Genomic DNA, 72,089 nt, shown 5'->3' with positions numbered 1-72,089 from the left:
CACTATTAGAGTTGCTTGTTGAGTTATCACAGAGATCTAAGCCCATCTCTATCTGCATGGAGTCTTCCAAAGGTCTAAGGGTTATACCTTCTTCATCACTTTTAGTGATACCCCTATTCTCTCCATGGGATATAGTCTTTTCTCCTTTAGAGGATCCCTTATTTTCTATTGCTACCAAAATGGGTCTATCTTCATTAAAACTACTAGATTCATGGCTCTTTCTATCTTCAAGTGATTCACATGAGCATCTAGATAATGAATGACCTATTTATTTACATTTATCACAAAGCAATAGCATACCTTCTAAGAAACACAGTCTCTCCTTTAAGACATCTTCGTCATAAACACAAGTGTGATGAGCAACAACTTATCCATGTTCTGGTTCATTGCTAGAGTAGTGAGGCTCCTCAACCTTTTCTTGAGACACATGGCTATCTCCACCATATAGAAATTACAGTCTTTCCAACACTTCCTTTTTTAACTCATAATCCCTCACTTTATCAACATTCAAATTAGATAGCACCTTCATGATAATATTCTAGGCATCTTCATTCAACTCATTCTTTTCTCCATAAAATACAGAGAGCCACAAATCAACATCCAAGACCATCAAATAGGCCAACATTCTAACCTTCTAGACTTCATAGTATGATCCATTTAAAAATGGAATTCCTTCTGTTGTTAGCCAAGCTCGATTAGCCATTTTTTTTCCCTTGATCTACGTTCTTGCAATTAAGCTATTACTGAAGGACCTTGGCTCTGATACCAATTGTTGGAAACAATGTTAATAATAAGAGGGGGGTGAATCAATATTAATGTTAATTTTCATTTCTTTATGTCAATTTACTTTTCTTATTCAAACTTGGAAACCATCCATATACTCTACAACAACACATAATATGGCAACAATATGAAGTCAACGTACAAGCACGCACCATGAGCATCATGCACATGAAACAAAAGGTTTTACGTGGAAACCCTTTTGGGAAAAAACCACCAAATATTTTTGTTGTTATTGATGTAAAATAAGAGCACCTACTCTATTGCATCAATATGTTTTTTGAGTACCCACTCACAGGAAGCAACAAATCCCTTAGATTGTTTTCTAGCACCCACTAGCAGGAAGCACCAACTCCGTCATTTTGTAGACATCTTTCCATCTTACTAGAAGGACGATGTGAAGCACCTAATTCATGGATTTGTTGCAAGCACCAACTTCCAGCTCCTTGGATTTATGAAAGCACCAACTTGCACGAGGCACCAACCCCCAGGGCTTCTCAAGTACCCACTAGAGATGGAAGAACCAACTTTTTGTATGCAGGCTCCAACCCACACTCAAATAGGAACTATATGTTCTTTGTAATTGGAAGCCACTCTACCTAATCGCAGCTCTGTTCTCTACTCACTCTACTCACTCTGCACACTCTACAGTAACACACTGATCTACTCAACAATAGTTACTCATCATAGTCCATGCAGCTCTCTCTGCACCTCTGCATGCTCTGCTCACTTTGTAGCAACTCACTGATCTTCTCAACAGAAGTCACTCATCATAGATCCTCGTAACACTATAATGTTCTTGGCCCTCTATATGATCTGCAACAACATGTTCTTTCACTCACAACACTCACGAACTCATCTAGGCCACATAGTCCTCTCTACTCTCTTCTCTTCAATTGAATACAATCAAATATCAACCTTACACACCATAGCATCGGTTCACTCGACCTTCTTTACACAACAGATGCACTTTCAACCTTACTCACACTGCAACACAACTTCTCTCGAGATCTCTTACCTCTACATAGGCACCCTCAGCCTTTCTCTGCAAAATTGGCTCTCTCATCCTTACACCATAGCCTACTCGCACAGAGAGTTTCCACTTATCTCTTTAGCAACAATTCTACTTTCCCCCACATTGCGCACTTGAGCTCTTGCAATTTTTACCTCTGCTTCCCACTAATCAATAATGCTACTCTTGTCCTGTATTCACACTACGCAAATGTACCTTCTGCTGTTACATCTGACTTGGTATCTGCTATTGCATTAACCATGAGAATGGGCACTTGAAAATTTATCCATACTGAGAACGAATTCTCAGTCCACTTGCACACTCCAACCAGAAATAGTTCTCTTTGTGAACAAATATCCTATCCTTGAGGCTCTCCATGCTTATTCATGGTTTTGTACAGCTTGGTTGTACTTCAGGATGACTTCTCTGTGGACATTTTTCCTCATTACCTTGTCTCAACACTTTTTGTAGATCCATTTGAATCCATGAATGAACTCTGCTGATTTTCATTTTTTCTTTAGATCTTGACCCATTCATCCATTTAACTCACTAAGGCATGCATCAAAGCATAGATATGGCTTGTCTCACATCAAGTTAGACCCAACACTCATTCCTAAAGATTGTGGTCCTTTCTTCCTTGACCCAATGATCTTTGACAGTCACCATTACTCCTAAGACCAACTCCTTTGCTCCTGCATTCAACCTCGTAGCTACTGACCCATACGCCTTTAACTCTCTGAACTGTCCTATCAAAGAAATCCCACATTGTTACTCTAGAGTGGTGCAATGTTTTGATACTCCTCAGTTCCAATATATTTAGCTCCCAGAGAATTTAATGTCTCATATAACCAAGAAAGTGACCATTGGAAATGCCATATCAGAGCCCCCTTTGTATCATAACTTTTGCGAAGTTTTGATTTCATCATGGCTCCTTCTGCTTAGCCCTCACAACATTTCTCATCATAGGATTGAGAGTTGTGACCTGTCGGTTAGCCTTAAGATGCTAGGGATTTTTGTTCCTGCTGGGGGCCATTCCTCCTTTATTAACTTCTCTACACCCTTGGTTCTTTTAGCTGTCACGACCATGTGCCAACCCAATATCAGAAGCCCCCTTTATCATAACTTTTCCCATCTCCAAATGTTCTAGAGTTTCGACATCTTCAACCTTCGATATGTTGACCTCTGATATGACATCATCACTCCACATGGCGACTCCTTAGAAGTGACATGCGTCACTTGGTTCTAGCCCATTAGACTACTCAATAAGGTTAAATATTGTTGCCACATGTCGTACTATACTACCACATCATGATAACATCATACGCCACTATATCTTGTCAGAGTCAATCATATGCTGTCATGTGTCCTGTTAGAGGAGAGAGAGTAGGGCCCATCAAGCTTTGGTTTTGTAAGGAAATCCTTTGTTAATATTTTTCGGCATTCCTCGATGCTTTTTAAAGCTTATCAAAACTACTAGACATCAGAGCTTTGTAGAGTACCTCAGTTAAGAAGGTTTGATACTCTGATATCTTGATATTCTGATATTTTGATATCCTATTATGCTGATGTGATGGTACGTCAATTTCTAGGGTTCCGATATATTCCAACCTCCAATATAGCCTACTTCGATGTATCGAACCTTCAATAATCGAATACCACAATGTCTTGAACTTCTGATATGCCTAAGCACCGATACACTGACCTTTGATATTCCTGATGTGCCGCTATGCTAGCCTCCAAAATATTGTTCTTCGATATGCTGACCTCCGACATTTTGTTCTCTAATATGCTGATGTGCCGACCTCTGATATTATGATAGGCTAGAACTTAGGCATTTTGATCTCCGATATGCCGATATTCCTTCATTCTTAAGACTTCAAATCCATCAACTTTAGCAGACCATATCTTTTGATCCAGGAGTCTAATTTTGGACTTCCACATATCATTGGAAAGCTTGTTTATAAAAAATTCCAATGCAGAGGGTTTGATGTAGGCTTTGAGTCCTTCTAATTCTTGGAATATTAGTGAAATATTCTCTGCTTATTGACTCTTTGGACAACTAAAATCACACCCACCATGACGATCCTCTACATGAAGCGTGCAGCTACCATGGACTTCCATCTGGTCCATTACCATAATCATAATTTTATGGGTTTTCCACTAAGCCTACTATTATGATGATTCTCTACTTAAAGCTTGTAGCTATCATAGGAATCCTTTTGATCCATTAACAACCATGGGATTTATCCTAGGCCATCACTGCCAACATCTGCTACAACAATCATCCAAGCAAATCCATTTGAAATCAATGCCAACACTCTTGCCAATAGTTAAGCAATGAAAACTACCCAACACATCTCCCCAACATGACTATTGACATCAATGCAAACACACGTATATATCTTCACTAGGCCATTGACCATCCAGATAATGTAAACTATCGACTAGATTGAGTATTGAAACCTTGAATCATATTTCATTGTTGATTTTTCCATGGTCTTTTAGCAATAAAACAAAGATATCCAGCTTGTCTTGTTCCAACTTCATCTTGAAAAATAACTTCAAGGCCAGGTATCAAAGGAAATTCCTTCTTATTATGATTTTTCAGCACATATGACACAAATTTCTAAACTATGAAGGGGAGATTCTCTTATGGCATGCTTCTTCCTACACTTGGGACAAAAAATGGATAATGCAACATTTTTAACTTTTTTCTTGTTTTGTATCTTAAGAGTATCTAGTTGTTCACTAAAACTCCCTAGGATATCTATTTTGAAATTATCATGTAAATTTCCTATTTCAGCTATACTCTCTGTTCCAGTTGTAGATTTATTAATTCTAGACATCACATAATGTATTGGATTTTTGCTAGTTTTAGCCTTACCCCTTTAAATATGTTTACACAATCACAAATTTCTCCAAATGAAGGTTGTGAAACATCTCCCTTGCCCATTAAGTTAAGGATGTCAATCCATTCATCTCTGATGGATTTTAACAAAAGAGCTTTTAGTTTTTCATCATCTAATTTATACATCTTAGCCCTTTTGATGTTGTAAGAAAATATTTCAGTCTTCAAGTCCTTCATCCTATTTTTGTATCATATTAAACACTTCATCCTTAAGGTTATGGGGCATGCAATAATCCTTATATTTTTCTAAGAACACATTTTTCATTTCTTCCCATGCTCTAATAATGTGTATTCCTAATCCCATGAACCATTTAAATGCTCCAGCTTTAAGAGTTGTTGGGAATAATTTCTATTTTTTAGGATCAAGTAAGTAGTCATAAGTTCTACATAAAACTTAAAACTCAAAAGAAAATGTTTCAAGGTCCTCACTTCTCAAACCATGGAAATTAAGAAAGATGGAGGGTGAGATGTTCTTCATTGTGGTTGTGTTATCTTCATCAAATATGAGAAATCCATAAGAATTTGGATCTCCCCTACCACCTCTAGCACCTCGAACTCCACCTCCTCCTCTATTTCCTCCTCTGCCTCTTCCACCTCCAATCCTAAGTTCACCATTTACATTATGTACTTCTCCTTCTTCTTCCCTTGCCACTGTAAATTCTTTAGTGGTAATATAAGGTTCTATGATAGGATTATCTAGTTCTTCTTGTATTTCCCCTACTAATGGTATATTAAAATAAGTTTCTTCTTCTTCTTCTTCTTGTTCACTAAGAACCTTTAGGTCTTGTCCTAGAAGTTTCTCTCCTATTGAAGATAGGAAAATTACTCCTTCTGTTGGGGATGCATGTTCTTCAACTACAACTTTAGTAGAGGAAGTTGGTGAATCTTTTGGTTGGATTTTAGATCTATGCACCTCAAGAAGTCTATGTCTACCTTCCAAAGATGGAATTCGAGTATGAGTGGATCGTGTGGCACTATGAGGTATAGTGGGGGTGAGTGGTGATATTGGAATTGAAGTTCTACCTCATTATAATTCTACCCCTAGAATCCCTTTGTCTATGCATAAATGATTCTTACTATGCTTTAACTATGCATCTACAAAATTGAATGCACCTAAAACAATATGCAAATGAAGAATAGAATCCTATACACACCTCCCTGGTAATGACGCTAAAATGTTGGGTACCTTAATTGTTCTTAAATTACTTCATTAATTGTCAACCAAGGTTCATGTACTTATGAGATGAATGTGCACTATATATGTTAGGAGTCCTATCTATGGATTGAATTATTATAAATATGAACAAATATTTAATGATATTTAGAAAGTAAACACACACAATTTCTTTCTATTTAAAGTTACATTAAAACCAATTACTTAACTGAATTGAAATCTATTACTTGCAGAATTCAAAATTTATCTCTACTTGCAGAAAAGGAAATGATAATACTAATTTGCAAGAAAAAGATTCTAATTCTATTTGCAAAATTGAAAACTCTATAACACTATCTTTCAGAAAGGATATTCTACACTAATTACATAAGGAAATTTGCGTAATAAAAACTAATTATGGAAAGGAAATAAACTAAAAACTAATTGCAGAAAGAAACTGATAGAAATAAAAATCAATGGAGAACTTGAAACTCTAAGAGATTACTGATGTGTGTGAATAATTCTAAAAGACATCACCTTTATCATATACATAATTAACTGAGTAGTAAAATATGAAAAGAAATGAAGATGTAAATGAAATCTTTTTGGTGATTTTTGTTTATGAGCGCTTTGGAACTGGAACAACGAATTTCCAGATTAGCACTGTAATGAAACTATCTTAAGAGAGAAGAAACTGTAAAATATTATTGTGCTATAAGAAAGAAAAAACATAAACAAAACTAAATGTTATTACAACTCGACAGGGGGACCTCTTGTGAGCATAAGCCAACTATCAATTAGAGGATTTCTTAGTCACGCATTTAAAAATAGAAGCTTGTATTTATTTGGAATAGAGTATCACGATAAACCAAAATAAAATTTAATAATTGAATTGAGTCTTAAGTCTTGCCTTATGGATTTTTATACAATTTTTTATCAAACAACTTCAAGAGTTTTATCCCGATCGAAATGAAACTACTCTGCCATCTAGGAAATGGAATTAAACCAAGACTTTATCTCCTGATGCTTTTCTATTAACAAAGAAAATCACGAGGGATTCTTCTCAGATTGTATCTCATGGTTGAACAAGTCTTCTACACGCCCTCTCGATGTCATTCTACTCTCTTGTTGCCTTTACTTGACCGTTTCACCATCATTCTCAAAGTTTTACTTTGACTTTGACTCTCATAACTCATAATCCTCATATCCTGCAAAGCCATGCCAAAAGGTGGTCATCCATGTGGTGAATATTTGCCATCTCTAAAAACTCTTCATCCTTTTACTTAATCATTCCAACGTATCTAACCATGAATATCATTGCAGAATTCAACATTAGCTATGGGATATTTATGATTCTATTATTATAAGTATGCTTTCTTCATAATTGATAAATAAACATAGATTTTAAACATGGATGATAAATACCTTATTATAAGTTGAGTTTGACCTTGAGCATGTTGAGACTACTATAAAATGGTGACAAAAAGGTAAAAGGAGATGGTAAAATGATAGTAAAAAAGGAATCAATTTCAGACTTCAACACTCCTCTTTTAAAGTCTCACTTTTTTCTCTCCCTTTAAGTAGAAATAACTTGATGCACTCTGCAGTGGAACATTCCACAAGGCATAATCACTTGTTCATCTGAAATTACATGTGCATTACTCTCTTGTGCTAACCATTGTAGCCAAGGCACATCTCTAAGAACATATGGTAGTGAGGACTTATTTCCGAAAGGGATTCTACACCAAATGGTGTGAAGTCTAATTGGGACTTTTCATTAGGGATACCCCCTTGCATGTTGGCGGTATCTAGCACTGTCAACACCATGATAAAAAAAAATTTGCTTCATCCTTTAGGGATCAATGACACATAAATAAAAGCTTGTAACCCAAGTTATAAATAATAGTAGTAATAATGAAGGAGAAAAAAGAGTGCATAAGAGGGGTGGTAAAAGCAGGGGGAGTAAGGGGGTAACTTAGGTCCCATAATTACTCCATATTCACATGAAAATGATCAAGGATGATGGGGTTTCATAGAGAATATAAAGACTATGGCATATTCCTTGAATTAAACACTTACCATATTACTAACCACTTTCACTTGTTGATTAATGGGTTGTCCTAGGAACTGTTGCTTCCCTTACGGTTGGATGCACCTAATACGTTGTTTTGATAACCTCCCCATATCTAATCTTGGTAACTTGTTTACAAATAATAATATAGGAAGACATTTGAAGATGATTTTTGTGTGAAGTACTTTGGTACCTTTTGCATTAGATATGGCCCACTATGATACTCATTATGTTTATTTTACCTATGATGATGCTCTTATTTGATTTTGAGGATATGTTTCACATGCTTACTCCAAGTTAAAACTGCTATCCCTTGAAGGATTGTATGAGGCTTCTCCAACACTTCAGAGATCATGTCTACCCCCATTTGATTTGACCATTCTAGGCACTAGGGCTATGATGTTGATAACCTTTTGAGGACATTTACTTTGGGATATATCTAGCATTGATGATGACCTTCTCTTTTCCCTCTAAAGCTTGAAATATTATACATTTAAACTAGGATGTTACGCAATGAGCTAATGTACCCCCGAGACAATGGGATTCCCCTAGGATGCAATTGTACATTCTTGATGGAAGTTAACCTCTTTAAGAGATTGATTTTATGAGCAATGATGACTTGAGACTCCTATGGATGGGATGGTACACTTTACTAAATCATGATCTCATTCCCTAGGCTTATGACATCCCCTTCATATGGCCTGACTGATGACATGGACATGGTTGAGGATGAAGTAAGGATGACAAGAGCTTTACTTAATGATTTGACACCTTATTGATGATGGATATGGATATTGAATGAGGGGTGTCAAGTAATATAGTGGGCTATATTTATCAACATTTATTTGTCAACCTAGGGTAGGTAAACTATGAGGTGAAACACAATATGTGCAAACTGGCTACCTAGGTGTTTTCCTATACAAAAATAAAGCACAAACCAAGTACAAGTAAATCTCAGAGTTGATTCCAACTTAAAATTATTTTCATAATTCTAAATTCAATTATTGACCTTGTTGGAATAATATTTCAAATTCAAACAAATACATTACACTTTCACACTAAATGGTCTTTTTGAAATCGTAGTTATTTGGTCAAAATTGGTTTGAGAATGTAATGAAAAATAACTCTAAATGAAATTAGTGTTCTAATTTTATAAGCAAATTCACACCAATTTAATGACAATCACTCTTAAATTCAAAACTCAAATCCTTCTAATCATGATTTCAATCATTAACTTAAGCATTATTGACTCTAATTAATTCCAATAAATATCTTTAAAACACAATAGTAATCAATTTATGATAAATCTCACCTTTTACCCACATTATGACATCAAAATTGTATTGTTACAAGAAAAAAAATTATTAGTTACAGGAAATTCTCTGTGATTATAGGATCACTACATGAAAATTATAGGGAATCCTATGTAATTACAAGATCACTACAAGAAAATTACAAAGAATTTTATGTTATTATAGGATCACTACAAGAAAATTACATGAATTTATAGATTGTGTATTAATTGATAAAAATGACGATTGGAGTGAATTTAAACATGAATGATCATTTCTAAATCAATTAAATTAAAATAGACAACACATACCAGGGGGTCCTCCTTGAATATGCTGTGAAAAATACTCAGAAGCATTAGAAAAATGCTACACTATGTCACAAAAGAAGTATTCGTATTACAACAACTTTAATACTTAGTAAAAATAATAGTCCTTGCTCATAATAAGAATGTGAAAATTAATGATTGGCTCACTCCTTCCTCTCTTCTTGAGGATTTATTTATACATAAATTATCAACAAAAATGATAGAACAAAATTTGATTAAGAATGGGGTTTAGTTCAACTTAGTTAAGAAAATAGAATATCTCAAATGGATAGTAAGGATATGATATTCCTTAATATGATTTGAATTCAAATCATGATCCTCAAGCCTTGATATTCAAATTCCAGCTGTTGGAGACAAATCTTCTGATTTTTCTTAGTGATTACAAGAATTTATGAACTGGTTGCAGGAGTTGCTGAGTAGTCACCTTGTGTTGACCAATCATTGACTTGAGGGTTGCAACTAGCTACAAGGAGGATATATAGGTATTTATCTATTATATTAACATTTTGAATGCTTTCAAAGTGTCAAAAATAGATTGGCTAACATGGAACCCCATAGAGCTTGGAAGAATTACAGGAATTCAATTTTTGTTGATTTCCTGTAATTAAAAGTATTCCTATATATTGATGTTTTGAAAATTAGTACATGAATAAATGCTTATAATAAATATTTATAATTAAAAAATATAAGAGTTTTTTAAGAAAGATAATTACCTTTATTTTAACTTTTTCATGCTACTATCCTCACAAAATTGATAAAAGGGATGAATTTGGTTCAAATTTGGTGATGAAAGAGATTGGAGTAAGGTGGTTGAAAGTATCAAAATTTCTACACAATAAGGAGAAATGTTTCACTCATTTGTGGTATATGTTTATGGAGACATGCACTTTTATGGCAGGGGTTTTAATCACATGCTTGCATTAAAAGGAAGCTCATTTTTTGTGTTTTATCATTGAAATAACTATTTTTGAGGTCATATTGTGATCTACTTAACTTGAACCACACATTTTATTATATTTAGACATTTTAGTCAATTTTAAAGCTAAATAAATTTGTTTTCCCTCATATAAATATAGGGAAGTCTATGTAGAAAAGGATCATTGTAACACACTCACGCATTAATTAGAGAATGCACACTAGTGTCTCTTTTCTCTTCTATGTGATAGAACATTGACTGAGAAAATTTCCTTGGGGAGTGTACTATGATTAGAAGGAATTTTCTCTTGGATAATAAAGTGGTTTGACTATGATTTTGTGCAAATTTATTGGGAGTATAATATTCCATTTTGAATTTGTTGTAGAGTTTGAGTTTCACTAAATTTTTTATTATATGTATTGAATCTTTTATGGCTCTAACATCTCCTTTTGAAAAATTATCACCAAGTTTCCATAAAGGAAGTTTGTTATAGCTTCCTTTCCCTTTTATCTCCAACAAAAGAAAGTCACTAGGGTTTTGATGGAGAGAAACATAATTGTATCATTTTCCCTCTCATAAATCTTCTTCCATTAGTCCTCTACCATTGACCTCACATTTGACTCCAGTAGCCTAGGATTTAGAAATGCATTAATCTATTATTGTGTCAATCCTATAAAAAATAAAACCCTAATTTTTTTAATGTTTTATAAGATAAATTAGGTTAGGATATGAAAAACTATACATTTGACGTCATAAAATGTGATGGAATTCATAGACCTAGGGTTAGGCTTTGCCTATATTAAATTGGAAAAGTAAAAACTATCATTTTTATGCACTTTTCAACCACTTTTTATTAACGAATTCTAGGATTTTATAATTGATTATGTGTTTTAATCCATTGAAATTTTTTTGCAAACTCATTAAATAAACTTTATTTATTTCTGGCTTATAATCATGAATTCTAAGTTATTTTGTTATTTTTTTCATAAATCTTGCATGTTTTTAATTGTGTTTCTTTAAAACCCTAATTTATAACAATGATTTGTAATTTAAAGGTAGCATGTTTTGGGAACATATTTGATCCTCTCCAAGAAAAATTAATGACCCTAGATTTATCTATAGGGTCTTGTGAACTCATTACCATGGAATTGCATCTCATCTCACTGAGATATCTACTTCATTTAACATTATCCTTGGGAGTTTTATTTAGTAAAAATTTTGAAGGGTATTTGGAATGGGAGTACTTTGGTTATTTAATTTCCAAAATCCACCAATGAAGCCTCCCTTGTGGGTGTGTTATCCAACCACAGAACATCAAGGGAACAATATCTAAGGTGATAGTGGGAACTTTTCCTCTTGTTTCCCTTAAACTAATGTGCCTACTGAGTATTTTCACTAAGATGTTAGATCTTGTGGTAGCAAAAGCTATACACTCACACAAATAGTCCCACACTTGAGAGCTCTTCATCACCTTGAACCTCTTCCTAAATTTTGAAAATGTGTCATGTATGTAAAATATACCACCCTAATTGGCAGAAGAGTTATATTGAAAATCCATTGGAGAATCTATTGTGCCCACTACTTTACTCATAGACTTGATCATTCTTGAATTTCATGAAACACTAATACCCATTTCTAGCTCAAGTGATTTCTCAGCTATATTGTGAAATGGCTTCACTTATGTGTAAAAAAAAAATACTTTCCATCAGGATTTGTTGAAGAATGTTTCTGTGCTCTAGCCTTATGCATAGTCCCTTCTATGGATATTAACTAGACCAATTCATCACAATGGATCTAATAAAATCACTATAATATATCCTATGTAAGTTAATTCCCTTTATATTTTAGATTATTTAGTAGATCCTTTTATCCGTATTTAGATGAAATAACTGAAATGTGAGAAATAAATACACATACATGCACATAGACAACAATTTTTCCTTGGGAAACCCTCATAATAGAGACCTAGATAAAAGGTGAGGACACTTTTCTCTCTTTTCTTGTATATGGAAAAATGAAATTAAAAAGGAAGAGGTACTCTCTATGGAGGTACTCTCTATGGTTAAACCCTCTACATTTTTCTCTCTAACTTCCCACTCCTATTTTCTCTACTCAAATGTTGAAACAAATAAAATATCATAGAAATGGAGCCCCTTCTCCTCTTAGTAACTCAATATTTAACATGTCCAAATAGTAAACTTGGGTTAAGATTTACATCCCTGAACCCTCAACTAGAGTTACAATTTAGGAACTTATAGAGTCTTCTTTAAAGTCCATACGTGGCTATCCCCATACACATGAGTAACAGGGGTTGACACAACATCCTACCATACCATGATAGTTAACATGATAGTAAACATGTGGGGGGCATAAATTTTGCATACAAACTCAATCAACATGATTCTTGCACAATTTGAAATATTTATGTGTAGATTAGTGTCTTAGGGTCTTACACTAAAGTGGGAAACGTTTTACTACAATTTTTTAAGTAATGTGTTAAAGAGACTATCGAAGGTTTGAAACCCCAATTCTTCAAACTAGGAGTGACAGTTAATATGACCTTACAAGTTGATTCATTTGATTTTTCTTTATATGTAAGCATCAAGATAGATGAAAAATAATATAATGATCCAATCTAAATCAAATATTGATAGTGGAATTTGGAAACATTGATTGAAGGAAGCATTGGGCACCTAAAACCACCTTGTGTATGTTTTTATTGCTCTGTATTCCTATCATTTTGATTTGTTTCCCATTTGAATGGAAACCTAAGGCTTGGATATCATTAGGAGTTTGTTTGTGCCCTAATGAATCTTCTCATGATATTTATTGTATAAATAATCTTGAACATCACTTCTTACCCATGTGAAATAATGTGTGAGTTATTGTACATGTTTCAACCTACTTCTTTCCATACTTTAGTATTTGCATCATTTATAAAATAAGTTTGAGGACAAGAGGTCTGTAAAAAAAATTATAATCCCTTGTGTTATTTCAACTCTAGTTTCAAAACCCTATTGCATGTTGTACATGATTAGATACTCATTCTATCTAATTTTCCAATATTCACAAGCTCTTTTGAAAAAAATCCCTATCTTGGTTGTGAAAGGAAATTTGATGAAAAAGTATATGTTTTTTCCATTAAATTTACAAATATTTACATACCCATTCCTACCTAGTATTGAAAGGCTTTAACTACCTTATAAATGTGTATTTCTTAAGGTTATGTGTTATGTGGGCATGTGCACATCTCTTCTCATGAAAAAGGTAAAGGGTTTAAAATTTAAATTCTAAATGAACATTTTGTGATATATTCTTTGGCTACTATGCTAATTTACATTCCCTCCCTTCACATGTATTTCCTCCATTCCATTGTTTCTAGTCAAGTAATCACATATTTGAACTAATTGATCAAAAAAATTTCATTTCTTCCAATATTTCACATGTGGATATGTTTTGGATTGAAAAATAATGAATGGAGTGTGTTTTATGACTGAATGAAAAATGGATGGTGAAGGAAACATGCTAACCATGGGGAGTGACCGGGAAAAGAGCATCCTTTATCCTAGATCCTAAATGAATTTGAAAATAGTGTTGATTGGTTTATACTAAATATAATAATGGGGTTATTATTTTCCTTTATAATATTAATGGATGGTTAACATGAGAACTGTTATTTTCATCTTGGGTATATTGTATGTTATACGTATGGTTACCATAATAAAGGTTAAGTCCTCGTGGGTATTAAAAGGTATATTGTATGCTATATAGATGGTTAGCATGGGAAAAGTCAATTCTTCTCGGGTATTAAGAAATATATGATATGTTATTTTGAAAAAAATGATTTAGTTCGGATAGGGATGTATATGTGCATTATAATAGTGAGAAAATGTTAAAGGACACTTTAATTTTAGTTATTTTTATTTAAGCTCTAATTATGGGTTAAGTCATATTTTTAATGGGTTAAAAAATATTAATAAGTAATGGCTATACTAAACTGCCAGTGTTTGAAAATCAATATTTAAATTAATTTATTAGAACTAAATATTACTAGTTTTTGAAAAATAATATTTAAATTATGATATTACTTTATTAATTTATTTAAAACAAATATTAATAGGTAATAGCTATATTAAATTTTATTTTTATAATTTTAAATTTACTAGCATTAAAAATATATTAAATTATGGAAGTCTCATAAAATGTTAAAAAATAATACAAATAATATAAGTAAAATATTTTGTATTTATATTTTCATTATAAATTTATTTTAAAATGTTTAATTTTTAATACTATTAATGATTAAATTTGATGTTTTCCTCTTTGGATTAAAATAATATATTTAATCATTTTTATTTTAAAAAGGGGTTACACCTTGAACATGATTTTAAAAGTAAAAATAAATAAATAAATAAAAAATAATAAAAATTCTATTTATTATCTAAAAATAATATATAAATTATTTTAATTTTTAATTAATTACACTTAAATAGGATTACACCTTGAACATGATTTTAACCAAAAATATATATATATTTCATTTATTACCCACAAATAATATATACATTATTTTAAATTTTAATTAATTACACTTAAATTCAAAGTGGCAAATGGAAATCCGTACATTCCACTTTGATATTTATGTATATTTTACTATTTAGAATTTAATATTGAATGCTTATTAAGGATGTAGATTGAATTCTTAGAGTCCACTTTGATATTTATGTATATTTCACTATTTAGACTTCAAGATTGTAGGTTTATTAATGATATAGATTAAATTCATTATAACTAATTCGAAGAGCTGTTTTTACAATTATTATATTTGCATTAACCTAAGTACATTACTTACTCATTCAAAAATTTGGAATAACTTAAACCAAATACTTTTGACACTAAAGCCATTGATTGTAGAATTAAATTAGGGTAACAAAATTAGGTTTTTAATATTAGGTCATACTTTATTTTATCATGGTCCTTTCATCATGTGAGTAATGAGTGTAGTAACTTGACTTCAAGGTAATGTAATTTTTCGAAGATTGCATTATGTCATTTGTTTTTAAGTGTATCAAACTTTGGGATATATGAATGTTGTTGATATATGGATGTTGTTTATGGTATAAATAACTTTTATATGATTATTGATTTACAATTAGTATACATTTATCTAAATGTAGAATTTATTAAGAGGCGATGAAATTTGAGGCGATGAAATTTATTGAATGTAAATTTTTATTTAATTTTGATAGTAAAAAAAAAATTGTGTTTTAAGTGATTTAATAAGATGCATACCCACACCCATTTAATTTTTTCATGTAATGTTTTAGTTTTCTAAGTACTCCAATTTCATGCAACAATACATAATAAGAGTCGACTCGTGTTTAATAAATTTTACATTTTGGAAATAATTTATATGATTTTTTACATTATAAACAAAACCTAAAATAATATTATTTATTAAATGTCCGGTTAGGAATCAAAGCAAAGCAAAATGTGGAATCAAAGCAAAGAAAAATGCAGAATTAGGTGCTTGTAAGTTTTATACCTAGGTGAATTTGGTGTCCCAATGTGAAAGAACACAGAATTTATAGACATAATAATATTTCATTATTATAGGTTACATATTATATAGATTAAGAAATTTTGAAGAACAAACATATCTTAGAGCAAGCATACTTTAATAATTTTACGACAAAGATACTTAGATAATGAATCTTATACTCTTTTTATTTTATTGAAATTTGTTAACACTTAATTTGTTTTTGTGGTGCATAATAGTAGTGTATGCATGTGCTTTTAGTTGAAAGAGGCTCATTTTGCAACCCACTATGATGTGTAGTAACCTTGTCTATCCATCATCAAAGTCGAAAGTTGAAATTTTTCTCATGTCGGCCAAAATAACTAAAAAAAAAATAAATAACTATACAAAACATTATATAATGTCTGCTCATAAAAAAAATTGCAAGTGAAGAAATTAGATCCCTCTAGCCTCATGTTAGATCCATGTTTAAGATGTATCTATGCTGGTTTACATTAATGTGATGCTATGTGTAATATCCCCCATTAATATAAATATTTATTTTATTTACTGCAACCAAAGAGATTATTACTATTTGTTTGAATTATAAAATATTTTGGAATCTAGTTATGGAAGAATAAATTTTGTAGTTATGGATAAACACTATTTTAGTAGGTAATTAGTTATGGAGATAATTATCTGTTCCAAAACTAAATCATAGAGTATTTTTACTAAAATGATCAAGAGGAAAGGGATCTCAGATCGGAATGTGAAAAGGGGACTGTGCTGAAAGGTCAGGCAATCTATAATGGCTATGTCTGGTTAGGACCAGATAGCTCGTAAACATTAAAGTCTCTGAGGAGAGAGAGAACTCCTGAAATTAGGAGTAGCACGGGGGGGGGGGGGGGGGGGGGGGGGAGATTTACCAGAGTAGGTAATCTCATGGTAGGGAGGAAAATTAAAGTGAAAATCTTATACCAGACTCAGTCCTAGACAGCGTAAACAGATAAGTAAAGAATTGCTTGTATAAGTTGTTCACTGAATCTAAGAACATTAGCTAGTAGATTGGCTAAATTTTTAGAGATATATTTGTAAATTATTGTGTAAGAATTATAGGCAATGGTTCCTATTTCATGAAGTATGTCATTAGGGGTTTTCATATTTTATTTTGAAATAATTCTTCAAGAGAATAATAGAAAACTGAGGAAAAAACCATTATTACATTCACAAAAAGAAATTATATTAAGAATATCAAGAGATTTAGCAAAGAAATTAGAAGGATAAGCAATTTGGAAAAAGATAAGATTTTCCTCTAAACAAGACTATTACAATATGAGATAGGGTAAAATTCCCTATATTGTATCTTATCTAATTCAGGAAAAGCATTTAAAGTCGTCTATTAACTGAAAAGAACTTCAAACAATGATAGATAAAACAAATATGAATGCTTAAAGATGAGAAAATACTAAACTGTTCATGATTCCATATCATAAATCTTTACATGCATTAAAACCCAAGTTGATGCAACAAATATAAAAATTAATTTTGAATAGCCACGATGAAAATTAAGAGTATAACAGAAAGCATGAATTCAATTATGCAATATAAAAGCACTGAATTCTAGAAATTTTCAATTAAAAAAGAAGATTAAAGTCTTTGCCAGATATCAGTTATCAGAGAATTTTGAGCTTCTAATGAAACCACTAAATCATTTTCTTTTCAGTCACAATAAACTGAGATTTTACCGAACTAGGACTAATTCAATGCAAAACAAATTATACATTTCTGAGTAGCATTATAACTCTGTATCGAATGAAGTGTAAACCAAACACTTTGAAGAAATTGAGGAAGGATAACCCTCTGATTCCAAACTCTTTGTCTGAATAAAACTGGGAAAACAACCGAAACTCAACAATTAAACTATGAAAACCTCATCCCATTAAAAATCTAGTCATTCATTTTAAATGTTCCAACTGTTAATATAATATCAGGAATGGCGGCCTGAAACTCCTTGCTAAAAACCTTCAACATTCGGCCAAAGTCATAGGCCTCTTTTTTTTTAAAGGGCCTCAAGCAAAACTTCTCGAAAGAAACACAAAACAAAATATCAGAGGAGCCATGACTCCAATAGTCTCGAAATACCCATCTAGAACCTTCATCACCATCATTTATACTCGGTGGCTTGGCAATAAAAACCCTACCCTAGAAAATCTGTAGAGAATTGTGATACCCAGAGCTGGTTGCGGATGATGAAGTCAGGAGGGGGGTTTGCCACAACACCAGGTTGAATCTTCCATCCCAGGAACCAGACCTTACACCATAGCAGTGAATTTGTATTAAAGCATGCAAAGGAAATAGAAATTGTAATAAACACACTAAACCCTAATAAACAAAGATGATTATGTGGAAAGGAGGACTTGAAATCTTATCTTCAGAGGGAATATTGTAGACCCTGCCTTTGCAGAACGAGTTCTATAGTGTTGAAGTAGTTTCGAGTTCAACAAGGGTAATCCAAGATGCTGAAATGCAGTGTGAATAATCCAGTGAAACAGGGTTGCAGGAAAAGACAAACACCATAGGGCAGAGTAGAACCATAACCCCTCGAGAATTCTAGAGTGAAACAATGACAGATTGAAACCACACTGTACATATACATATACATATACATATACATATACATACACATACACATACACATACACATACACATACACATACACATACACATACACATACACATACACATACACATACACACACACACATATATATATATATACATATATATATATATATATATATATATATATATATATATATATATAATGTTTAATAGATGGATGTGCTACATATGGTATCAAAGCACTTAGGTTCCAAAACTAAGGCCTCTAGAATAAGGAATAACAAAATTGTGTTGTGCACGTAAGAGACAATAGAGAGTCAACATGAGGCTAGATGGAAATCTACCCCATGGTTCCATATTGGGAACTAGGTCAACATCATTTCAGGAAGGCAATCCTGAGGTTTGGGTGCAGCTGGGTGATGATACGAAAAATCCCAATGCAGACCTCTATACAACTGTCCAATAACTGAAATGTGAGATGGCCCAACTCCGTGCAGACAACGAAAGATTGATGCACGAACAAAAAAAGATCCTAAAAAGCCTATCGGATAGACAGAATCATCGGCCACTAAGCCCCAGTCCAGAGTACAACCACATGACTAGGGGACAAGAGTTCTGAACTTAAAATATGGAAACAAAAGGAGGATAAGAAAACCAAGAGGAAGAATCAGGAAACGTGTCTGATCACAAGATGCAGAAGAAACAGAAGATTGAACTCCAAGGGGAGTTTCGTAAAATCAAGCCTCCTCTCTTTGATGGGGAGCAAGAAGAGGCTGCGGAAGCATGGTTAATTAATATGAACAAGTATTTCCAGCTATACGAGTATGATTACAATTTGAAGGCCCGTCTGGCCATTTTCCAGCTTCAAGGGAAAGCTACATTGTGGTGGGAGGAAGTAAAAATAGTCCATGGGGTCAATGAGCAAAACATAACTTGGGAGAAATTCCAGAAATTCTTTAAAGAGAAATATTTGACCGAGAGGTTTTATGATGAAAAAGCAAAAGAGTTCCATGACCTCTGCCTAGGCCAAATGACCATGGATGAATTTATGTAATGTCCGTTAATAATAAATAATAAATAATAATAATAATAATAATAATAATAATAATAATAATAATAATAATAATAAATAATATAATATAATATTAAAATATAATAAAATAATTAATAAACAATAAATAAAAAATAGTAATACTAAATAAATAACAAATAATAATAAAATAATAGTAAAATAATAAATAACAATACTAAAGCTCTAAATAAATATAAATAAAAACAAACAGAAAAATAGTAAAAATCAGTAAAGCTATCAAAAAGTAAAAACAAAAGAAATAAAACAAGAAAGTAGTAAAAATCAGTAAAAACATCAAAAAGTAAAAACAAAAGAAATAAAACAAGAAAGCAGTAAAGTTTCATGTTGACACATGGAGTATGTGCATATGGCTACCCTTCCAATGTTTGCTCTATTTAATAGATCGTGAGGAAGATGAGAGGCATTTCATCATTCCATGATTCCATCATCCATTCTCTTGGGAGAATAGGGTTGCGAGACAAAGGATTTTGTGGAAGTAGTACGTTCATTGAGGGCTTGTGGGTGGCCAGCTGTAGCAAGATTTTCTGAAATTGAACCTACGATTGGGTGGAGAGTCATCCTCAAGACATTGTTGCAGTTAGCAGAATTCAACTAGCATTCAACCCTGAAATCACAAGTGAGAAACATCATCGCCACAGGTAAGTCATGTCTCTACTCATATTTTTGAAATTTGATGATAAATTGTGTGTTGATTATAAATCACATGATTAATCTAATTAATTACATGTTTTTATTTCGGGGCTGTTACATATGGTATCAGAGCCTAGGTTCAATTCTTAGGGCCTATAGACATTTTAATGCAGAAAACTTCGATCTAAATGATTTAACAAAACAAAAAATACAGTCACATCCTAATGATTCTATCCACTTAAAAGGGAATATTATAGTCACATCCTTCCTTCAACAAAAAAAAAAAAAAACTTCAATTGTTTTATCGCTGGGCTACGACAAAGAAAACTTTCAAGTGTGGCTATGACTTGAAGCTTTTGGCTCTAGTTGTTAAGAGCATCCTTCAATTTATTTTGATCCCGGCCCTCTCATAAATTTCTGGACTCATTTTCTTTTATAAATTATAGAGTATTAATAGATTGTATACCTATAGGATATTTCTTTGATTATTCATTCGTGATGCAACTGTGGTATGGGGATAGATTGGTTTTCTTGTTCAGAGCTCTAGAAGTGCTGCAGCTGTGGTCTGGGCAATCGATTTACTTTAGCCAACCAAGATTTGCCAACTGATTTACATTGGCCACAGGATTATTGCCTCACTCAAGAGCTTTGAACTTTATTGTGGGATTCATTTTAAGCATTTTGATATCTTCAAATATATGCACTCGACATGATTCAGGGCATAGAATAAAGAATTGGTGAGCTGCAGAATCAGTTGCGCAATGTATTATTTTTGTTATAGCTTATTTTATAAATTTTTCACTGGGTAAACCTGAAACCTTGAAATCATGGAATAGAAATCTAAACTTGAAAATAATACCATAAAATAGGAAGTAATCAGACAAGTAAGAAGAGATACAGGCATTGGTCCCTTGTATAAATTCCAGAGGGAATGTTGAGACATAGGGTTTCTTTATAATGTACAAAGCATGAAACCTCTACTACGGAAACCTTGAGTTTCCACAAAGGAATCCTTCTCGCTATGCCGTTCTTTTAGCTTTTAATAGATGCAATGCCAGGTAGTATTTTTCGGCTAGGAACACGACTTAGAGTCAGGATCCTATGGATTATATTCTAGCTCTAATCACTTTGTGCAATTGATGGTAACTTCGATATCTCTGTTCGTTATCTTCCCCTTGTTCCATTTCAAGATGAATCAAACTTTTTTTCCTGATTGTTGACTCAGGCCGGTATGAAATATTCACATCTCTCCAATCTGAATTTTGGCCCCAAAAAGTTGTGTTTCTTCTTGGATTGGCAGTATTACTACAACTAAATAAAAACTGTGAATAGAACCCTGCTATAGACTACTGGATATTGTGCAAAAAGACGGCTGGTAAATATAAGCTACAATAGACATATTGTTCAATCCAGATTTCAGGAACAGGTTTAGCTACTGGATGAACATTGAAAACCAATGATGTTGTGCAGTGTGACCTAAATATGCTACAACAAGATCAGTCCATATGTTACCAACAGCCAAACCTTTATGTGCTTTCTGTACTTTCTTGGAATTACAGGGCTAAATATTTCTACTGTAAAAATGGAACTGTTACAGTCCAGAGAAAACCTCTCAAACTTTTACAATATCATATTCATTTGGAATAATCTTTCATCTTCAAATAAATGAAAATCCGAACACCAAATAATACAGACTTCAAACAAGTGAACAACTCTTTGGCTGTCATGTTATTTTGATAACATTTGGCATCTTCCCAACTACCGAAACTCCCCATTCATAGCTATCTCCACTACCATTGGTCTGTTGGGTTAGCTGTGGTATGCCTGGCACTGCAACAAAAGGGGAAAATGGGGAATACACACTGAAATTGTACACACCCTGTGATTGTCCTTGTTAAAGAAAAATCTCGCATTTCTTGAGTTAAAGCTATGAATATTTCTATTTGGCACATCAGAACTATACCATCCATACCTCTCCATCTGAATTCTGTGTTATTGTGTCATGTACCTCCTATAGACAGACATATAATTGAATAAGCATAATACCTCCTATCGATACCATCATGGAATAGGTGACCACTATTCTATATAGTATAATGATATAGTAGAGATGTTTATCCCACATACCAGGATTTCCATAGAGAAATCTTCATTGACAATTCTTCAATTTTGCAATGGCAAAAACTGTTTTGTGACAGAGCAGTCATGCAATTTACAAGCTACTCCTAATATTCTTCATAACATCTAAACATTTTTGTCAATGTAAAATAAAAATGATACAGAAATGAGTTTCCTTTTGGTTTGTCGTGGATCTTATCGTCCTTATTGACTGCCATTATAGATTCTGAAACAATAATTCTTGATCTGTTTGCTTCAAAAGACAGATTCGATAGATTTTTAGTCTACTTATAAATCACTCTGACCTTCAGAATATTCTCCTTGGCATCTTCCATCTTTTCCTAATTACCGATACTCCTAGCTAAATAGGCAACAACAAAAAAAACTGGTCTTCTGAGGTAGAATGACACCCCTTTTAAACATTTGCTGATTTCCGTAAATACCAAACATAGTTGTTACAACAATTCTAAGAACCACCAACCTCTAAGTTATCTATTTGAGGGCACATAATAACTAGATACTCAAAATATTTCACTCTACAACACAGAATTTCAATCTATCCTAGCACATATGGGTCATGAATCTGTAGACTTAATATTGTGATGTTCCATCAAATTTATATGTGAATGGTGTGACATATAATTTCCAAAGTTAGTTGGTGAATAAATTTTCTTTTCAGGATTCAAGTACCCTATTAAAACAATAATCACACCTATCAAAAAAAAAAAACTTCGTTCCTATAATGCCACCAATATTTTAATGCTTTATTTTAACAATCATTCGAATTTCGATTTTATGTTGAGACTTCTAAGTTTTATTCGGACATCATTATTACCTTCGAACTCATGTTTTCCATGGTATAAATGATATAATATAATACTATAAAATTAGTGGTTATTGATAATTTATGGTTTAAGTATTGTAATAAATAAATTTGGATGAAGGGAAAATAAATTGTGTGTTGAATATGTTGATGTAATTAATTGCATATTCTAAAACCAGGGTATATTCTAGATCCATTTTAGCTTTTGGCACATGAGTAAGTATAATAGTGGAAGTGATGTAAAATTCAACTTGATTAAACACAGGGGATATCATGGCTCCTAAACGTCGAAGACAAACCCAAAGCAACCCTAAGGTGGAAACCCCACCTCCCGCCGCTACAGAGATTGGAACCCCAGCTGAGCAAGCTATATTACATTCCCTTGGGGAAATGAGAAATATCTTTAAGGATTGGGTCACAAACCAAGGACAAGATCAAGGAAATGATCAAGGTAAAGGAAGGAGTTGGAACGAAAACAGAGGCAAGACCTAAATTCTCAATTCAATGCCAAAGATGGACAAACGACCCTTGATACTATGAAAGAAGTCCAAAAATCCAAATTACCAAAGTTTACGGGTCAAGAGGGGGGTTCAACAACAAAATCGGGGGTAATTGGTGTCAAAAGAGAACTTAGCTTTAAGGCATACACTTCAAGGGAAAAAGCCCAAATATCAATGAGTCTACTAAAAGGAGACACTCTATTATGGTGGGTAAATGAAGAAATGAAGATGCAAGTCACCCCATTGCAAGTCACTTGGGAAATGTTTGAGGAAGCCTTCCGAACTAGGTACATATCAGAGGAGTACAAACACCAACAAGTAGGGGCTTTCCATATAGTATGACAGAATGGTAGATCTATCGAGTACTATGAAGCTGAATTGTATGCATTGGTCCATCACATGGAGTATATGGCTAATGATCAATGTCAAGATGAAAGATTCTTGCATGGACTCAATCCCTTGGTCCGAGCACAAGTCGCCATGTGGAAACCCACCACTATGGCAGCAACCACTAGTTTAGCTAAACATGTCCTGAGAATAAAAATATGAAAAATCGAATGGTGGTTGATGAAAATACAGGGAAGGGACATCCCACAATGAGGGTAAACAGACCAAGGGGGTAGCCATATAGATTTTAGGTAAGACAAAACCATTTTTCTCAGCTAGTGCAACTTCTCGGCTGCCTCCAGGAGGACGTAGGGGTCAGCCCTACTTGAGAAACATTAATGGTGGGGTTAGAGGATTTGGTGGCCAAGGACAGGTACAACATAAGAATCGAGAACAAGTAGAATGTTGGTAATGTGGAGGTCCACATTATAGAAGGGATTGTCCAAGGTATCAAACCAGGATTAAACAACAGGGACACAAAGCAAAAGGAGGAAGACCACAAAACCCACACCGAATTCATGCAGCCACAAACCATCGCCAGGCTGAGCACCAAGCCACAGTGGTGGAGTCCGCAGGTATGATCAATAACATTCCTCTATCTGTGTTAATTGATCCAGGTGCCACTGATAGTTTTATTTCTCCTTCAACAATACTTAGATGTGGATTGATAGCTCATGAGAAAAGTAACTTTAGAATTGTAGAAATGGCATCAGACTCTCAGCAATCAGTAGGGTCAATGGTAAGAGATTGTAGTGTTAACGTTGGGGGGTGTAATACCAAGATGAGCCTGTATAACACGACCCTAGGGACTTATGACTTAATTGTAGGAACAGATTGGCTTGAATCTCATCAAGCTATACTAGATTTCTATAATAAGACAATTCTGCTAAAAAATGACCAGGGAGAAACCATAGTAATAAAAGGCGTTAGACGTGATGTTACGTTGCACCTCATATCAGCCAAGAAGATAAATAAGTGTATGAGGAAAGGGTGAAAGATTTATGTGATAGAGACAGTTCGTGCCGACGAGAAGTCCTCGGATAAGTTGCGCTCACTAATTTCCAAATTTTCAAATGTATTCCGACCAGATCTACTAGGTTTGCCTCCAGTTTGAGAAATCGATTTCTCCATTTCTTTGAAACCAGGAATAGAACCCATATCCAAAACACCTTATCGAATGACTGTCCCAGAGCATAATGAGTTGAGTATACAGCTTAAATAACTTCTTGATCAAGGATTTATCCGACCCAGTGTGTCACCTTGGGGTGCACCAGTGATCTTTGAAAAGAAGAAGGATGGAACTCTTAGGTTATGTATTGGTTACCAAGATCTAAACAAGGCCTCCATTCAGAAAAGGTCCCCCATGCCTCGAATAGATGACCTCTTTGACCAACTAAAAGGAGCTTTAATATTTTCCAAGATAGACTTACGGTTAGGTTATCATCAACTAAGAATCAAGGAGTCCATGTTAATGTGTATCACTTTTTCCCTTTTTGTGGCAAAGAAGTTTTATAAAAATAAATGGAGTTGGAATGCTTACTCTTAAATTTACAAAATCATCGAGAATTAGGTGGTGGTAAAAGAAGACAAAACATGTCAATTTAAATTCAATTTCATGTCATATTCTTTCTAAAATTTATTATATATTTTTTATCTAATTTATTCATTCTCTGTAAAAGATATTCATTAATATTTTACATAAATTTTTAAGTAGTGACAAAACTGCAACCCCCCATTTCTCTATTGATTTAAGTTTTTTAATTCCAATTTCTTTAAGAGATGTGTTGTAAACATTCTAAGGATTGCTAAACGAATTTAAAAATAAAGAGTAAGCATATTTTTTAATTATTATTAAAATACTAGTAAAAATGATAATCTTTTTGTACATATAAAACCACAACCGAAGAAACTATCCTTTCAAGTTTATAAAATCAATTTTTTTTAATAGAAATTTGAAAATAACATATAACAAATTGTTATAATAATTTTTTGAAAATTTTAAAAATATATTTTAAATTTTTTATAATAAAATTTTTAAATATGATTATAATAACATATTTTATATTATTCAAAATATAAAATATAAAATTATTTGTTTAGAAATTCTAATTCTATTTTTATATATATTTTTAAAGAGTTTTAGCATTTCATTTAACTTTACATATTTAAACCTACATATTTAAAAAAGTTATTTATGTTTTGTGAGTGATTAACCATAGTTTTTACCAATATCTACTATGAGTTAACTTATTTACAAATTTAATATTTACTTTTTAAAACATTATTAATATTTTCTGAACCCATTAAATAGGTTCACTATAGCTTTTACCAAAATTTATTGTCAGCTAGCTTTGTTTCAAATTTAGCATTTATTTTTTATAATTAACAAGTATGAAACTCAACTCATTTAATTGATATTTTTATATTCATTTTTTTTTATCTTTTTTCATTTGAGCACTTTTTTGGTTTTTCCATATAATAAGACACATTAACATGCTTTTACTATACCTAAGATCAAATTCAGAACGTGATATGGACACTATGACTTTATTGTTATGCCATTTGGTTTGACTAATGCCCCAGTAGCCTTCATGAACTTGATGAATAGTGTCTTCCGAAAATATCTGGACCGCTTCGTCCAAGTGTTCTTGGATGACATCCTCATTTATTCCCGCAATGAGAAGGAGCGTCTAGAACACTTGAGATTTGTACTTCAATGCCTTAGAGAACATAAGCTATATCGGAAACTTACTAAGTGTTCCCTTTTTGAGAAAGAAATTCAATATCTAGGCCATACGATTAGTGGGAAAGGCATTGCAGTGGATTACAGTAAGATTGAAACTATAATGGATTGGCCTACTCCTCGGAACGTCAAGGAAGTACGCAGCTTTATGAGGTTGGCAAGCTATTATAGAGGATTTGTAGAAGGGTTCTCATAGATATCTAATCCCATCAGTGACCTCCAAAGGAAATGCATTAAGTTTGAATGGACAACTGAGTGTGAGAAAGCATTTAATGAGCTAAAACATTGACTAATAACTGCTACAATATTAAAGGTACCCGACATGGACCACGACTTTCGTGTATGCACGGATGCATCAGGAGAAGGATTAGGTGCAGCCTTGATGCAATATGAAGGGGTTATCACTTATGCTTCACGTAAACTCAAGACCTATGAAATCAATTATCCTACTCGTGATCTGGAATTAGCAACAGTTGTAATGGCCTTGAGACTATGGAGACATTATCTGATGGGGTGCCAATTTGAATTAAGAACAGATCATAAAAGTCTTGAGTATATCTTCACCCAAAAGGACCTTAACGCTCGACAACAATGTTGGAGTGAGCTATTTAGTGATTATGATTTGAAGATATCCTACATCAAGGGGAAAGAAAATAAAGTTGCAGATGCTTTAAGCAGGAGACATAGACTTCATTGAATATCGTCATTAAAGATAGACTTGAGAAGCCAGATTCTAAACCACCTAGTAAGGGACCCGCAATAACAACAAATAAAATTTGCCTTACAAGAAGAGGTATCTGTGGTGACCAGGTGGGAAGGATACACCTTAGATAATGATGGATTGCTACAATATAAGGGTAGGATGTACGTCCCAGGTGATGATGAACTTTAGAAATTAATAATGAAGGAAGCCCACCAAGCTCCATATGTTGCACATCCAGGAGTCCAGAAAATGTACGCGGATTTTGAAACAACTATTTTTCTGGACAGGAATGAAAAAGGATATAACAAAAGTTGTGGTCCGATGTTTAGAATGTCAACAATTTAAAGCTGAACATTGTCACTCGGAAAGTCTTTTACAACCCCATGATATACCACAAACTAAGTGGGAAGTTGTTTCGCTTGATTTTGTTGGAGGCTTACCTATGACATTCCAAAGACATGACTGCATTATGGTTGTTGTTGATAAATTAACTAAGAGTGCTAAATTCATTCCAATTAAGACCACCTTTGAAGCATCAACTATCGCTCAAATTTTCGTAAAAGAAATAATTTGCCTTCATGGAGTGCCCCGAAAGATAATATCTAACAGAGATGCATGTTTTACTTCTGGATTTTGGAAAAGCCTATTACAATCTATGGGAACGCAACTAAACTTCAGTATAGCATATCACCCAGAGATAGATGGACAAACAGAAAGAGTAAACCGAGTATTAGAGGACATGCTAAGAACGTATGTCATGGATCAACAAAACCAATGGGAGAAATACCTTCCCTTAGTGGAATTTCCATACAACAATAGTTATCATAGTTCAATTCAGGTATCTCTCTTCGAAATCTTGTATGGAAGACCATGTCATACTCCATTAAGTTGGGATTGATTAGAAGATCGAGTCATGTTGGGACATAAATGCTCCAAGAAATGGAAGAACAAATGGCCACACTTAAACAGAGACTAAAAGAAGCCAGGGATCGCCAAAAAAGTTATGTTGATGCAAAGAGAGTTGATAGAAACTATAAGGAAGGAAGCCAAGTTTTGATTAGAATCAAACCCTTTAAATGTCCATTTAGGATTGGTAAGGGAACAAAGTTATCCCCTAGATTTGTTGGGCCATTCACGATCCTAGAGAGGATTGGACTAGTTCCTTATAAGCTCGAGCTACCATTCCATCTAAGAAGGATGCATAGTGTGTTTCATGTTTCTATGCGTAGAAAATATGTACCCAACACATCCCATGTTTTAAAATTTGAAAAATTGCAGGTTTCTAATGAGGGAGTCCTTTAGGTTGAACCATTCTGTATACTGGACCGTCGGGTTCGTCGACTCAGGAACCATGAGTTTGAGCAAGCCAAGGTGCAGTGGGACCAATATAGCTCACGGTCAGCTACCTGGGAAGATGCAGATGTTATTTTTAATGACTTTCCTTATCTACTTGATTAGAATGTGTTGTGAACTAATTATGAGTTCTTACTTAGCTAAGACATATACTTTTATGGAGCATCTAAATCATGTTTTATTGTTTAAACTTTATGATACATCTAAATCATACACTATGATTTCAGTTTTGTTTAATTAATTCTTACAATTTTGAGTATAATGTTACATGAGGTTTCGTGATATAATGGTAGGAGGATAATGATGCACATGTGGTTCTTATAGTGATGACGTATCCTTATGATGATGATGATGATATGCATAGGCATTATGATGTTATGTCAAGGTATATTGACATATTCATTTACCACGTGATGATAGGTATTTAATGTTGAATACTCATGATGAATATGATATGCATAACGTGGCATAGGAATTATGATGCTATAATATGAGGTTTATTGACATGTGGTTCGTTTATTATGTGAAGTCATGATATGTCTTTGATGCAAATATGTTGATGTTCTAACTTATGATGGTATTTCATGAGGTGAAGATGTGATAGTTGTGTCCAAATTTATGACATGCATGAGCATGCAGTTTGTTATTATTCATAATGTTGCGATTAAGAATGATGAATGTTCTCATGATGACATGCAAGACTTGGCATGTGGATTATTTTCTATGATACCATGATGGTATAGCTAATGCATTGGTTGTATGTTGAGGTGTGATGATTAACAAGACTCCTCAAACAGGCCAAGAGGGCCGGTTTATTTGATGATCTCATGCAAGCCCATACGCATGAGGGGGAATACGCAACACCATATGGACCGGGGACAAACTCAATCAACACTACATATGCCAATGCTTCCTTTGTCTTGATTAGCTCTTAATGGATAGCTCTTGAGGGCTATGGGAACATCTTGAGGAGGCTAGGTGCTTGATATTGAAGGCTAGGTGCCTAGTATTGTATTGGGATGCCGAATTCTGGTAGGGATGTAAGGACTTAGATGCCTGGGGTTGTGCGCCTTAGTGAGTTGTGGAGGGAGTGGGCCAACCTTGTGAGATGCCCGGAGACATTGAGCACTGTACCGGATGCCTGCCTTGAGGCAGATGAGGTCTGAGTTAGGTGCAAGCCTTGGGGCCAGCCTTGGACTAGGATATAGACCGAGGAGGCTTATGCCTAGTTCCGAAAGTGGGAAAAAGGATAGAGATTCCTTGGGATTTCCCGAGTGTTGTGAAAATTTCAATGCCTGCTGGTTATACTAGTTCAGCAGAGGCTGTCAGCAAACGTGAAGTCATAAATAACAAAATAAAATGTTAAATAATTCAACCTAACTTTAGGACGAAGTTCCTTAAAGTGGGGGAGTATGTAATGGCCTTTAATAATAATAATAATAAAATACTAATGATAATAATAATAATAAAGTACTAAATAATAAATAATAATAATAATAAATAATATAATATAATATCAAAATACAAGAAAATAAATAAAAAACAATAAGTAAAAAATAGTAATAGTAAATAAATAATAAAATAATAAATAACAATACTAAAGCTCTAAATAAACATAAATAAAAATAAATAGAAAAATAGTAAAAATTAGTAAAGCTATCAAAAAATAAAAACAAAATAAATAAAACAAGAAAGTAGTAAAAATCAGTAAAGCTATAAAAAAGTAAAAAGAAAAGAAATAAAACAAGAAAGCAGTAATGTTGCATGTTGACACATGGAGTATGTGCATGTGGTTCCCCTTCCAATGTTTGCTCTATTTAATAGATGGTGAGGAAGATGAGAGGCATTCCATCATTCCGGGATTCCATCATCCATTCTCTTGGGAGAATAGGGTTGTGAGACAAAGGGTTCCCTGGCAGTAGTACGTTGATTGAGGGCTCGAGGGTGGCCAGTTGTAGCAAGATTTTGTGCAATTGAGCCTACGGCTGGGTGCAGAGTTGTCCCCAAGAATTTGTTGCAGTTAGCAAAATTCAACTAGCGTTCAACCCTGAAATCACAAGTGAGAAACATCATCGCCATAGGTAAGTTGTCTCCACTCATATTTTTGAAATTTGATGATAAATTGCATGTTTATTATAAATTGCATGATTAATCCAATTAGTTACATGTTTTTATTTCGGGGCTATTACAGTTTATGATAAATTTTACTTGATTATTGCGATACATTCCTCATATTTGTGAAGAAAACACTAAGGTACAACGGTTTGTCAGCAGTCTTCCTCTTTTCATAAAAGAACGGTTGGAATTTGACAATCCAAAAACGATGGATGAAGTCATTCACAAAGCACTAATTTTTTATCAGCAAAATAAACCAAAGGGAGATACGAGTAAAAGGTGGGCAGACAAGAAGGGAAATAATTTCATTCCCATTCATAAGGGAAATAAGAACACCAGCAACAGGGGAGTATATAAAGGTCAAGGTAATCGAAATGTGAATAAGCCCAAATTTAAGGTACTAAGTGAGGCTAGGACAAATGAACAAACCGGCAAAAATGAAACAAAATTAATTAATAGACCACCTATACAGTGTTGGGCATGCGGAGGCCCACATTATGTCAAAAACTTCTCTCAACGTAGGGGAGTAGATCATATCTCACAAATTCAGGAGGCATCCACTATGGGAGAAGTGGCAAGAAGCATCCCTAAGATCAACATAGCTCTTGAAGATCATCAGGTGGAGTTTCAACCAACTATGGTTGAGTTTGAAGGTACTATCTTTTACCAGACTTTCTCTATTTTAATATATCTCGGGGCTACATTAAGCTACATTAATCCTAGGGTAGTGGAACGATGTAAATTACAAGCTGTTAAATTTAAAAACCCATGGTTAGTACAACTAGCCATAGGGCCAAAAAGAAGAGTTTTGTCTAAAGTAAACAACTTCCCCTTGAAATTAGATGGTCAACCTATCATAGCTTATTTAAATGTGTTACCCCTAGGGTCATACGATATTATGATAGGTATGGACTGGTTAGAAAAGCATTGGTCCTTAATAAATTGTAAAACAAAAGCTATTAGCTACCGAGATGAAGTAGGAGAGAGACAGGAAATTCAAGGTGTTCAGAAACCTCTACAATTAAGGCCAATAACAGCCTCCCAATTAGCCAAATGCATCAGAAAAGGTTGTCAAGTTTATGTTATACAAGTAGGGTATGCTGACTCTAAAGATAAGCCTGTATCACTAGAGAACATACCTGTGATACAAAATTTTCCAGATGTGTTTCCTAAAGAAATACCGGGCCTACCCCCTAAAAGAGACATAGATTTTACTATTGAGTTGATTCTGGGAGCTGCTCCAGTTTCCCGGGCACCATACCGAATGAGTATACCCGAGCTAACAGAATTAAAGATGCAACTCCAAGAGTTTCTTGATAAGAAGTATATCCATCCCAGTGTGTCTCCTTGGGGAGCTCCGATTTTATTTGTTAAAAAGAAGGACAAAACCTTGCAAATGTGCATGGATTACTGCTAGCTAAACAAGCTAACCATTAAAAACAAATACCCCCTTCCCCGGATAGATGACCTCTTTGACTGGGTGAAAGGTGCAACCATATTCTCAAATATTGATCTCTGCTTTTGGTATCATCAGATCGGAATAAAAGAGAGAGATATTGCAAAAACTGCTTTTAGGACATGCTATGGACATTATGAGTGCGTGGTCTTACCATTTGGACTAAGTAACGCCCCAACAACTTTCATGTGTCTCATGAACAACTCATTTCATAAGTTCTTAGATAAATTTGTATTAATCTCTATTGATGACATACTAATCTATTCTCAGAATGTGGAAGAACATAGGGAACATCTTCCTATTGTTCTACAAGTCCTACGAGAACACCAACTGTATGCCAAGTATACTAAATGTGATTTCTTTAAGGAGAAAATCCAATACTTGGGACATGTCATCACCAAGGAAGGAATTGCCATAGATCCGGAAAAGATAAAAACCATTATGGAATGGCCAAGACCAAAGGATGTAGCCGACATAAGATCATTTTTGGGCTTAGCAGGTTACTATTGGAGATTTGTGGAGGGTTTCTCCCACATAGAATATCCTATCACCTCTCTAGAAAAGAAAGGAAAAATTTTCAAATGGACCCCCGACTATCAAAGGAGCTTAAATCGACTCAAGCATCTTCTTACCACAACACCTATTTTGAGAATTGTTGATCCCAACAAATAATAGGTGGTTTGTACAGATGCTAGTAAGGAAGGAGTGGGTGGTGTATTAATGCAAGAGGGTAGAGTGCTTGTCTACGAATCTAGGAAGCTTAAAGAGTATGAAAAAAAGTATTCAACATACAACTTGGAGCTAATTGTGGTCATTCATGACTTAAAGTTGCGGCGGCATTACCTATTGGGTAATAAATTTTTGTTGATAATTGACCACCATAGCCTGATTAATTATTTCAAACAACCAACTTTAAATGCCATGAAAGCTCATTGGGCATATTTCCTGAGTGAATTCAATTTTGAAATTAAACATTTAAAATGAAAGGAAAATCGGGTGGCAAATGCTTTAAGCCAGAAGGTAAATTGTTTGTATGAAATTTATTTTATTGAATCACGAACTACCTTTTTTGAGTAGATTCAAGAATTAGCCATGCAGGATGCAACATATAAACAATTCTGGCAGTAAGAAAAAAATTCCTAACAGCCACGAACAACAATTATGTTATGAAATAAATGTAGAAAATTTGTTGATTTATCGAAAAAGGATATATGTTCCTAACCGACAACATCTTAAGAATCTCATCCTTGATGAATACCGTAAGGTCCCTTATGCAGGCCATCCCGGGTATCAGAAAATGATTTCTACCCTATGGAAGGAATTTTTCTGGCCTGGTATGAAGGAAGTGGCAGAATATTTAGCCAAATGCTTGGAATGCCAGCAAGTGAAAGTTGAGAACCAACATCCAGCAGGGTTACTTCACCCTCTACCTATCCGAGAATGGAAATGGGAAAACATATCTATTGACTTTATTACCGGGCTACCTAAATCAAGGAAGCAAAATGACTCCATCATGGTGGTGGTGGACAAATTGAGAAAATCTACTCATTTCATACATGTTCAATCAACTTATAGAGAAGTACAAATTGCTAATATTTTTATGCATAACATACACGAAATCCCTAAGATGATTATTTTCGACCGAGATGTAAAATTCACATCAGCCTTCTGGAAAGCCCTCTTTGAATGATTGGGCACACAACTACACTTTAGTACAGCTTACCATCCACAAATGGATGGGTAGATTAAAAGAGTGAATCAAGTTGTTGAAGACATGCTGCGAACATATGTAATGCAGTAGCCCACAAAATGGGAAGATTATTTACACGTGGTGGAGTTTTCATATAACAATGGGTACCATGCATCCCTTTAGATGAGTCCCTTTGAGGTTTTATATGGATGCAAGTGCAGGACACCTTTAAGTTGGAGTGGACCAGAGGACAAGCTGTTACTAGGGCCAGACATGTTGGAAGAAATGGAGGAAATGGTGAAAAAGGTACAGATTAATTTAAAGGTTGCTCAGGACCGGCAAAAGAACTTTGCCGATCAGAAGAGGAGTTTTCGAGAATTCCAAGTAGGAGATCATGTCTACATTCAAGTGCAAGCCAAGAAAAACACCTTACAATGGGCCGGTTTTGCTAAAATCGCACCTCGATATTGCGAGCCGTTTCAAATCCTAGCTCGAATCGGACCGATGGCTTATCAACTTGCCTTACCCAGTCATATTCGTGTACACAATGTCTTTCATGTTTCTCTACTTAAGAAATATGTGTATGACGCTAACCACATAATCCAATGGCAAGATATACAGGTAAGATATATATATATATCTATATATATATATATATATCTATATATATATATATATATATATATATATATATATATATAGATATATATAGATATTCTTTACAAATGTGTTAAATAACTAGTTAATGACTTAACACTTTTTGTTGCTATGTTCAGGTTGAACCTCTGGTTATACTAGATCGGAGAGAAGTAACGCTGCAGAAATGAGTTATCACCCAGGTTAAAGTGTAGTGGCAGCACTATGGGCTAGAAGAGGCCACTTGGGAAGATGAACAGGTCATGAGAGAAAACTTTCTGGGTCTATTTGCAGGAAGAGAACATTGGGACGATGTTCCATTTTAGGGGGGAAGATGTAATATCCCCCATTAATGTAAATATTTATTGTATTTACTGCAACCAAATAGACTATTACTATTTTTTTGAATTATAAACTATTTTGGAATTTAGTTATGGAAGAATAAATTTTGCAGTTATGGGTAAATACTATCTTACTAGGTAATTAGTTATGGAGATAGTTATCTATTCCAAAACTAAATCCTAGACTATTTTTGCTAAAATGATCAAGAGGATAAGGATCTCATATCAGAAGGAGAAAAGGGGACTATGATGAAAGGTCAGGTAGTCTATAATGGCTATGTCTAGTTAAGACCAGATAGCTGGTAAACATTAACGTCTCTGAGGAGAGAGAGAACTCCTAAAATTAGGAGTAGCATGGGGGGAAGATTTACTAGAGTAGGTAATCTCATGGCAGGGAGGAAAATTAAAGTGCAAATATTATACCAGACTCAGTCCTGGACAACATAAATAGATAAGTAAAGAATTTCTTGTATAAGTTATTCACTGAATCTAAGAACATTAGCTAGGGATTGGCTAAATTTTTAGAGATATATTTGTAAATTATTGTGTAAGAATTATAGGCAATGTTTCCTATTTCTTGAAGTATGTCATTAGAGTTTTTCGTATTTTATTTTGAAATAATTCTTCAAGAGAATAATAGAAAACTAAGGAAAAAACCATTGTTACATTCACAAAAAGAAACTATATTAAGAATATCACGAGATTTAGCAAAGAAATTAGAAGGATGAGCAAATTGGAAAAAGATAAGCATTTCCTCTATTACAATATTAGATAGGGTAAAATTCCCTATATTGTATCTTATCTAATTCTGGAAAAGCATTTAAAGCCATCTATTAATCGAAAAGAACTTGAAACAATGATAGATAAAACAAACAGGCATAGCTAAAGATCAACAAATACTAAACTGTTCACGATTCCATACCATAAATCTTTACATGCATTAAAACCCTAGTTGATGCAAAAGATATACAAATTAATTTTGAATAGCCACAACGACAATCAAGAGTATAACAGAACTCACGAATTCAATGAGGTAAGATAGGAGCATTGACTTCTAGAAATTTTCAATAAAAAAAGAAGATTACAATCTTAGCGAGATATCATTGATCGTAGCATTTCGAACTTCTAAAGAAACCACTAAAGCATTTTCTTTTATGTCAAGATAAACTGATATTTTACTAATTTGGGACTAATTCAATGCAAAACCAATTATACATTTCTGAGCCACATTCTAGCTATGTATCGAACAAAGTGTAAACCAAACACTCTGAAGAAATTGAGGAAGGATAACACTCAGATTCCAAACTCTGCGTTTGAATAAAACTACCAAAACAACCAAAACTCAGCAATTAAACTATGAAACCCTCATCTCATAAAAACTCTTGTCATACATTTTAAATGTTCCAATTGTCAATATAATATCAGGAATGGCGGCATGAAGATCCTTGCTAAAAACCTTCAACATTCGGTCGAATCTGTAGGCCTCTTTTTTTCAAAGGGCCTCAAACAAAATTTCCAGAAATAAACACAAACAAACTATCAAAGGATCCACGACTACAGTGGTCTCAAAAGACCCATCTAGATCTTTCATCACTGTCGTTTAGACTCGGTGGCCTGACCATAAAAACCCTACCCTAGAAAGATTTGCAGAGAATCATAATACCCAGAGCTCCTTGCAGATGATGAAGTCAGAAGGAGGGTTTGCCAAAGTGCCAGGTTGAATGTTCCATCCCTGGAATCAGACCTTACACCATAGCAGAGAATTTGTATTAGAGCATGCAAAGAAAATAGAAACTGTAATAAACACGCCAAACCCTGATAAACAAATACGACTATGTGGAAAAGAGGACCTGAAAGATTACCTTCAGAGAGAATATTGCAGACCCTGCCTCCATAGAATGAGTTCTAGAGCATTGAAGCAGTTTCAGGTTCGTCAGGGTAATCCAAGATGCCAGAATGCAGTGCGAATAGTCCAATGAACCTGATTATAAGGGAAGACAAACACCGCAGGATAGAGCAGAACCATAACCCCTCTAGAATTACAGAGTGAAACAATGACACATTGAAAACACACTGTCAAGAAATGAAAGATCGATAACCTGAGGACCATTCAATCCAGTGGGCCATGGTGAATCGTTAATGGAGGAGCCAGATCTCGAGGGTTAGGTTGGATAGGGACAGACGGATCACCTTCAGGTAGCCACCAGGACCCGGACAGCCAGAGCACTAAATACACATGTGTTTCTTGAGTGGGATTCAAGGTTATGGCCTGTAAACATTTAGTGCATAGGCCAATAGTGTACCTGTATGTTTAATACACATGGATGTAAAGATTGTAAAGTCAATGCCATGTACAACCAAATTTCACTGCAATCATTATACAAATAGTACATAGCATATAAAGTCCAAACCATTGTATTCGTATAAATTTTGTAATGGTATTTAGCAAGGTTTTATATAAGTCATACATGACAGTTAATAATTGATTATGCCTCGTCTAACATATAAATGTAATTTGTGGTGGCTTAAGTCAATACCTACACACACACACACACAATTAATGTTTAATAAATGAATGTGTTACATTATGAGACAACATCTCCCTCAAATGTTGTTCTGTCCAATAATTATTTTTAACATAATATTACCGTACAACATCTCCCTCTAATATTAAATTGTAAAGGTCTTAAAAGCAATAAATTAAAAATGATAAAAAACTTTAAAGTATAAATATTACCTATATTTATTAGAAATATAAATTTACCCTATTGGATTAGTATATATTAATATCAATACGTATGTTTAATTGATTTTTCTATTATACAATTTAGTTCAATTAATAACCTTAACTATTTTAATACATTTTGTTTTTATTATAATAATTATGTTTTTTTAATTTAAACTCTTTTAATATATTTCATTTTTATTATAATAATTAATTTTTTTTAATTTAAATAAGTAAAATTTATTATATAATTTAGAAAAAAATATTTTTAAATAATTATATAACTTATTATTTTTATTATATGATGATGATAATGATGATGATTTACCTCATAAAATTTATATAATTTAGAGACTATTTAAAAAGATAAAAAATTAATTTTAATTAAATTTATTTAGAATTTTATTTTTATATAAAAACATCCTTAAGTCGCAACCAATTTAAAAGGATTGATAGTGTGACCAATAATAAATAATTTTACATGATGCACCCTTCAGTCGGTAACTGTTCTTGATGGTCATTTGATTAAGTCAACGGTAAGAAGTCAATTTTAAAGGCATGTCAAATTATTTTAACATTGACACAATTGCCGCAAAACCAGCCAATAACCTTGGAGCGCTGGCAGATGTCTGAAATTTGGTTTGGTTTTAGATTTCAGCACATAACAAACCATGTCGACCGTAATGAAGAAACGACGAAAACAAAGCATGCATGTTGACTAATAAAATTACCATATAAAATTATACTGTTTCTTCCAATCCACTACCCAGAGAATTCATAGAGGTTTATCCATTACACATCACCCGCCACAATGCAACCGCTTAACATTGTTTTCTAAAATTGTGAGAACGGGTAACGAAAGTGTGGAAACCGTTAAATTTGACTGACGGCCTCGGTTTTAAATTCCAACCGTGCTTGCCACTAATCCTTGCGCATCATCCGGCCATCACGGATCCTGCGTGATCCCGGAGAAACCATACCTTATATGTTTTTGACCACACAATTCTACGATCATTCCCTATTTTGAGTTTGTCATTCAGTAGTTTCTGCATAAATAGTGCTTCTGCTGATGAGAGCCAAGGCGAGCACCATGGAGAATTCAAGTGAGATCGATCTGCCGGAGTTGCCAGAGAGCTGTATATCCGCCATTCTCTCCTTCACTACTCCGCGCGACGTCTGCAGACTCTCAGCCGTCTCGAGACTGTTCACATCTGCAGCCGATAGCGACTCCCTTTGGCACAAATTCATTCCTCAACAAATCTACCAGATCCTACCCAAAGCCGTCACTCCCGTCGCATTTGCTTCAAGGAAAGAGCTATATTTTCGTCTCTGCAATTCTATTCTGATAGACAAGGGCACCCAGGTATATATATACACACATAATTTCCTTATTGTCTCTGGAATCATTCCTTCCTAAACATTGAGTTTGGTTGCCAAATTCTGCTAACAAAATGCCATCCATCCATTCATTGGTTAATACTCTGGTGGACCAAACACAGAGATTTTGGCTGGAACAACCCACAGCGAAGATCGGTTACATGTTATCTGCGACGGAATTATCCATCAAATGGGGCAGCGACCAACGCTATTGGAGTTGGATTTCCAGAGGCGACTCCAGGTTTAGTATCAATCTTATTAAGTGGATAAGCTTGTGTATTTCAAACTAAGTTTTTTATAATTTTAATTTAATTATTGAATGGATAATAGAAATTTAAATTGCACTGTCTAATACAAATTTGTTAGAAAAATAGAAGATGCAAAATACAAATTTAACACACAAAACACTTTATGTTTGGTTTTTTTATAGATAAATTAAATTTGATTATTACAATAAACCAGGGAAGAATATTTATATTTTTGGACTAGCTGTACCTAAAATAACTCAACATTCAAAATAACTCAACATTCACACTCTAAATTAGACATTTCCCCAAATATAACTTAATTCGAACTTACTCTACTTGAGTCGACTAAGTTAACTGACTCACTCTCCTAAATTTAGTCGAACTTACTCTACTTGAGTCGACTAAGTTAACTGACTCACTCTCCTAAATTTAGCCCAACTCTCACATGACAGCTCTGATTAGAATTAGAATTAAATGGTATGTTTAATCTTGGTGGGATTAAATGGTATGTTTAATCTTGGCGATGACATTAAACCTGTTCATGTTCTTGTTGTGGGTTCAGATTCAGGGTGCTTGCAGAGTTAATAATGGTTTGGCGGTTCGATGTCTCTGGCCAATTCGACTGCAGGCTTTTGTCTGCGGATACCCAATACAGAGTGGTGTTTGTGCTTAAATTTGCAGAGCATTCCTATGGCTGGACTGCACTACCAATTAGGTTTTCGGTTACAGGGCCGGACGGACAAGAAAGGGAATCCAGCCGCGTATTCATGAAAAGGAAAAAGGCTCATAAAGACCCAAATGAGGAAGAATCAGAAAATTTTGATGATAATTATGATTATGATTATATTTTTTATGACGATGGTGAATGGATAGAAATAGTGGCAGGAGAATTCATGGTGAAAACAAGTGAAGGAGAAGATGGTCCTTCTGACATGGAGTGTAAATTTAGTATGAGAGAAGTGGAGTCAAATTGTCAGAAATCTGGGCTGTTTTTAGATGGAGTCAGGATTGAACCAGTAAATAGTAGTGTTGGTGTTTAATGCCAGAGTTTGTGTTTCTTTAGTTTTGTTAGCTTAGAGGGTTAATGCCAATGTTTTTTAGGTGATGGCCCCAAAACCATCAGGTTTGTTCACATCTCTGTCAGGTCAATTTTATTTTTCATTTGATAGTTGGCATTTACACATAAAACAAAAAAATATTATCACCTCTTTTCGATCATGTAGTCTTACCAATGCCGATTATACTTTATCAATAACTTGGAAAAATAGATGGTAATTTTTGACATTAGAATTCCTCGCATTCATTAAACCATACTGAATGGATACCGTTTTGGATACTAATTTAATATGGGAATGAGACTCAGAAATAAAACGCACCAACAAATCCAATGACACCACAAAATGACAGCTCGAGAAAAATTCAGCGTTTTGGATACTAATTTAATATGGGAATGACATATAGAGATAAATTGAGTTTAATTGTGTAGTTTAATTTATTAATTTTAATTTAATTAACACAAACTTTTAATCTATCATAATTATGAAAATACTTATTTTCAAGTTTAACATGTTATAATTAGTGGAAAATATGTTTATATTGAGTTTAATTGTGCAGATTTATTCATTAATTTCAAGTTAACTAGCACAACTTTATAATCCATCGTAATTATGAAAATGCTTATTTCATGTACACTTAATGTTGTTTGAAAATAAAAAGAATCATAAAAACTAAAATATTATTATTATTATTTATAAAAAAATGATGTATAACCTAAATTTATATAAATGTAAAAAACTTTATATTGAAGATCCTTAACCATGGTGATTCATCACTACTTTATGAGGGAGATTCTTAATGTGTATATAGGCTTTGTAACAATATTATAAGTCAATACTATGGTTTATGAATAAAACATGTCCAAAAAACCATATCTCATGACACTTATTCATTTGACATTTTTTTTAATTAATCAATTTAATTAAAATGGTAAGAAAATGGCATAATTGCTTTGAAAACAAATATTGATCTTTGATTTGTGAATACTATTAAGAATATTCTACAATATTCTATGAAAGTTAAATCTCTACCATCTATTTAATAGTTATTGATAATTAGATGAACATTATGAAAGCCCTATTCCAAAATAAACATGCCTATGAACATAATTAATTTTATCATTATTTATTATAATATTCCTAATTGATATTTTTTTATATGTTTTCTCCTTAAACTAAAAAAATCTAAAACTTCAAAACATTCTTCTTACAATGCTATATGGAAAGTAATTACACCATATTTATTATAAAAAAATTACATCTACATCATATGTTAATAGCTAAAATTAATTTGGTTGTAGCTTTTATAAATATTCAATAATTTAACAAGAAGAACTAAATCAATTGTTTAACCTTTTTCTTGTCTTTCAAATTCCAAAATATTCCTAAAATCTCCAATCCACTTAAAAATTCACCATAACAAAATATATAATAATTCAATCTCTAATTTTTATGCAGCTATCCATAATAATATTCCCTCATTCCCGTTGTCTAAAAATGCCTCTTTATATCATACATTTGAGAAATACTAGCATTATTTCCTAATATCACTCCCTCCATATAAACATGAAAATTTTAAGTTCATTGTATTATTAACATGGAGTTGTTCGTAACCACAATTATCTCTCTTAGCCACATTAACAATCACATTATTAGTCCCTGCCAGCTGGCAATGGCATGGGAGTATAGTAATCGAAATTTCGAAGTTAGTATTAGTTCAACTGTTTTTAGGTTGACATTGCATATTTTACATATTTTACACTGCATTCTATTTTGCAGTCTTATTTGGCCTCTTTCCAAAGTCGGGAGGCAAAACCATATCATATATTTATCTTTGCTCGACATTATGAAAATGGTTGCTTGTCATTTTGAAACTGGTGAACTAATGTAAGCATTAGTCGTTATAACATTAAATGCTAGCTCATAAACAACTGCTACTGGAGTATTAGTACGTTTCAGTGGGGTATTAGTACATTTCAGTCTGAAGACAAGTCATCCCTGCCATGTCAAGGCATGCCTGCCGTGTCAAACCATGCCTAATCTTCCCTGCCGTGTCAAACCATGCCCTGCAGTGTCAAAATTGTAGTTTTCATAACAGCAACCGACTTTACTTGTCTACGATAAAATGAAAGGAAAGCATCTTAAAATGAAAGCAAAGCGAAAGAAAAGCATCTGTTAAGGTGAAAAAAGCATCTCCAATACAAAGACACATAACGAGATGACCTTTGCCTCTGCGTAATGTTCGTCTTCTTCTTGATTTTCTTTATGCTTTTCAGGAACTACAACGATGGACCAGCACATGGACTCCGTCCGGGAGCTATGGTGTTGTTGGCAGAGCACTTGGATATGGAGCTATTGGCAAAGCACCCAGATATGGAGTGGTGACTGTTCTGTACACACGTATATGGAGTGGTTCCTGTTCTGTATGAATCATCCAAAATCAAGGCATATAGCCCCATTCAAATGAGCAAAAACGAAACAAATATAAGAAATTAGGCAAGTGACAGGAAGATTTAGAGGGAACCAAAGTATGTTGTATTGTTGTTATTTTCTTTTTACCCTATTAGACATTGGCAATTTGAATAGCAGGGAATAAAAAACTATTTTTCTCTAGTTTATGTGATTCAAATGAAAATATTCAATTTACCCTCTCTGCCTAAGAACAAGAACAATTCATATAGTGATTTACTGTTTCCGAGGATTTGGTGAAGTTGAATGATAGTCTATTCTTCTTAGAGACTAAGTTTCCCGTGTTTTATTTCAGGTCTCAGATAGAAGTTTGTCTGTTGCAGTTGACAACTCTTCACGATCACCGAAATCCTACACAACAACATACAATTCAATTTGTTAATCCTCGAAAGTCCTTTAAAACATAAGCATATAGTCATAGCTTTGGTATAGTACCCATAGTTTATCACCAGGTCTGGTGAGAAATGGAAGAGTGCATTAATGAATGACCCATCCCCAAAACTTAAGGCCCTAGAGCAGAAGCCTCAATATTAACCTATCTAAGCATTGTCTCAATGGTATATGAGTTAAAGAAAAATCTTGTAATCAGCATAGAATTTGAAGACAAGGAGTAGCTAATCAAGCGTTACGCAAACCTGTAACAGAATAAGGGTCGACTAGTAGATATATTCAATAAGGAAGCCATTCGAAAGACTCTTTATCTCATTTCATCAGATGATCAGGATACGTTTCCTAAGTCTCCAACAAAGGCAGACATCCTAGAAGGTGAAGAAACTATGCTAGGAGATAGACTCTCTCGTTGTCTTAGATTAATATACTCAAATTCAACAATCAAATTTGAACCCACGATCTCACTATAAGTATGTTGTAATTGAATTTTACACGCAGGGATGCATTTCAAAATAAAAGAAACTACCAAACCACCTCAGGATTTGGTGAAGTTGAATGATAGGTTGTCCTTCTTAGAGACTAAATTTCCCATGTTTTATTTTAGGTCTCAAATAGTAGTTTGTCCGTTGCAGTCGCCAACTCTTCACTCATCACCAAAATCCTACACGACAACATACAATTCAATTTGTTAATCCTCGAAAGTCCTTTAAAACATAAGCATATACTCATAGATTTGGTATAGTACCCACAGTTTATCACCAGGTCTGGTGAGAAATGGAAGAGCGCATTAATGAATGACTCATCCCCAAAACTTAAGGCCCTAGAGCAGAAACCTCAAGATTAGCCTGTCTAAGCACTATCTCAGCAGTATATGAGTTAAAGCCAAATCCTATAATCAATATAGAATTTGAAGACAAGGAGTAGCTAATCAAGCGTTACGCAAACCTGTAACAGAATAAGGGTCGAGTAGCAGATATATTCAAGAAGGAAGCCATTCGAAAGACTCTTATCTCAATTCATCAGATGATCAGGATACCTGTGCTAAGTCTCCAACATAGGCAGACATCCTAGAAGGTGAGGAAATTATGCTAGGAGATAGACTCTCTCAGCGTCTTGCATTAATATACTTAAATTCAACAATCAAATTTGAACCCACAATCTCACTATAAGTATGTTGTAATTGAATTTTACATGCAGGGATGCATTTCAAAATAAAAGAAACTACCAAACCACCTCTTCCTTCGGTCGAGCGGCCTTAGCAATCTTGCCTCTATTGGCCATGATTCCTCATGGGTTTTTGTTGAGCATGCCTCTAACCCTACTGTTTCTGGTTGTCTTTGTTGCTGGTGAGGAAGTCTTTGTTGTTGCTGATGTTTCCTTTGCTCTGGTTTTGCAGGTGGTTTTCTAGACTATCATTCACCCACGTTCACATACTTCAAAGATATAAAACAAATCTTTGAACCATCATCAGTAATAAAGATTTAGGAGTCAAGGCGCACTCCTGATCCATCGCCCATTCTCTGCTCCTATATATTCCTTTCTATTTTATACACTCTTCAATCATTTCCACTCTTTTGAAACCTTACCGAAACAAAGGGATATGGATGAGGATAGCAGTGCAAGACTTCCTCTAGACCTTGGGCTTTCTCTAGGAAATGTGAATGGGCCTCCTGTGCAGTTAAGCCTGTGTCCGTTAGCCCTGTCCGACTCGCGCTGTGCACTTTGCCCTGGATTGGTGTTGGTAGTGAGCGATCAGGAAGAGAACTGAAGGCTCTAATCCATCTGGTACCTGTGCCAGGGCATTAATGTGTCCTCGTTCAACAACACCACATATCACAACACAGCCAATGTCAGGAATTTTTTGTTTAATTCCAAAACAAGATTAACTTGAGCAGAACAGGACAATGCTCTGTTTTTAGCCACAAGATAAAAAATTTGTTTGCTAAAGACAGAGATTTACACATGCACAAAGAACACTTGTATTCATTAAAAAAAAAACTTGTTGTTACAACAAGAAGATCTTCCTCTTAACATAGGGATTACACAGGAACACTTTAGTTCCACAAAAAGAATTTACTCTCTCTCTGTCTCGAAATTCTACATTGCTGTGTGTAAAAACAATTTCTTTACATTCACTACTGTAAAAAAAAATCTTCTTCCTCCCTTTTTTTTTACTTCGCACTACTATGCGTATTTTCACTTTCATTACATACACAGAACAACATAAAAATGACATTACATATTGTTTTACTTATGCCCTAAGACAAAACTCCCATGAAATTAAAAACTATAAAATTAAAATCTTTACCAAAACTTACCAACCGTAATAAATTTCATTTATTATTTCACTGACAAAGCTGGCGGTCAGTGAAAAATTCACTTCATGTCACGTAATAGATAACATGCCTGTACATCAACCATTGAATTATGCAATTTGCGATTTGATCGCATCGCAAAATCGCATTCGGCACAAAACAAGGGGGAGGCTTGACACATATGGGTGCGATCTGCGATATGGCGATCGAATTGCATCGCAACATCGCATCGGAAGAATTCAAGGGAACAGACAGAGACAGTGGGCATGGATGCGATTTGCAATCTATGATTAGATCGCATCGCAAGGGAAAAACAATTGGTTTTCTGAAATAAATGACGTGGAAGTTGGAATTATAATTTCAACACTCCCCTTTAATTTCAACTACTGGGTTATCAGTCATACCCAGATATTTCCTCAGAAACTCAACACTTTTTTGGCCAAATGGTTTGGTCAGAATGTATGCAACCTGCTCCTCTGTTTTGCAGTGTTGTAAAACAATTTATCCATTGTTTACCAATTCCCTGATGTAATGAAACTTTGTGTCAATGTGTTTCGTTCTCTTATGAAACACAACATTCTTGGATAATGCAATAGATGAGCTATTGTCACAAAAAATCACAGTTCCTTTTGTTTGCTCTTGGCATAAGCTCCTTAACGTCCTTCTCATCCAAATTGCTTGACATGCTGCTGTTGTAGCTGCCACATATTCTGCCTTTGCTGTAGACAATGCTACAATAGGCTGCTTTTTAGAAGCCTATGAAATGGCTCCTGAACCCATGTGAAAAACATAACCGGATGTGCTTTTCTGATCATCTACACTTCCAGCCCAATCACTATCAGTGTATCCAATTAAATCTAAACATTCTGAAATAGTATATAAAATGCCAAACCTTTTAGTACCTTTAACATACCTCAGAATCCTTTTTGCTACCTGCCAATGTGCTTCTTTTGGCATTTCCATAAATCTGGAAATTAAACTAACAACATACATTATGTCTGGCCTAGTTGCAGTCAAATACATGAGGCTGCCAACTATGCTCTTGTACAAACTATGATCAAAATCATTGCTACTGTCCTCTTTGCTGAGTTTTAATACCATCACTGTGGGAGTGATTGATGCCTTGCTCTCCTGCATATTAAATCTTTCCAACACTTCCTTAACATATTTCACTTGTCAGATAAAAATCTCATTTTGATTTTGTTCTACTTCTATTCCTAAGAAGTATCTCAGCAAACCCATGTCAGTCATTTCAAATTCTTCTTTCATGTCTTCTTTGAAATTTTTAATAAGATAATCATCATTACCTGTGAAAATAACATCATCAACATATAACACAAAAATTAGTATTTTACCATCCTTTTCTTTGATGTAGAGGGTGGGTTCTCCCTCACATTTTGCAAATCCATTTTCCAGTAGATAGGAATATATACTAATGTACCATGCTCTTGGTGCTTGCTTCAGCCCATAAAAAGCTTTCTTCAATCTGCACACTTTGTGCTCTTGGCCTTTCTTTTCATATCCTGGAGGTTGTTCAATGTAAACCTCTTCCATTAACACTCCATTTAGGAATGCTGACTTCATGTCCATTTGGTAAAATTTCCACTTGTTTTGTGCTGCTATGGACAACACTGCTTTCACTGTTTCCATTCTAACAACTGGTGCAAAAGTTTCCTCATAGTCTCTCCCATACTGCTGCTTGTATCTATTGACAACTAGTCTTGCCTTGTGTCTTTCTATTTTGCCTTCAGCATTACTCTTGGTCTTGTAGACCCATTTAACTCTAATGACTTCTTTTCCTTTTGGTAGGTCAACCAAACCCCATGTTTTGTTTCTTTCTATGGCATTGATCTCCTCATCCATAGCTTCTATCCATTTCCTATCCTTAATTTCTTCTTCGAAATGAATAGGTTCATCAATATGACAATATAAAGAAAACAAAGAGTTCATACCTTCATTTGCTGCCTCTTGTTCATAAATGTCACTTAAATTTCTGAACTTCTTACCTCTTTCATTTGGTGTGCAAGTGCTTGAAGGAGCACTTGAATTTCCTCGTTGTGGTGTGCTTGTAGAAGCACTTTAATTTCTCCTCAAGGGTGTCCCTTGCTGCCCTAGTGTTGGTGCTGCTGTTGGGGGATGTATTTCAGCCATCTCCTCATCATCTTCATCATGAGACATAGAGTTTTTGACATTCATTGTTTTCTCTATGCTTCCATCCCAAGCTTCCTCCTCAATGAACTGAACAGCTCTACTCACAATAAGCTTCTTGGTGGATGGGTTATACAACCTGTAAGCTTTGGATTCCTCACTGTATCCAATGAAAATAAATTTCTCCCCTTTGCTGTCCAACTTCTTCCTTAGCTGATCTGGAATGTGTGCATAAGCCACACATCCAAAAACTTTCATGCGGTTGACTCCTTGCTTTCTCCCACTCCATGCTTCTTCTAGCACTTTGTTCATAACTGCTTTTGTAGGGCATCTATTCAAAATGTACGCTGCACAATGTACAACTTTAGCCCAATAATCATTTGGCAAATGCTTTGCCTTTAACATACTCCTTGCCATATCCATGATTTTCCTATTATTTCTTTTAGCAACTCCATTTTGTTGCGGAGTGTACCTTGTGGTAAACTGCTTGAGAATTCCATTTTCTCTACAAAAACGTGGAAATTCCTTGGAGATATACTCACCTCCTCTATCAGTTCTTAGAACTTTGATATGCAGCCCGCTTTGGTTTTCTACAATTGCTTTGAAATTGCAAAATCTTTCAAACACTTCACTTTTGTTCTTCAGGAAATAAACCCACGTTTTTCTAGTAAAATCATCAATAAACATTAGTATATAATGGCTGCCTGCAAGCGATGGAGTTTGCATCGGTCCACATAAATCTGAGTGGACAATCTCTAAGGGTGATTTTTCCCTTATGATTTTCCCAGATGGAAAAATTTCTATGTGTTGTTTCCCCAAGATACAACCTTCACAAAGGCTGTCTGGTTTCTCTATCAATGGTAATCCTCTTACCATTCCTTTTCTACTCAACAGGTTAAGACCTCCAAAGTTGAGATGTCCAAATCTCAAGTGACACAACCAATTTTCATCTTTTGGTTCGCTTTGGAAAGCCTCTTGAGTCACTGCTGCTATTAGTTCTTTATTTTTCAAATCTGATTTCATTCTGAGAGGGAACATCCTATTCCTTGTCATCTTTACTTCAACAATACATTGTTTGCTGGATGCTTTATCCATGGTGGTGCATACATCATCCACAAAGAAAACATTGTAACCCTTTTGAACAAGCTGCCCAATACTTAAGAGGTTACATTTCATTCCAGGAACATAATAAACATCTGCTATGGTTTTCTTTTCACCTCTCTTTGTTAAGACATTTACTTCTCCTTTTCCCATAACAGAAAATTTATTATCAGTCCCTAGTGTGACTTGTGACTTCACATTCTAATCTAACATAGAAAACATGGCTATGTTTCCTGTCATATGGTTACTGTAACCAGAGTCTAGAAACCATACATCTCCACTCTTTTCTTCAGCCATATTACAAGCTAAAAATAGATTATTTTGGCTGATATTTTCTCTAGTGAAATTTTCACTAGTTCTATTATTCATATCATGTTGTTTCTTCCTACATTCATTTGCATAATGCCCATATTTTTTGCAATAGTGACATTGGACATTAGATTTATCATACCTTTGTCCTTGAGCATGATGTTGTCCACTTTGTTGGTTGTTGCCTTGGCCTTGGTTCTGATTTGGATTGCTGCCTCTTCCTTGAGCATTTGGTGGACTGTTTCTTCCACCTCTATTTTGGCTTCAGCCTCTTCCTCTCTTGTTTCCTCTGCCTTAACCTCTTCCTCTTCCAAAGAACATCTGGGTCTTAAAGGCATGTTCTAGATATGAGTTTTCATTCCTAATCAATCTCTGCTCATGTGTTACCAGTGATGCATGTAGTTCATCAACTGAAAAGTTTGTGAGATCCTTTGTCTCTTCTATGGTGGTGACAATCACATCGAACCTTGAGGGTAAGATCCTCAATAGTTTCTCCACAATCCTCCTTTCTTCAAGAATCTCTCCATGAGATCTTATCTGTGTGACCAGACCAATCACATGTGTGATGAATGAGTCAATATTATCTGACTCCTTCATGAAAATATTCTCAAATTCTCTCCTCAGCAATTGTAGTTTTGTTGTCTTCACTTTCTCCATGCCTTGATAGGTTGTCTTGAAATTTTGCCATGCTTCTTTGGATCTCTTAGCTGCTGCTATCCTTGGAAACACACTCTCATGCACTGCTTGATACAAAAAGTAGAGGGCTTTTGAATCCTTCTTCTTATTGCCCTTCAACGGATCTTTCTCTACCCGAGTTAAATTATTAAACTCATTTTCATCTGCTGGTTCTTCAAAACCATCCTCAACAAGTTCCCATAAGTCTTGGGAAGCAAGCAAAGCTTTCATGGTTATTGCCCAATAGTCATAGTTTTTCCCATTAAATTGTGGGAGCTGAGTATTAAATATACCCATGCTAGTGCTGGCTCTAGCCATTCTTGCACTCTGAACTATGCTTCAAAATACTTGACTTTGTATTTAAAATCACTGACTATCTTCAATAGTAACACCGAAAACTGACTTGAGAAATACCTTGGATTTTTGAATGAGTCTTCACTCTGCGGGAGAAGCTGCTGCAACAAAAAATCCTTCCTGCAGCTTCTTTGACACCTTCAAAGAGCCTGGACAAGCTCTGATACCATGTCGGGAATTTTCTGTTTAATGCCAAAACAAAATTAACTTGAACAGAACAGAACAATGCTCTGTTTTTAACCACAAGATCAAAAATTTGTTTGCTAAAGATAGAGATTTACACATGCACAAAGAACACTTGTATTCATTAGAAAAAAAATTGCTGTTACAACAAGAGGATCTTCCTCTTAACAGAGGGATTACACAGGAGCACTTCAGTTCCACAAAAAGAATTTACTCTATCTCTATCTTCAAATTCTACACTTCTGTGTGTAAAAACAATTTCTTTACGTTCACTGCTGTAAAAAAAAATCTTCTTCCTCCTTTTTTTTTACTTCGCACTACTGTGCGTATTTTCACTTTCATTGCATACACATAACAACATAAAAATGACATTACATATTGTTTTACTTATGCCCTAAGACAAACCTCCCGTGAAATAAAAAAACTATAAACTTAAAATCTTTACCAAAACTTACCAACCGTAATAAATTTCATTTATTATTTTACTGACAAAGCCGGCGGTCAATGAAAAATTCACTTCACGTCACGTAATAGATAGCATGCTTGTACATCAACTGTTGAATTATGTGATTTGCAATTTGCGATTTGATCGCATCGCGAAATCGCATTCGTCACAAAACAGTGGGGAGGCTTGACACATATGGGTGCGATCTGCGATATGGCGATCGAATCGCATCGCAACATCGCATCGGAAGAATTCAAGGGAATAGATGGAGACAACAGGCATGGATGCGATTTTCGATCTGTGATTAGATCGCATCGCAAGTGAAAAACATGCGGTTTTCTGAAATAAACGACGCGGCAGTTGAATTATAATTTCAACAGCGAAAACCGCATATCATCTGCACACCATGGTACAGATGCAGGATGGATCGAAGTGTTCGGTTCTCCTCCTGATCTCTCACTATCAACACCACTTGTTCCTGCTCATCAATATTAACACTTAAACAACTGAAAGGATGACCAAAATACCATTAAAGTAAAAGTCAATCTATTCTTAACCATTGGTTTTTAACAGGAGTTGAGTAGGATAGGAATATACCAATCCAAGGCTAACGGAAAAGGATCTAACTGCAGAGGACTCCCATTCACATTTCCTTGAGAATGCCCCTGACCTAGAGAACACCCTGCACTGCTATCCTGATACATATACCTTTGTTTCGTTAAGCTTTCAAGAGAGTGGAAATGATTGAAGACTATAAAATAGAAAGGGATATTATATAGGAGCACAGAAATGGCGATGGATCCAGAGTGTGCCCTGACTACTCAATTTTTATTAGTGATTATCACAGTAAATTTAGACTCTTAAAATGATAAAAAGGTTGACCAAGTAAAACAAGGTTTACATTATTCCCAATATAAACCTAACTGCAAAATGGGAATGTTCTGGGGCTAACGAAAACCGGCACTGCAGAGGAGGCCCATTCATATTTCCTTGAGAAACATTCCCATTCACATATTTTCCTATTGTTGCTATCCCATTGCCAATACCCACAACTAAAGAAATGTCTGCACTGCAATCTTGTTGCACACCTAATGAAAGTTTCCCCCCACTATGATACTGTGGCACACGCAGGACTAGACAAAGCAATCCGTTTTAACCAGTGATAAACAGTAGAAATATATGAATCGATGGTCAGGTCTTCTCCCATTACAAAGCTCTGCAACCGGAGTCAGGGGAAGTACTATGGCTAATGAAAATAGATCTAATAGCAGAGAACTTCCATTCACATTTCTTTGCAAAACGTGACTGTCCCTTTACCAATATGCAAGCCTAAAGAGAGCTCTACACTGCAATCCTGATCCATACCGCTTTGTTTCGTCAAAGGTTTAAATAGCATGGAAATGATTGAAGTGAAGGGATTTCTTTAGGTTTGGGTATCGGTAATGGGAAAAACAAAGTATCAGGGTTAACGGAAATATGTCTAACTGCAGAGGAGACCCATTCCGATTTCTTTGTGAAACGTAGATTTCATCACTTTACCTCGTGATTTTTTTTAAGAAAGGTAAAAACATACCTAGTTTTACTAAAAGAGAAGTAGTTCCAGTTGACTTTGGAACCTTTGTTTCTAGTGAAAAACATTGGCTATCCCATTTTGTAGCTACAGAGGTCTATCAATTATTTTTTTTTCCAGCTATGATTGTTGTCATTAACATTATCCATTGAGTGCTTTTTAAACTAAAGCGTGTACCTCAAATCTCTCAGGACGACGAAATAACTTTAAAAAAATTGTCATATTTCAGATCATTACATACATTTTTATTCATAACCTCCCAAAAAAACCATCATATTTGAATGACTCCATTGTCGATCTGTGAGAACTCGATTTTTCCCTGCTCGATAATAAACCCTTCTTAAACTAAAACATGTACCTCGAATCTTTCAGGACAGCTAAATAACTTTAAAAAAATTGTCATGTTTCAGATCATTACATACATTTTTATTCATAACCTCCCAAACAAAACAAAAAAAATCATATTTGAATGAGTCCATTCTTGATCTGTGAGAATTTGATTTCCCCTGATCCATGATAAACCCTTCTTAAACCAAAGCATGAACCTCAAATCTTCCAGGATGGCTAAATAACTTTAAAAAAATTGTCATGTTTCAGATCATTACAAACTAACGAAAAAAAATCATATTTGAATTACTCCATTCTCGATACGTGAGAACTCAATTTTTCACCGCTTTATGATAAAACCTTCTTTTGCGAAGTCATCAGCTAACTGATAGTGTTCTCTATATAGGTGAGATAGAGATTCACTTGAATGCCATGATCATCAACATGATCTTTGATCTTTTCATCAAATTAGATGTTCCTCAAGACCTAGTGAATAATGACTTTAGAATTTCTGAAAATATCGATCTCCTCTATTTTGAACCACTTGCTGCAAAAGGTGACTCCCACACAACGAGGAGCTACTCTGCTCTCTATTTTTAGTACCAAGCCAGTACTCTACCCTTTGGTGACTATCCCATTACCAATACCCAAACTTAAAGACAACACTGCACTGCAATCTTAATCAATAGGTTTGGGTATTGGTAATGATAATTGTTAATCTCTTTTGTCAAGGTTTAAATAGAGTGGAAATAGACTAAAAATTTCTGAAACTGAGAAGGAATATTGACAAGAGAGTTGTTGATGGATTGGAAGGAGAGATGGATGTTTTAATGTTTAACAATGATTATAATTATTAGTCTATTTCTATCTTAATTCTGTCTCTACCAAGGGTACAAAGGGATCAAATATCTTTACAGAGCAAAAAGAGATTTGATCAATATGGCCCTTGGTTGATTGAGAGTAAGATGAATCTAGGTTGGTTGCATTTCACCCTTTTAAATAATTCCACATGAATACCATGGATTATTATACCATGGGTCAATACCATGGGTGGGAATTTTTATTAATAATTTAATTTTAGTTTTGTAGTAAAAATATTTTGAGTTAGTGTTTTTATTTTTATTTTTAGGGTTTTATATTGATCATTAACTTTAGATCTATCAAGAGCTAAGAGGATCATATTTTTTTCACTTTAAAAGAGGTTTTGGGGGGTTAGTAGATATAAATATTAATTTAATATTTTTATTTGAATAATAGAAATAAAATATTAAAGAATCTCAATTGAAATCTTACCTTATTAATGTCTCAAAGACCATATTAGTTTTAGTGGACATTAATCATCATATTCATTTATTTTTAGTTTATTTTTATGTAATTTGACCTAGTCATTTTTGTTGTGGTTGAGCTGGCATGAAGTAGTCCTTAATGGTCACAAATATTTTGTGGACATAGTGATTTTGGAGCATAAACCACATAGAAAAAAATATGTCAACCCTACTTCGCTAGAACGTACCTCTCCACACGATTGTTGAGTATTAAAACAATAAAGATTGACATTGAAATACAATGTAGTTGGTGGGTGACACTTTATGGTGGTGACTTTATGAGTTATGTTGACCAAGAAACACGAGTTTACATTATTATTAAACCAAAAAAAAATTGAGGGGTAAAACTAAAACAAATTCTATATGCTAATTTTTGGAGAAAATATTTTACAAATTTTCCAATTTCTCACACCAACATTTATTATTTATTTTCAAGAGGTGAGGTAATAATGTGGATTTAAATAGCTAGATTAGTTCTATTTTAACATTTGATCTACTGAGATGAGAGGGGATAAAATTTTTGTAGATACAAACATCTTTTAAATTGAATAGTGATTTAATCCCTATGCCTAGTGGGTCACGAGTTAAGATAGATTTAAGTTGGTTTAGTTATTGATTATAGTTAGTGATAACTATAAATGTAATTGTAAATATTAATTTTATATTTTGTTCTTTATTTTATTTTTATTTTTATGTAATTTGACTGAATCAAAATGCTTGATTGATAATTATAAGTATTCTGATATGTTTATTTTATTTCATTTTATTTATACTTGTTTAAGTTTTATCTACAACACATTATATTGTAATACAACATCATTACCATATTGGGTGGACAACTTGGCCCAACAAATTTTCGAATTAAACCAATCGAGATCCATCTTAACCCCATATCTATCAATCCCCAAGAGATACCAAATCTCTTAATATACAAACCTCTTTTAAAGATTTGATCCCTCTCAGTTACAGAATTAATATGGATCTAGGCTGGTTTAATTATTAATTATAATTTATTATAATTATAATCATTAATTTTATGTTTTAAGTTTTTTTTTTTTTTTTTATAAGGACAATACATTATATCTGTCATACTAAGCTAGAAAGCACATCCCATCACAAAAAAACTATAAATCTATTCAATATTTTATTATTTCTTTTAAAAAAATATTATTATTATTATTATTATTATTATTATTATTATTATTATAAAATTTTATGTGTTAATTTGTTATTTTAAATATATTTATATTTATATCCATGTGGTCTTAGATAGATCGTGATTAGGTGCTATATTAAAGCACGACTTGATGTGAAGTCACCAGTTCAATTCCCTGCCCTCATTGGGGTGATAAATTGGACATGATGAAAATGTAGTCTTGCCAAGCTTTTATATATATAAGCTTGACAAGACTACATCTTCATCATGTACAATATATCAACAAAAATGTGTGTGTGTGTCTATATATATATATATATATATATATATAATATTTTTGTTTGCTAGGTTATGTGCATCATGAGATTGTTAACACACCTAACTTGTGACTTGAGTAGTGGTTACTGAGGGCCGTCTAAGTGAGTGACCTCCTCTAAGCCAGTGACCACACCATGTCTAGGCCAAACCAATCCTTAGCATGGCTAGTTTTTTTCTCATTTCAAACCCATGGCCTTTTCACCACATAGTGATTTAAGAGACATGTTGTGAACATGTGCTGTAGGCCATGAAGGAAATTTCAAATATATTATTATAATGGTATTGGTTATTAATTTTTAATAAAATCATGTTGTGTTTTTACATTATTAATCTCATAATAAAATTTTGACCAACATTATGACTTCTTATTATTTGAAATGTACATTTGAATGCATAAATGGATTAAACAACCTAAAAAAATGGTATAACACTCCAACTTTACATATTAAACAATTGAAACATATAATTATTAAAAATATTTACCAAATTTAAGAAAATATTAACCCTGAAATTGAATAGTAAAAATGCTTAAGCAAGGATTATTTACTCTATTTATTAAACTAAGCTATTAAATTTTAAGAAAATAAGAAACAATTTAATTTATTTTAAATTTTAATTATTATGTTTAAAAAAATTAAATGAAGTGTTGTTAAAACATTATAATGTAGTGATAACTTTAACCATTAAAAAGGCTATCATTTTGACCGAGTTTAAATTTAATATTTAATATTGATTTTCTTTCCACACTAATTTAATTTAAAATAATCTTAGCTTTTTAAATCGAGATTAATAACTTTACTGTTATATTTTAATTATGTTTTCTTATTTAATTCTTTAAAGCAACCTAATTTACTTTTAAACTTAAATGAACAATATTTGTAATATTATTATAGTTTGTCCCAAGTCGGAAAATCAATTTAGATTTAAGATTATATAAGTTAATAAAAGTGTTTCAATTTACATCATATTTCACCAAAATTCTCTAAAAATGTTGCACCCCAAAACTTCATAACCATATAAAATGATACAAATAATGAGTCTCGAAGAAGAGTTTCATTTTCTTCCATAGTCAAAGGTCTACATATTTTCAAATTGTTTCAATGCCAAAGTAAACTTTCCTCCCTACATTTATCCTTTTCTTAGTGATATATTTCTAGTTAATCTTATGAGCTATATTAACTTTTGATATTTGTATCATGTCGCTTCCTCTAAAGTCTTGTCATCATTTAGAAAATTAAAATAAATACTTATAATATGTCTCGACCAAAAAAAAACTGAAATTAAAAATATAACCCTATTAAAGAACTATATTCAGATTATTTACAAGTGGGCCACTGTATCAACGGTAAGTACATATATATTTACGCAATATTTGATTGGGGTCATAATTAATTACGACTACAAAACAAAAATTCAAATTATTAACTTTTCTAAGCATTGTTAAAGTTAGAAAAGACATCAGGTTGGTTGATCATCGCTATACATAGTCTTTCTTTTATGCTCATGAAGCTGGCCCCGATCTGACGTTCCTCTGGGTCAAACATGGAAGAAATCCAACGACTCTTTAGGGTGTTGATTAAAATTATATTACCCTTACATTGTCACATTATTATAGGTCATAATCCTTCGTTAACAATTGTAATTCAGCTACAGGGGTCTCAATATTTAGATTTGTTAACTTCTAATGTGTTATATGATAGTACTACTGGCAATGTTAATGGCATGGCTCATCTCCACCTTCATGTCAAATCCCTAGACACTTGTCATCTATGCAATAAATTTGACATTTCCTTGTAATGCATTGAGAATGGTTGTTGTAACATTTATCTGATATGGTGAATTAACTTACACTGTCATGAATTCATTTGTTGTATTGTAGTGTTTACTATTTGAACAACTCGTGAAATCTTAATCTTAGAGGGTTAGGGTTTTGATCGAAGGGTTCATATTTGGCCCAAGAGGTTAAGGTTAATCATGTCCATCCCAAACCCACTGGCGGAATTTGTTGAAATTTCTAAGTCTATTCGTTAGAAATTTAATTTGTATTGTTCTCGTTTATTTCTTCCACTTGTTAAATTCGAACAAGTTGTTTAAAACATATAAATAACAAAACAAACACAATATAGCCTCAACATCTACAAATCATCAGCTGAAAGAAAACAAACACATAAGTGACACAATTATTTTTTGACAAATGTCCCCAGAAAAACCCAATGCGGGAAATAGGTGAAACTATTATGAGGGTTTATTATTATGCAGTATTTTCTTGAGTTCAACTAGGTACCAAACTGTCTCACCCAACAAAGAAAAATAACTAGCAACAATACCTCTCTATTTGGAAACAGGTATTCAGAAACCCTGTCCCATGAAACCCTCTTAGCGACTCTAAAGCTCTGCGCTAGCCCTTCTGGCCTCTGCATCAGCCCTCTGAGGCATTGCGCAGCCTATGGGATCCTCTGCGTCACTCTAGCTACTCTTTGCATGGATGACGTAGTCCCTCTCGCCTTTGCGTTGTCTTTGCTAGGCTCTATGTGGCCTGCTCTAGCTACTACTTCTCGCTCTCTACCTCTGTGTTGGTATCCTGGCACTGTCTCTTCCTCTCTATCCAATACTCACTGCCCCTCACTGCTGATCATTTATTTGACTTGGCTTAGCAACCCTACTCTGGCAAATCGAATGACTGATCAATCTGGTGTATTCTCCGACTGACCCTCAAATGTCCTCTTATACTTTTCCTATTGGTCCTTGAATGGATGAGATTAAATCTCTAATAAATGCCTAAGATTACATTTGGCTTGATCCATGACTTTTGGAACCTTCTAACCCAGTTTTATATTAATACCCATTAATATTTTATCTTTCCTAAGTTTAGACTTAGGAACTCCTTTAAAAATATTAATTATTTTAATATCTCCCAAACCGGTACAATCTGTCCAAACCATTTCTGAGTCTTGGAGATATCATGTGCTTTAGCCTCGCCACGAAATTTCATTGCTAGAGCCCATATGTGGCTACCCCAAATCAACAATCCCTCTTAGCGAGGACTCTGCTCTAGTAATACTCCTCACTGAGCATCACTCTAATTATCTGGCACCAGCACCTATGCTGATGCTAGGCCTCCCTGCCCAACATCCTCTGCACTGCTACATCCTGTACTACTGCCCATGGCCCTACCACTACCACTGCTACATTCGTACAACAGTTCCCTCTGCATCCATGCTATTTCTAGTTCTTTCTCTCAACACTGCATCTGCACTGCAACCCTCTCTCATCATGCTGCATCGTTCTACTGCTAAGCACTACTGCAATGCAACTCAGTTACTAAGAAGTAAGTAATTGATCCACCCAACTTCTGACATCCCTGTCAGGCTAGAAACACTCCCGATGCTAAAGCTCCCTCTGCTGCTAACAAGTGCTTCCTCTACAGACCTTTGCGCTGCTACAACAACTCCCTACATCTCGTACCATTGCACACCTCTCTATGCCATCCGGCACTGGTGCAACACTCTCCGTGCCTCTCACACTATTGCAGTCGACTAGCGTCATGCTACTAAGGGACTCCTGCATTATAGCACTCTCCACTGCTTCATTTGCATCCCCCTCTACCGACATCTGCCAGTTCTGCTACTCTCTCTTCAGGGCTCCCACACAAAGTATAATCCAAGAGGTTGGGTACCTCAAGGATCCTGCCCCTCCTCGCCTATAGTCCTCCTGATTATAACTCAATGTCTCCCCACCTCTTCTACAGAGGTACATGAGCACTCATGGCACAATCGTCATCTTCCTCAACCTCATTCTCCACCTTCATTGGTGATGCCTTAGAGTGAGAAGCCTCTCCCTTGTTCTTCTTCGTTGGATACTGCTTCACATAATGACCATGTTCCCCATAGTGGAAGCACTTGACCTTAGAGAGGTCCTCCTTCTTCCTCTTCTCCAGCTTTTGCGCAGATGCCAGAGCTGCATCCTCTTCCTCGACCAGACTATACATGACTGGAAAGGTAATATCCCTACTTGGAAGTTAGCATCTCAAAATGGATTCGAGGAAGTCATTGTTCAAGGATGGAACCAATACATTTGAAACATCATGCAAGTGTGATTATGTGGGGATACGGAGGGTGACTACATTACATGGGATGGCATCACTGGAAAGGAATTGATTGTGGTCGTAGATAAAAATGATTTTATCACTGGACATCAATTGGGGCCCTTACAAAATCATGGTTTCAGGATACTTGGCGCATTAAATTTCCCTTTAGGATCAAACTTTTGGCATTGCTTACCTGGAAAAACAAAATCTTGACCTAAGGCAACCTCTACAAAAAGATTACGAGGGACCAGGTAGATTTTCTTTTTGTGGTCTTGATATTGAAAATGTGTGCCATCTATTTTTTCTCTATAGGTTTGCATCTCAGGTATGGTCCCATATCCTCACACATTATGGGCTTCGAGTACACAAATTCACATCCATATAAAATTGGTTCAAATGGGGACTGTGAGGACCTTGAGTTGCGATGCGTTTGGGTGAGGTCGCACGATGGAAAGCGCAGACGAGCTGGGTAAGAAAAACACGACTGCAGATGAAAACGCGAGGCTATAATAGAAAAATGGCTAAGTGTTGGATTGGACGGTGATATATAGGATGAGGCGGTCCTGGGTGGGGGTGCCCAACCAAAGGAGCTGATGTGCAGGAATGTTAAAATAAAGGCTGAATGGGCGGGTCGGCCGAACGGGCCGACGTATTAACCATGGTGGTGGATGCGTATATATATGTGGTGATGGCAAAGCTCATCCAACAACAAATCCAACAAGAAAATAGTGCGAGCAACCAAGGAAGAGAGTGAAGTGAAAAGTTGGAGATTCTGAAATCTAGGCAGAGGTGCAGGAGGAAAACGGGCCAAAGCACTCAAGCCACAAGTCGAGATGTGGGTGCCACGGAGGTGTGTACAGGACGCAAGGTGCAGAGTGAATGGTGAAACGAGTCGGCAATTGTTCAGGGTGTGGGTCGGGCAACACATAGGCGAGTGCACATGGTGGGTATTCAGATGAATAGTTAGGTGGTTCAGCGGTGCAGTGCACAGTGGAAGGGTGAGCTAAGCGAGGCGATCTCATGTGTGGGTGCGCTCAATGAAACAAAGGAATGCCGGGTAGGCTGAACGGTGAGCTTGTGAGCATGAACGAAGGTGTGTGGGTGTGTCGACGGGTGAATCGTGCGGGAACGACGACACGATGACACAGTGAAGTGTTGGGCGGTCGATGAATGAGTCGGAGGGCAAGTTGGTGAACATGCCCGGGCGAGGTTGAATGTGTGATGGTGCATGGGCAAACGGTAGAATGTTGGGCGGTCGCAATGGGCACGCCGAACGTTGGAACGAAAGTGGAGTTTGTGCGATGGTCGAAGGCACCTATCGAACGATGAGTCATGCATGGTGAAATGGCGATGGGTGGCACGAATGAAATGAAGTGTGACAAGTGCACGGGCTGAATGAAAGTTCGGGTGACTTTGCCCGGTGGCTGGGAAAGGCTGCACGACGGTGCAGGAAGGTGAATTTTATAAGTGTGATGGTGAAACTTGGGGTTTCCCTCTATTGTAAACTTATATGTGAATTCTGAATATTATCATTATTAATATGGGTTGACTCATAATTACAGGGTGTTGTACCTCCCATGATATTCCGCTGTGCACTTGAATGGTAATGGTGATAATATGTTAATGCTATGAAAGTTTTCGCTGTGTGTTTAATGAAAGATATGCTTAGCTGTTGAAAAATAATCTAAGTATAGAAGTAAGGCGTAGTCCACGATCATTAGTATTGTTAAAAGGAAAAGGATTGGTGGTGCCGCACCTCCTATAGTGCGGTTGGAATATTACCTCCAATTTAGGGGTGTGACAGGTGGTATTAGAGCTTGATTCAGTTGAACCAGGCTTAGCAAAGGAAGTTGATGCAAACTGCACTAACGTGACAGTTGGTATCGAGGAGTGATTCAGTTGAAGTTTCAGGTTTGAAGACTGATGACTCTTGAAGGTGAAGCAAGTAACGAATACTTGTTGAATAGATGAGGGGGGTCAAAGGAGCACTTCAAAGGCTGAAAGACATGGGTGATTATTGGAAAGATGAATTGAAGAAATCTTATGAACCTATAATTCAAGTGTGTGAACCCTTGATGCAGATAGGGAGCAACATGGAAGATTTGCGGGAAGACTTGAATAATATTCATGTAGAAGCTGACGAGCTCAAGGCACTTAATGAGGAAATCCAGCGGAATGGTCTTAGTCTTCAAGAATTCTTGGATGAGAGAGTTCGACTAAGGGAGAAAAATGCCATGGCATAGATTGAAGTCAAGCAGCTTGAGGATGCGATAAAGATGGAATTTGTTGATAGAAAGGTCGTTGTGATAGAACAAGATGAGCTCGACTACATTGATAGACTTGGGGACTATCACCGAGACAATTAGATGGATGTTTGGAGGCTTATTTCACTGCGGATAGAAGGATTCAATGGATACTTTGTTGGTGCACTTGAGCAGAATTCGATGGAGGGTGAACTTGAAGGAAATCAAGTCGGACCAGGATCAAGTTGTTTAGAGGAGCCAAGCAAGGAAGTGAATTACCTTAAGAAGGAATTCAGGTCGAGGCATAAGGAAATAGAATCTTCTGAGCTTGAATTGTTGAAAAAGGTTGTTGATGTAAGGCGCAAGATAAAGACAAAGGAAGGCGGTGATTCCTTGAAGTTGATTTTTTGCAGGTGACTGTATGTGGCAAGAGATTTGCAGCTTTGGTGGACATGGGAGCTACTCATAGTTTCCTGAGTAGGAAAGCAACAAAGTATTTTGGGAAAAAAACTAAAATGAGAAGAGAGTGGAGTGATTTCAAAGCAGTCAACTCTACCATGAAGGCTATTACTAGTGTGATGGAGAACACTCAGGTGAGAGTGGGCTCCTGGTTTGGAAAGTTGGACTTGAGGATCGTGGACTTGGATGATCATTCTATGTTGTTGGGGCAGGATTTTCTGAAGCTTGCACAAGCCATACCAATGGTGGACCAGGACATTCTCTTGATCATAGTTGAAGGAAGAAACATGATGATTCTGATGAATAGAAGGAGTTGCTTGGGGTATAGACAAGGATGGCTTCTATGACTTTGTATCCCAAAGACCCAAATGTGAAGCATGAGGATGTGGAGCAAAGAGGACTTGGGAGTATGACTCAAACAACGAAGGAAGAGAAGTCAGTTGACTTCATTGCAAGAGAAAAGAAGAAATAAGGAAGTGGGAGATCAATCTCACGAATGTTGGAGCACTTGGCAGGAGCATCTTCTACCAAATATCTTCATGATGAAGTTGTAGATGAAGGGAGTTTGAATACTTCTTCAGTTGCAGCGGTTGGAGAGGATTATGCAAGTAGATATCTGGTTGGCATAGTGGAGTTTTACAGGTATGCCATGGGCATATATGACTTTTAGTTGACGAAATACAAGCTTGAGAAGCCTGTGTGTACATGTGAGGAGGTTGAGGCTGTGCGCAGATACTTGAGGATGTAGAATCAATCTGATAAATGGGTGGATGAGATTTAGGAAGGAAACTTCTTGGCCCTCCTTTCTCGGTAGACAACCTTGGAGATGGGTTGGTGCAGGGACCTTGCTTTGAAGGAGCTACACCACCTTGATAATGGGCCTTGGAGGAGGCTTCTTTATATTGACAGGTGAATGATGAAGGAATGAATGCGACTGTGTGGCAACAATTGGGCATGATGGACAACATGTTGCAGATGGGATGGACATACCATGGACCTGAACATGGCTTTTGAACAAAACCTTGATTGAGTTTGGGATCGTGATAGGATGTTGAAGAAACAACCAACGGTGGCATGGAGAAGCTACATTCTCATGGGTTGATCATTATGGTTGGATTAGCTACCCAACTAGCTCGATGACATGGGGTCATGCAGTGTGCCGAGTTTGTGTCAGTTAGATGTCTTGGTTTTGACCAAGATGTTGTGTTGGTTGCAATATTATGCAGAAGTTCACATGATGGAGACTGTCGTATTATATATGTTGCAGGGATGTTTGCAATATATAGACTTGTTGAAGTCATGGATCAAGGAGGTTTTTGTTCATGGAGGACACATACCAGTGGATTATTTGGCATTTGTATGGATACCTTGGTGACAGGTGGTCGCTGGGATGAAAGATTGTCGAGGACAACAATGACTTTCAGTGGAGCATGATGTGAGGACCTTGAGTTGCAATGCATTTGGGTGAGGTCGGACGATGGAAAGAGCGGGAAATCCAGGTAGGAAAAACCCGATTGCAGATGAAAACGTGAGGCTATAATGGAAAAATGGCTAAGTGTTGGACTAGACGGCGGTATATAGCATGAGGCAGTCCCAGGTGGGGGCACCCAACAAAAGGAGTCGACGTGTAGGGATGTTAAAAGAAAGATTGAATGGGTGGGTTGGCCAGGCGGCCCGACATATTAACCATGGCGATGGATGCGTATATATATGTGGTGATGAGAGACGTGCAGGGATGTTAAAAGAAAGGTTGAATGGGTGGGTTGGCTAGGCGCGTCGACATATTAACCATGGCGATGGATGTGTATATATATATGTGGTGATGGGAGAGCTCATCCAACAACAAATCTAATAAGAAAACAATGCGAGCAACCAAGGAAGCGAGCGAAGTTCAAAGTTGGAGGTTCTAAAATCCAAGCGAAGGTGCAGGCAGACATCGGGCCGAAGCACCCGAGCCACAGGTCAAATTTTTGGTGTCGCGGAGATCTGTACAGGTTGCGGAGCAAATGGTGAAATGAGTCGGCATTCATTTAGGGCGCAGGTCGGGCAACACATAGGCGGGTGCATACAGTGGGCATACTGCTAAACGGTTAAGTGGTTTGGCAAGTGTGACACATGGTGGAAGGGCGAGCCAGGCGAGCCAAGCTCGTGTGTGAGCACGCTCATGAAACAAAGGAATATCGGGTAGGCTGAATAGTGAGCCGACGAGTGTGAACAAAGGCATGCAGGTGTGCCGATGGGTGAATCGTGGAGGCACGCCGGCACGACGACACGATGACATGGTGAAGTAATGGGCGTTCGGTGAACAAGTTGAACGGCGAGTTGGTGAATGCATCCGGGTGAGGTTGAACGTGTGACGATGCACTAGCGAACAGTAGAACATTGGGTAGTTGTGGTGGGCACGTCTGAACTTTGGAACAAAAGTGGAGTTTGTGCAACGGTGGAAGGCGTTGGTGGAATGACGAGTTGTGCACGGTGAAATGGCGACAAGTGGCATGAACAAAATGAAGTGCGACAAGTGCACGGGATGAACGATAGTTCAGGTGACTTTGCTTAGTGGCTGGGAAAGGCTGCATGACGGTGCAGGAAGGTGAATTTTATAAGTGTGAAGGTGAAACTTGGGGTTTCCCTCGTTGTAAATTATATGTGTATTCCTAATATTATCATTATTAATACAGGTACACTCATAATTACAGGGATTTTCCCCTCCCATGATATTCCGCTATGCACTTGAATGTTAATGGTGATAATATGTTAATGGTGTGAAAGTTTCTGCTATGTGTTTAATGAAAGATATGCTTAGTTGTTGAAAAATAATCTAAGTATAGAAGTAAGGCATAGTCCACGATCATTAGTATTGTTAAAAAGAAAAGGGTCGGTGGTGCCACACCTCCAATAGTGCGGTTCAAAGATCACCGCCAATGTAGGGTCGTGACAGGGACTGTTAGGAAGGGGAATAAGATCCCACATCCCTCTACTGGTGATTTGGGAGATCTGGAAATCTCGCAACCATGGTATTTTTTGTGGTAGGTTTCACAACACTCACTAGACCATATCCAAGATATTGGCATGGTTTGACTTCATGGCACCTTACCCATCGAAAGAATGGGTTTTATCAAGGCACCTTGTTCGTAATTAGATCTCTTTGCGAGCTGATGTTTTTAAAGGGGTGGAGAATAATGGGAGATGAGGTTGTGGAGTTGTTTTATACATTGATGTAGTGGTTTCCTATAGGATACACTGGTACAGGGGTATGGGCACCAATACCCATGCCGAATTGGTGGCTTTTAGAAAGAGGTTTCGGTCATTCACATCTACGGGGATTCGAAACCCATTGTTGATGGGTTTTCTAGTAGATCACATTTCAACCTTCCTAAGTTAAGATGCTGGAGGACACACACTGGTGAGCTACTTAGCATATTCCAAAATTATAACATACAACACATATTCTGTGAATCAAAATCTACAGTTGATCTCTTATCAAAGTGAGGGTTGCTCGATGAGGAGGGATGTATGTTTGGTCCTTTTTTCCGTCATGGTGTTGCATAGGGGAGGACAAATTTTCTCTTCCTTAAATGAATATGATGCCTATGCTCAACTCATATTGTCATCTTTTCACTTCTTTCCTTATTGGTACTATTTGGTGACTTTTGGTTGTTAAAAGGTTTCTCATATATCTTTTATATCTATCTCTTTTGTAGTATGCTTTTGGACTCACTATATCTGGTTTTATCGAGATGATGGTCTCATTGCAACTGAATTATAAACTTTTGAAGATGTCATGCACAATGTAAATTGAATTATCTCTAATAAAAACTATTTATAATCGTCATTTGATCAAATCAACGCTAATAAGTCAATTTTAACGGCATGTCACAAACAACGAATAACCTTACACTGCTAGCAAATGTCACGTAATTTGGTTTTAAATTTCAGCATATAAAAAACCATGTTGATAAAAGAAAATAATATTAAAACTATATATTAAATATTAATATCAATGTAGACAATGTACATATAAATATATAAAAGACAGCTGACTAACTTCAAGATTTTATTGGACTCTAATAACTATTTCCCATAACACAAACTTAATCTCGAAAATTAATGGTCTAACCATTGATATTAACAAAGAAGACGAAATAAACTAAATTGACTAATGCAACATTTTGCGAAGTTTACCGTATAAAATTATACACTTTACAATCACCTACCGAGAGAATTATACATAATCGGCCACAAGGCAACCGCCTAACATTGGTTTTTAATATTGTGAGAACGGGTAATGAAAGCGTGGAAACCGTCGAATTTGACCAACCGCCTTGGTATTAAATTCCAACCCTGTTTGCCGCTGATCCTTGCGCATCATCAGGCCATCACGGATCATCCCACAGAAACCATACCTTATATGTTTGTGACCACACAATTCTACGTTCATTCCCTATTTGCAGTTTGTCATTCAGTAGTTTCTGCATAAGGAGTGCTTCTGCTGATGAGAGCCGTTTCTGAATAAGGTTTATTTATAAATAGAAATACAATAACTTAAAGTCTAATGTTTTAGGGAGGCGTTATGATTTTTATGTGAAATGAAATATAATCTTTATATCTTTGTTCAATAGCTTTATGATTATGATAGATCCTTGCTTCAGTTGTAATATTATTTCATAGTTATTAAAAAAAATAAAAATCTTCACTATTATTCCAAATAATTTATAAGAAATCGTATATTTTATATATTGAAAGATGTAAAATTTAATCTATATTTATTTATAAAACAATTAAAATTAGTTTAGTTATATCTTAAATCTTTATCTACTACATACTAAGGGCAATTAGCTCAAGAGCTAAGATAAGCATGGGTTAAAATGTATTTAAAGTAAACTCGTGAATATCAACTAATAACAAATATCATGGATTATGCAATACTATGGTATTACAAACCCATCAAATTACTAACTCAAACTTATCTTAGTAATAACTAATTTATAATTTATAGTTTAATTTTAATTTTATTTTAACTATTATAAGCATATTATTTTGGAAAGGAAGTTGAGCATATGGCTTGAAAATGAAGGTAAGTGGGCTAAAGGCCAAGTGGGTTTTAGAAAGCAGCACTCAACAATAAACCACCTCGTTACGCTTAGGATCATTGTGGAGGAATGCCGCAATGATAAATCCAATCACTTTTGTTGCTTTGTGGACTTTAGAAAGGCTTTCAATATAGTTCCTAGAAACAACCTTTGAAACAGATTAGAAGAGCTAAAGGTTCCTTTTGAGTTGAAAGTTGCTGCTATAAGGTTATACGAGAATGTAATTGCAAAGTTAAAGAGCAATGAGGGGTGGTCGAAAGATATTAAGTGTAATATCGGAGTTAGACAAGTTTGCCCCCTCTCCCCTACCCTATTTGGCATTTACATTGATAAGCTAGAAGGTTGTTTAGAGGAAGCAGGATGTGTTGGCACGATCTTAGCTGGGATAGTCATCATCCTTCTTCTCTACGCTAACAATATTGTTCTTCTCGCAAGGTGCCCATCTAATCTTGATAAGCAACTTATACTTCTTAAGGATTTCTACTCTACCATGGATATGATTGTTAACATTGACAAAACAAAAGTTATGATTATCAAATCCAAGAAGGACACTTACACTATTTTGTAACTTGGAGGAAGTGTCTTCCTACAAGTACCTAGGAATTGATATTCATCACAAGCTCAACTGGAACTACAACATTGAGAAAAGGATTAATAGGGGATGGAAAGCTTATTTTCGTCTTGAAAATAATTGTAAAACGACAAACCTCGTAATTTGACATAGAAGGAAGTTCCTCTTTGAAACTTTAGTCACTTTGATTATCTTATATGGATGTGAGGTTTGGGGTTGTAGCATTTCTAGAGAATCCTGGAGAAAGATTGATCAAATCCAGAAGTGCTTTATAATGTATAACTTCAAAATTAAAAGCAACACGCCCTATCCTATTCCCCTTATAAAAGTGGGTCTTTCCCCTATCGAGAGCCTAACTATGACTAGGATTCTGTTGTACAAGCACAAACTCAATAACACAGGAGACCATAGACTTCCTAAGCTAACTTTAAATTCTAGCCAAAACCACCTAAGGCTCAAATGAGGTTGGTATAAAGACACCACGGCCTGGTTAAACCATTGGGAGATCGACGAGAATGTTGCATTGCAAAACATTAATAACATTAAAAATATTGTTACTTCCAAGTTCAAAGAAAAAATGTGGTGTGAGAAAGATTTAGCAGCTAAAAGAAAATTAAGATATTATAAGGAGGTCATCAACCCCACCCTAGAAGATCAAAAGTATCTCTCTATTTTAAATCGCTCAAAGAAGAAAACTAATATAGCCAAGATTAGAACGAACTCTCATGAGCTCCATAATGAAACGGGCCGTTGGGCAGTTCCTAAAACACCATGGATGGAAAGGTTCTGCCATCTCTGTGAGAATATGAACATCGAGGATGAAAATCAATTACTCTTAGAATGCCCTGCGTAAAACCACATTAGATCCCAGTTTCAAAATCTTTGTTGCAATAATGACCTACCTAGCCTTTTACATTGTCAAAATTACAGTGAGCTCGGGAAGCTTTTCTCCAAGTTTTTTGAGCATAGGAATAAAATCTTAAATCAAACTAAATAGTTCATTTCTTTAGGTGCAATAGACCAAAGTTTGGTCTCAGTGGCCCTTAACCACCACCACCACCATCATCATAATTCAATATAACATTACATCACATTACCTAAAATAATGTTTTATAACATGGTTTCCCTAAAAAATTTGGAGGCCGCTAAATACAACAATAATATATTTTACATATTATATTAAAAATCATTTTGAATATTAGTTAACTAATATAAAATAATTTTATCAAATTATTGATCACAATTAATATACTATTTATGTATTTTTATGTTAAAAGTTTTAAATCTTCATCTATTATTTATTTAAAATATATATAATTTAAAAATTATAAAATAAATACATCTTAAATCTAAAAATTATAAAATAAATACATCTTAAATCTAAAAGAATTGAAAATTTAGCAAGATATTTATCCCATTGCCCCCAATCTAAATGAAATTGTGTCAAATCACAGTGAAGCTAATTATCATTCCTACTCACATATCTCGGAGAGACGGAAACAAGTCTTTGAACCATATCATCCAAGATGGCCTACGTAAAAGCCCACTACATAGGCCAGAGCAACTAATAGATTTGACTATCATTCATGCTCACATATCTCAAAATTGTAAAGAAGTCTTTGAACTGTCATTATCCAAGATTCAATAAATTCAGGTAGCATTAGACATTTTCACTTCGCCCAAATACAATTAATAAACCAAATAAAAAGCTACAAATCTTCATCTTCAATTTATTTTAAAAAATTATAATTTATTTAAAATTTTTGAAACTATCTACCTTTTTATATCTAAAAATTTGAAAATTTAAATATTGCTCTACAAAAATTATTCGCCGTAACTCTAATCTAAATAAAATTATATAAAACCACAATAAAACTAATCAATTCGATTATCATTCACTCACGTTCACATACTTCAAAGATATAAAACAAACCTTTGAACCATCATCAGTCATAAAGATTGAGGAGTAGGGCGCACGCCTGATTCATCGCCCATTCTCTGCTCCTATCTATCCCTTTCTATTTTATACACTCTTCAACCATTTCCTCTCTTTTGAAATCTTAACGAAACAAGGGGGCATGGATGAGGATAGTAGCGCAAGACTTCCTATAGACCTTGGGCTTTCTCTAGAAAATGTGAGTTAGGCATGTTTCCGTTAGCCCTCTGGACTCACACTGTACACTTTGCTCTTGATTGGTGTTGGTAGCGAGAGATCAGCCGGGGAACCGAAGGCTCCAATCCATTATCCATTCAGTACTTGTGCGTACCTGTGCCATGGCGTGTAGATGGATGGATTGGAGCCTTCAGTTCTCTGACTGATCTCTCACTACCAACACTGTGGAGGTTTGATGTTACACCAAAACCCACAGGTATTGGTAACGTTACAAACCAGTAACTAGGAGGATCCCCAAGGTGGAAATTACGGATTCTATAGAGGTGCGGTGATTTTTCCAACACCCCCCTCAAACACAAGTCGGGGGAATCGAAGCTAGGTCCAAGGTCTGATACCATGTAAATGTGTTAGAAAACCTACACAGATGAATCTAGCTAGTAAAGGTTGAACACACAACTTTGCAGAACAAAAACACTAAAAGAAAATCGAAGAACAAAAGAATGATTTATTAGAAAATAGGTTATAATGCTCATGATATAGCATCACTGGGTGAAGATTCCAAGGTAATGCACCATAGTGGTGATCAACACTGGGTGAAGATTCCAAGGTAATGCACCATAGTGGTGATCAATGAGAAGTATCAACACCTACAACAAGTTCTGAAGAGAACTAGCTAGTTGCGGAGTGAAAGAATGAGCTAATCAGTGATTAAATCATGCAGAAGAACTAACCAGTTGCGGAGTTAAAGAAGTAGCAAATGACGGAGTAAATCATGCAGAAGAACTAACGAGTTGCAGAATTAAAGAAAGAGCAAATCAAGGAGTAAATCATACAGAAAGAATCTTGCATGTAGTTCCATGCTCTAACTAAGAGTCTTCATGTAAGTGTGTAGTAGTTCCAACAAACATCACTGGTTACTTCTCATCACTATTAATATTTAAACAACTCAAAGGATGATGAAAATACCATTAAAGTAAAAGTCAATCTATTCTTTACGATTGGTTTTTAACAGGGGTTGAATAGGACAGGAACATACCAATGCAGGGCTAACGGAAACAACCCTAACTACACAGGAGGCCCATTCACATTTCCTTGAGAATGACCTAGACTTAGAGAACGCCCTGCACTGTTATCCTGATACATATACCTTTGCTTCGTTAAAGCTTTCAAAAGAGTGGAAATGATTGAAGACCGTATAAAATAGGAAGGCATATTATATCCGCAGTGCGCCCTGACTGCTCAATCTTTATTAGTGATTATCACCATGAATTTAGACTCTTAAAGTGATAAAAAGGTTGACCATGTAAAACAAGGTTTACATTATTCCCAATATAAACCTAACTGCAAAATGGGAATGTTCTGGGGCTAACGGAAACCGGCATTGCAGAGGAGGACCATTCATATTTCCTTGAGAAACATTCCCATTCAATATTTTCCTCTTGTTGCTGTCCCATTGCCAATACCCACACCTAAAGAAATGCCTGCACTGCAATCTTGCTGCACACCTAATGAAAGTTTCCCTCCACTGTGATACTGTGGCACACGCAGACCTCGACATAGCAATCAGTGTTAACTAGTGATAAACAGCAGAAATATACGAATCGATGGTCAGGTCTTCTCCCACTACAAAATGCTGCAGCCGGAGTCAGGGGAAGTACTGTGGCTAACGGAAATAGATCTAACAACAGAGAACTTTCCTTGACATTTCTTTGCAAAACGTGAGTGTCCCTTTACCAATACGCAAACCTAAAGAGAGCTCTGCACTGCAATCCTGATCCATACTCCTTTCTTTCGTCAAAGGTTTAAATAGCATGGAAATGTTTGAAGTGCAGGGATTCCTTTAGGTTTG

General features: G+C 35.2%; 1 protein-coding gene across 1 annotated transcript; it reads left to right on the top strand.

Annotated features, from left to right (window-relative positions):
- Nucleotides 1-39,002: 39,002 nt before the first annotated feature.
- LOC149241617 (putative F-box protein PP2-B12) lies at nucleotides 39,003-40,577 on the top strand. Its single transcript, XM_089367564.1, has 3 exons — nucleotides 39,003-39,275; nucleotides 39,412-39,530; nucleotides 40,100-40,577. Exons 1-3 carry the CDS (start codon nucleotides 39,003-39,005, stop codon nucleotides 40,575-40,577), a joined length of 870 nt encoding a protein of 289 aa, XP_089223690.1.
- The last annotated feature ends 31,512 nt before the right edge of the window (nucleotides 40,578-72,089 follow it).

Source organism: Pinus tabuliformis, chromosome 8 (assembly GCF_031772625.1).
Source record: "Pinus tabuliformis cultivar Carrire ecotype Pingquan chromosome 8, CPIR1, whole genome shotgun sequence".
Taxonomy (NCBI): domain Eukaryota; kingdom Viridiplantae; phylum Streptophyta; class Pinopsida; order Pinales; family Pinaceae; genus Pinus; species Pinus tabuliformis.
Note: the sequence above shows the minus strand (reverse complement) of the source record. Positions and strands in the feature narration are given on the sequence as shown.

Coding starts and splice junctions, on each gene's coding strand:
- LOC149241617 (XM_089367564.1), top strand. CDS start 39,003: ATGGAGAATTCAAGTGAGATCGATCTGCCGGAGTTGCCAGAGAGCTGT. Junction 39,276..39,411: donor TGATAGACAAGGGCACCCAG/GTATATATATAC, acceptor GACCAAACACAG/AGATTTTGGCTGGAACAACC. Junction 39,531..40,099: donor ATTTCCAGAGGCGACTCCAG/GTTTAGTATCAA, acceptor TTGTGGGTTCAG/ATTCAGGGTGCTTGCAGAGT.